This window comes from Lagenorhynchus albirostris, chromosome 14, assembly GCF_949774975.1.
Source record: "Lagenorhynchus albirostris chromosome 14, mLagAlb1.1, whole genome shotgun sequence".
Taxonomy (NCBI): domain Eukaryota; kingdom Metazoa; phylum Chordata; class Mammalia; order Artiodactyla; family Delphinidae; genus Lagenorhynchus; species Lagenorhynchus albirostris.
The window spans coordinates 70,082,223-70,153,070 of NC_083108.1; the positions used below are offsets into that span (position 1 = coordinate 70,082,223).

A 70,848-nucleotide genomic window follows, 5' to 3' on the forward strand; every position below is an offset into this window, starting at 1 on the left:
CCTTCACCCCCATCCCACCGTCTGGCCCTGTCTCCTCTCCATCCTGTCTGGTCCCTATTCATTCTACTCGCTCTGCTGCAGCCTCCATCCCCTTTCAATCGCTCAGAGCCATTCTGCTCCCTCCCACATCGATGCCATTGCCCATGCTGTTTCCTCCACCTGAAACACACTCTCCAGCACCTACCCACTGAATCAGTGCCTACCCATCCTTCACATCTCAGGTGTCGCTTCCCCCAGGAAATTTCCTTGGCTTTGGACAGGGTCACATCCCTCTATAATATGTGGGTAGCATTTACTATGGTTGTTTTCCATTTGGGGTATATATTTTTTTTAATTGGCTGTCACCACTGGCCAATGAATGTGCGCAGGAGGACAGAGATGGTGTATGTACTGATCATGCCCCGCATTCCCAGTGCCTGCAGGGCCTCGCAAAGGGGACGTATTAAATAGATGCTTGTGGAGTGGATGAATGGGTGGATTTATAAACAGATAGTTATGGAAATGGATGGGTGTGTGAAAGGATGGCTAGATGAATGTGTAAATGGCAGCATCTGTCCTTCGGTGGCCCGATGCATGGACTTAGGAGTAAGGAGTCCTGGGTTTCAGTCCCTTCTCTGCCATGGCTTGCCATTTTGTCTTGGGTAAGTCACTACCTGTCTCATATCCTTGGTTTCTAGGAAAATTACATGAGTTGGAGGGAATATTTTTCGAGATGTGGATTTCTTGAAGTTCAAAATTTGGGGAATGGGAGGTCGGGAATTTCAGGGCTTCTCCTGCTGTCTCACAACATAGCTGTGTGACTTTGGACAGGACATGTCACCTCTCTGAGCCTCAGGTGGTATTCCACGAGTTGCGTGGGGAAGGCAAGGGTCAGAACCCCCCAGCATGGAGCCCCACGCTTGCTTCAGTTTCTTTATTTAAGAGAAATGTTGTCCTCAGAGAGGGGAAGCAAGCAAGCCCCCTACCTCAAGGTCTGACGAGCAGCTTCCTGGTTCCCCTGGTCTTGGATACCAGCCCCAGTAGCAATTTTCCAAAGCCAGAGCATCACAGCATGTCAGGGAGGAACGGGAGACGGAGGCCAGAGGCAGGAGTTGGGGAATAAATGACCACTCCATCCAAGCCAGCACCACCTAATTTTGCAGATTTCTCGAAGGGCAGCTCTTACGACCTCAGTTCCCTCATCTGTAAAATGGGAAAGACCTGGGTGGTTTGAGTTTGAATGGCCCTGTGGCTCTCATGATTGGATGCTCTCTTCTCCCACCCATCCTGGCCCCTAAGCTCTCCAAGCTTAAGGGCTTAAGGCAAACTCCTCCCTCAGCCAGCGCCTGGGTCGGTCCCCCCTTCTGAGCCCCTCCGTCTTGTCTTGCTCCTACTTCTTCTCTCCCTTCCCCTCCCCCTCCCCCTCCCTCTCCATCCTCCCAAGGGCTGAAGAAGCTGGGAATTCAGGCAGCAGACCCAGTTCCGTTTACTACTGTGTGACCCTGAACAAGTGAGGTCCACAATCTGACCCTCCCTTTCTGCACCCCCCAAGGCGGGTCTGATGGTTCTCTTCTCACAGGACCGTTTTTGAGGGTTTGATGAGATTTTGTGCCTGACACATGGTAGACGCTTGATAAATGCCAGATCTCTTTTCTTCATTGTCCTTCTGTTTCCTTTGTGCTTCCCTCCTCCCTCCCTCTCCCCCACCCTCAAACAGCATCTTCTCTGCTTGTCCCTCTGCCCACAGCCCCGTGCCCCCTCCACCCACCCACCAAACCCAGGAAGCAGCACGGAGGCTCCACTGGCAGGTCCTGGCCCTGGAGGGAGGGCTCTCGGGCACAAAGCGTGTTGGCTGCCCGTGGAGTAATTCAGATGCACGTGCTTTGTGAACTGCAGGGCCTTTGTATGTGTGACCTGTGGGGTCATCAGAAGCTGTAGGGACAAGGTTGAAAAGGGTGTTATGGTTGCACTTAAGCATTTGATGGGGAACTACAATCAGAACAGGAAGACTTGGTGGGGCAGCCAGAAAGAGCGAAGCCTGGCTCCGAGGAGGAAAACAGCTGGCTTTCATTTTGTTCCTGTTCATCAGCTTTTCCAATGACAAAATGATTTCCTGGCTTCCCCAGCCTGGCCTGACCTGCACGCAGCCCGGAAGGAACGAGACACTGAGCCCCAGGGAACAGCACGGTCCTCCCCGAGTGGCTGGTGACTGTCTCTGGGGCCTGGAACACGTCCCACTCCATCTTGCGCCCTGGATGCTTCCCCTGTGAAGTTGGGAAAGGGGGTGACGGGGCGCTGGGCAATATTTAAAGCTCCCTTAGCTCAAGCTAAGTTCAGATTGCTCAAAACCATCGGAGGCCCCAGCGGGGTCAGTTCAGAGCTGCCTCACCAACACACTGACCCAACAAGGGAAGGAACAGTTTGTCTCTTAATGAGGTGTGATTCCAAACAGCCCATGGCCTCGGGAACTCGCGGCCCGTGCTGTGTTGACGTTACATCTGTTCACTGTATCTTGTTGAAGTGGCTTCGCAACAAAGAAACTTGGAAGAGAGCAGAATATGGACACTTGGAGGCCAAAGGGCCCTCCCGTCAGGCCTCTCTCCCCACTGCCCTCCCCCGGAGAGCTGGGGGGGACACAGGAGGTGGGAGCCAGGGTGGGTGGCTGTGAACGGATGCCCAGGGAGCTGGGAGCCAAGTACATTTTCTTTGCCACGTTGGATCGTTTTTGAAAACTATTTGCAAAGCTGCCTTTAAAGCCCTTAAGATGTTTACATTCATCTGCGGAGGGATGCACATATATTTATGGTCAAAACCCCAAGCCTCTGCCGACTTATTTGAGCCAGACAGACCTAGGTTCAAACCTAGCCAGACTCTAACAGAGACCTGCTGGGTGCCCTTGGGCAAGTTACTTAAACTCTGAGCCCCAGACGCCTCATCCGTAAAAGGGAAAGGATGATTGTACTTAACTCAGGGCTGCTGTGAGGGATAAATGAGATACACACGTAAAGTGCTTAACATAGAAGTGCTAAATAAATGTAGGTTACCAGGATAGTCTAGAATATTCTCAGTAGATACATTCTCCATAAAAGAACAGAGTTTCTGGGACCAGACGGAGCTGGGTTCAGACGGGTAACTGGGCCCCTGGCTAGCTGTGTGACGTTGGGTGTGTAACTTCCCTTCTCTGAGCCTCAGCTGTGTCGTTTGTAAATGGGACAATGACACTGCAGCACAGGGAGGTGTGGGCCCCAGAGAAGACAATGTGACTGCACATAGGAGGGGCCCTAGGCCTGTGGGCCCCCCTCGGCCCTGCGTCTCAGGAGCACGGTCCAGTGAGCCAGGCTCCAGATTCTGCTTCAAGCTCGGGGACTGAGCCCTCGGACTCAGCTTCAGCCCGTGAGGTGCTCCGAGGTTGCTTCCTGCAGCTGATTTTGGACTAGCCTCCAGCCAGGCTTTGAGGAAGTTGGGAAGGAGTAGATGTCCCCCACCATCCTCCCATCTGCCTCCTGCCCTGGAGTGTTTTCTTCTGAGCATCTCCAGCAAGAACCAGTGGATCAGGGAAGAGGGAGGAATCCCTGTGATGGGGTGGAGGCTGCTGGTGAAGCTGCCCACCTCGAACCAGCCCAGGGTAACAATTGCAAAGTGAGAACGGGGCTTGGGGCAAGGGGCTGGCATCACCCCCACCCCCAAAATAGCTACGGCCCAAAGCACCATCGCCCTGGAAAGTTCGAGGGTGAGTTGATACATGTCACGCACCCTTTGAAAGGTCTTTTCTTTCTTCATTCCTTCCCCCAAACCCCTGAGTCCTCATCACAGCCCTGCTTCTCTTGTCCTCACAAAGAGCCCCATGGCTCCTCAGGACCTGTTGCCTGTCTTTTCAGCCGATCTGAAAGTCAAATGCATGGTCCCGGGAGTTCCTGTGCTCACATGTCACCTTCTCTTCCCAGGGAACCTGGAGAAGGTGTGTGCATTTCCACACACCCTAACCCAGAGGAATGGCTTGAGTGGCAGGATTTCTGACCAGCTATTGACAGAGGGATATGAGCGAGGCGTGACCTACATCACACTGGGTTTGCTCTGACCTCCTCTGCTCACACCAGGAATGGACCTTGAAAAGCGTTTCTGTCATTCCTGGGAAGCACTCAGGTAGGTAACTGATCCCTCTGTCTTATGCCCATCCCAGTTCAGAGCAGTGCTTTTGAGAATTCTCCCTTTTTGCTTTGCATCAGTCAAGGCTGGTCTCCCAGGATGCACGGGACGCTCTTCCAAGGCTGAGCACCGTAGCATGCTCTGTCCGCCGTGCCCCTGGAAGAAAGGAGTTCTGAGCCCTGGATTCCCAGTTCAAAACACAGTTCAGCCCCATGCAAAATACAGCGGGCATCTGTGGGCGCCCAAGATGTTCTTGCCGTGGTCTCGAGAAGGCGTAGCTTTGAGCCTCCAAGGTTGGGAGTATCCACGGGGGGCGGGGGTGTTCCAGGCGAGGCTCAGAGCATGCTGGTCTCCCTCTCGTTCATGGATGACATCTTGGTGAAACTTCTGTGGCTGGGATAGGAGGAGTGGCCTGTGTCCTCACTCAGAGCATGGACCAGACGGGAGAAGAGGGCCACCTTGAACTTCTTGAAGTCCTGACCCACGAAGACGTAGAGAATGGGATTCATGCAGCTGTTGGCAATGGCGATGGCAGTGGCCAGGGGCACACCCAGGCTGAAGACGGAGCCAGGCATGGCGCTGTGATGGAGCTCCAGAAGGTACAGCGTGTGGTAGGGGCACCAGCAGAGGAAGAAGGTGATAATGATGGTCACGATGACCTTGAAGGGCTTCTTAGTCTTGGCCAGGCGGTTGCGCCGCAGCTTGCAGACGATGGTGACGTAGCAGGCGGTGATGATGAGCATCGGGGTCAGGAAGCCACAGAGGAAGCGGGTGATGGTCACCGCCACGTGCCGGCCAAAGCCCACAGCGTCCACCTGGGGATGAGTGGGCCACGAGGAAGAGCTGGTGGCAGACAGGCTGAAGTTGTTAAAGCAGGATATTTTCCCGTGCACGTGGGCTGTGTCCCGGAAGATGAGGGATGGGGAACTCAAGAAGAAAGCCAGGACCCAGATGACCATGCAGGCCATGTAAGCCAGCCGGACGCTGCGGTGGTTCTGGGACCAGACGGGGAGGAGCACGGAGATGCAGCGGTCGGAGCTGATGACAGTGAGCAGGAAGACGCTGGTGTACATGTTGTGGATGAGCAGGAAGTTGCTGATCTTGCACATGGCTGTGCCGAACACCCAGTGGTAGTCCATGGCGGCGTAGGTGATGTGGATGGGGAGGAAGACGTTGAACAGGAAATCCGCGACGGCCAGATTGAGGAACCAGACGGTGTTCACCGTCTTCTTCATCTTGCAGGTGGCGATGATGATCACCAAGCCGTTGCCCAGGATCCCGAGGAAACAGATGATGCTGTAGACCACCACCAGGAAGATCCTGACCACCCTGCCTTCCAGGGGAGATAACTCCTCCAAAACCACGATGGGGTCGAAGTCATCAGAGTACACGTACTCATAGGTGAGGGAGGTGATGTTATCCTCATCCTCCATTCTCTGCAAGCGGAGGCAGGGGTCATTAGGGGTCATTAGGCAGGGGTCATTAGGGGTCATTAGGCAGGGGGTCATTAGGGGTCATTAGGCAGGGGTCATTAGGGGAACTTGATGAGAACTGGCTTTAAGAGGTTGACCTTAAAGCCAGTGCGACTGACCGTGTCCTCCCTGGCTGTGAGCAGGGCCAGTCGGGTGGCTTTGCTATTTTATTTACTGGACTAACACCTCTCAGGCACCTCCTGTATATCGGGTACTATTCTAAAGGGTTGAGGTATGTAAACTCTTTTCATCCTCATAATAACTCAATGAAGGTTGTTACAAACCCCATTTTACAGATGAGGAAACTGAGGCACAGAGAGCTTGAGTCATGTGCCCAGAGTCATACAGCTGGGAAGAGGCAGAGCCAGGAGTCAGGCCCCAGCTTCAGAGTCTGTGGTCCCTCTGGACCACCATGTTTTTGCTGCCTCTCTGGGACCCTCCCCTTTCCCTTACAGTCTAGTGGGAGACAACTATTCATCAAAAGCTCCTCAAATCATGGAAAAATCGCAACAATGCTAAGCGCAATAAAGGAGAGGTGCGTAGTGCTGTGAACTTGGTTCCGACCATAGTTCCAAAACCCAGGGACAGCTGCACTGACAGTGCACCCACCTCATCCTCGTCCCACACTGATGCCCTTTGGAGAGATGAGTTCAGATCCCGTGTCCCTTACCGTTCACTGTTACGATGCCCAAAGCTCTCCAATGTGGGTCCTTAGCCAATCAGTTCCCAAACACAGCTGGAAACACCTGCAGGGAAGAATGAGGAACAGCAGTTGGCTCTGGATCTAAGAACCAGAGGTTTGGGTGGACCCAGAGCCAGAGGTTGAATGTATCGCTGTTACTCCCACTTTCCAGAGGAGGAAGCAGAGGCTCAGAGAAGCTAAGTGATGTGCCCGAGGTTACCCAGCTGGGAAGTGGTGGAGCCCCCTGAACCCAGGTCAACAGCTGAACCCTTCATCCCAACCCCCATCTCCACCGACCCCCCCCATCCCAGCACATCCAGAGACGAGAGCCCGATTCAGGGATGGGTGCAGGGGAGAGAGTATGGATGGCTCGATACAAATCCACTGCCAGGGCAGGACCCAGAAAACACCATTTCAGGCAGTGTTGGGGACACAGGAGACAAGAAGAGGAACTGCCCAGAGCACCTACTCTGTGCCAAGAACGATAATTTCCTCATCACATTAAATCCTCCCAGAGGTTCTTCCAGGCAGGTGATACTACTCTTGGTTTGGAGTTGTGGAAACTGAGGCTCAGAGAGAAGCATCCTTCTCACCGGGCATCTTCTGGGCCCTCTGGTACCAAGAATTGGGCCCTGGTGTCACAACGGTCCCATGAGACAGACACAGATACATTCCCTGAGCATCTCCTACATGCCAGACAGCTGAACTGGTACTTCATACAATCCCCATAACAACCTTGTTGGGTATTTTCCCAATTTATGGAAGAAGGAACAAAGATTGGAGAGTTCGCAAGCTTGGGAGGTCTTGGAGGAGGCGGTCTCATGCATCGTTCACACCCAGCCTCGGCCACCTGCCAGCTCTGTGGCTTTGGACACACGACTTCTCCTCTCTGAGCCTCGGTTTCCTCATCAGTAAGATGGGAATACTCACTACTTCACAGAAAGGATGTAAGAATTACAGGCGATCAGGAACGTGGAGCATTTGGCCCAGGGCTGGCACGTGCAATGAATATTAGCGATTACATTGCAACCCAAGGGCAAACAGCTGAATTCTGAGCTGGAATCCGAACCCAGGGCGCTGACAGCCCAGAGCCCATGCGCTTTCCACCACCCATGTTCTCCCCATCTGACAAATGGGCTCTCAACAAGATGTTTCAGCCTGGCGGCACTGGCAGTCGACACCTCATTATAAGTAAGTCCAACCCTTCTCCGTATAAATTCATCATTGCCGCTTGATGGGCTCGAGGTGGTATTTTATTGCATAAAAGTCATCTTTCGCTTTTTATTAAATAAAAGCCACTTGGAAATTTCCATTGAGGACTCTGGGCTCAAAGGAGTGGGCATCATCCCACTCTGCAGCCTGGGAGAAGAATCCAGAAGTGTCCAACCAGGGGTCCCCAAGGACTTCCTGTGGGACGCGGAGAGAAGACGGGGAGGCAGCAGCTGCCCCCTCTCCCGACTCCCACAACTGGGGGAAACGTGACAGGTGTTCACGTTAATAATGTATGTGCTGAGCATGTGATTCAGATGGTCTCACTTTGACCCAGGAGGGGCCACAGGGAGGCTGAAGGAGATGAAGACCCTTGCCCAAGACATCTGGGGAGGGGGTGGGAGAGCCCGGATTTGAACCAGGTCTGCAGAATGTGGGATCTTGCCCGCCACTCCACGCTGCGAAATCGTGATCTCATGGCAGCCACCGAGTGTGTCCTTGAGGGAGGAAGGAATGAGCATGTCCGCGTTCCCTGTTCCGGGCTGTGCAGGATCCAGGGACGAGGCCGTGGCTTCCCAGGTTGCTTTTCCACAGGGGCTCACGGTCAGTCACAAGGGACAAGACAGAGGTGGTGCTGTGTCCTGAGCAAGGCCAGGCTGCCCCCAGGGAGCCACACAGAGGAGCATCCCCTAACCTGGGCATCGGAGGCTTCCTGTGGCAGGTGGGCTATGGGCTGAGGTTTGTTTTTGTTTTTGTTTTTTTTTGCAGTACGCGGGCCTCTCACTGTTGTGGCCTCTCCCGTTGCGGCGTACAGGCTTCAGACGCGCAGGCTCAGCGGCCATGGCTCACGGGCCCAGCCACTCCGCAGCACGTGAGATCTTCCCGGACCAGGGCACGAACCCGTGTCCCCCGCATCGGCAGGCGGACTCTCAACCACTGCGCCACCAGGGAAGCCCGTATGGGGCTGAGTTTTAAAGGGCAGTTGTGAGTTAAGACGGGAAGGAGGGAGGAGGGAGGGCATGCCAGGCCGTCTCCCCTGCCCCCGCATCCCCCCCTCATTAGCGGGGGGGGGGCGGCGGTGTCTGAGCCCCCAGGGGAGGGCGAAGAGTAGCAAGGTCTCAGGACCCAGCAATTGGCACTGAAGCAGCTGCAGAAATGCGTCATCACGTCTGGCTCTCCCGCTGGGCTGGAAGCAGCTCGGGGTCGGAGATCACAGGTCTTTTCATCTTTGAGCAGGGTGGAGGCCAGGCTGGGCCTGCACAGCGTGGTGCTGACATCCCCCGGCATGTCCGTCCGACTACTCCTCACCCCTCATCCCCCCAGGAATGTCAGTGTCCCCCATAGGTGTGTGCCCTTCCCCTCCACTCCCCCCTGCCTGAGCCCCTGGGATCTCCCTGCACGGGGGCACCAGTCACAGGTTTGCCCTCAGCCTCGGCCTCTGCTCTATCCCGACGTACATCCCTCCTGTCCTGTACTGCCCCCAGCCTGGGCAGTAGAGCAGAGCAGTCAAGGACACAGACCCTGGGGCCCAGCCTAGCTACCAGCGTCCAAATCCTCCTCCTTCGTGAACTCCCTGTGACCTTGAGCCACTCAGGTATCTTCTCTGTGCCTCAGTTGTCTTATCTATAAAATGGGTATAATCGTAATAGTTCAAATGGTTGAGAGGATTAAATGTCACATGCAAAGTACTGAGAACAGGGTCTCTTATGGGGTAAGCACTATGTTTTTACTGTCATTATTACTGTTATTATTATCATCATTTTTCACCCTCAGTCTTCTACTCTTAACTCCCTTCTAAAATGGCCTTTGCCATTCTAAAATGGCAGGAGGGGCCAGGAAGGCTAGAGGACCTGTGCATCTTGCCCGCTTGTCTCCCCAGCTCTGGGTTCAAGGGCAGGTCAAGGGCGATACAGGCAAGAATTTGCTTCTCTAAACTCCAGTCTCCTCACCTCTCCAGAGGGGTAAGAACCCTTCCCTCATTGCTGTTGGAAGGGTCATAAGAAATGACAGTGACTCCTTTGCCAATTGTAAAGAGCTGTAAAATTCTCATTGTTCAGATTCTTTAAACCCTCTATAACCAGGAAGCTTAGGAAAAAAGGGTATAAGTATACATACATAATCTGTGTATACTAACATTGTATACATAATAAGTGTATGGCTAACATTTATTTGAGCACTCCCTATATGCTACTGTGCTCTGCCATAGCCTTACAAGGATACATTAGCTTGCAGTTAAGAAAACTGAGGTTCAGAGAGGTGAAGCAACTTGCCCGAAGCCACACAGCTGGGAAATCTGACTCCAGAGCCTGACTTCCAAGGATCCCAAGTGAAAAGTCTCTTGGGTTCCCCCTGCTTCCCTGAGAGATTAGGAGTCCCAATCCCACCTCTCTGAGCTCTCTAAGCCTTAGCTTTGAACCCTGAGAGCCCAGACCTTCATCACATTCTTGATCCTCCCATGGAGCTGCCTTCCCCGGTTTCCCTTTGCCTTGCCTTCAAGGTCCCTACAAGCAGCTACCACAGGGAAATCACATCTGTGATGCTGTATTAGTCCTGGACAGTGCTGCTACCCACTGCCTCTCTCAAGGTGCCCTTTATGAAGTTCCCTGCCCAGTGAGAAATGCCCTGGAGAATTCAAGGTAAGGAAAAACATTATTTCCTCTGAGGAACTAGGCTGCTTCCTCAATCTTAATAAATAAAGTTCTACAAAGGATCACGTTTCCCTTTTTGATGTGGCCATAAGGAAGCTCAGAGTCACATCTGCAGGTCAGAGGCAGCAAGCCCATTCGTCCTGCTGGTCTGCAATTCCTGCGTTGGTTTGGGTTGGCTCTGATGTCTACATCTAGCTATACTTTATGTTGGTTTTAGTTCCTTGTGATAGATAAATCGGGGCACACTCTAGCCCAAACATTGTACCAAGCTTTTTAGTGGCATTCGCTCATACGTCCCCAACAAACCCCAGCAGTAGTACTGCTGTTACTCCCAAGGTAAAGGTAAGGAAGTGAGGCTAAGGCACAGTCAGCTAACAGCCAGTTCACACCCAGGTTGCTGGGACTCTGTGCCCTGCTCTTAACCATCTTGCTTTCCAGAAAGTGGAGCACATCTTTCCATGTCTGTTCACACCCTTGCTGATGCCCCAGGGTCCCCAGCTCCACCCTCCCGGGAAACCTCCTCTTTGCTCCCCTTTCTTAGCCCCTCAAGGAACCTATGTTCCCCAGTTTTCAGGACAATCTGGCTGAGGTCTGGGGCACAGATGGGAATCGTTTGCCAAAGCTGACACTGTCCATCACAGCCCAGGTGGGCAAGCGAGCCTGTAGCCAGACTGTCCTTCTTTCTGCCCTCGGCTCCCCAGGGAGCCCAGGGGACAGATGAGCTGTCCTGGCGCAGCTCCCAGATTCTTCATGTGATCCCAAACTCACACCCATTTGGAACCAGGACCTAGAGCTGATCTGCTCTGAGGCTCCTGAGACAGACTCCCCAAGCCCGTCTTGGCAGTCCTTTCTTTGGGACAGTTCCCATAGGTCCCCAGAAGGGGATGCCAGGGAAGAGGTGGTAGGGGAGGCAGGAGACCCACTATGACACCGGAGCAAGTTTCTTCCCCATCTCTGAGCCTCGGTTGTGCCATCTGCAAAATGGGAATGATAACCCCTGCCCTGCTTACTTCTCAGGGCCGCTGGGAGCACGCATTAAGGCCCTTCAGCTTGTCCCAGGCTTGGTGAGGATGATGGAGAAAGACCCAATGTGAGTCAAGGCCCTGGGAGGTCTGAGAGCTCCACTTTGTGGAGAGACAAAGCTTCCCGAAGTGAAGTAACACATTTGCTACCTGGCATCTGCCAACAATCAAAATCACTCATTTCTTCAGAGTGTAAGAGTTTCTATTCCCTTTTAAATTTCCTCTACAAGTTCAAACTCATCTCTGAAAACCAGGCTCCTCTCCAGCTGGTTTTCCCTTGCCATCCCTCCCCCCACCCCCTGCAGTGGGTTAAATGTCTTCCCTCAAAAAAAAAAAAAAAAAAAAAGATACGTTCACCAGAACCTGCAAATGTGACCTTATTTGGAAAAAAGGGTCTTTGCAGATGTAATTAACATAAGGATCTCAAGATGAGATCATCTTGGATTAAGGTGGACTCTAAATCCAATGACAAGTGTCCCTATAAGAGGAAATGACAGAAGGAGGTTTGACACAGAAACAGAGAAGGCCATGTGAAGAGGGAGGTGGGGCCTGGAGGGATGCAGCCACGAGCCAAGGAACACCCAGAGCCCCAGAAGCTGGAAGGCACAAGGAAGGGGCCTCCCCTAGAGCCTTCAGAGGGAGCACAGCCTGCGATGGCTTGTTTTCAGACTTCTGGCCTTCAGAACCACGAGAGAATATACATTGCTATCGTTTTAAGCCCCCCGGTGTGCAGTAATTTGTTACAGCAGCCCTAGGACACTAGTACACCCTCCGTTTACATGATTATTACTGGCTTCACACATCTGACTAGATTGCAAGCTACCTGAGGGGGAGGACTGGGTCTTATTCAGGCTCCGTATCTCAGGTCAGAGCAGGATGCGGGCACCAAGTGGGTCCTCGGGATATTGCTGTGTCCTCACATGGTCTTCCCTGTGTGCGTGTGCGTGTCCTAATCACCTCTTCATATAAGGACATCAGGCAGATTGGGTTAGGGCCCACCCTAATGACCTCACTTTTCCCTAATCACCACTTAAAAACCCTGTTCCAAATACAGTCACATTCCCAAAGTACTGGGATTTAGGACGTCAGCATATGAATTTGGGGGAGGGGACACAATTCAGCCCATAACACCTACATAGTTGTCATTATTGTTAGAACTTAACACTGCTATTTGCTGTTCCTCCAGATCGCTCCCTCTGTACTGGGATTGCCACCTGGAATGTACAGGGAACGCCTTCCTGCAAATCGGAAAACACAGCAACCCCAGCAGAAAAATGGGCTAATGATATAAACAGGTAATTTACAGGAGGGAAACCTCCAAACCGAGGTATTAGACGAACTGATCATCAAAGACATGCGAATGAGAACTGTGGAAAGGTTCTAGAAAGCTGGGATGGAGACCCCCTGGGGCTGGCACAGGCTTCATGCCTTGCTGCGGGTACCCGTGAACCCCTGCGTGCCCCCCAGCTCACGTGCGGTGTTTGGAGGGGCATGCCTTAGCATTGGTTCTCCAGAAGCAAACCTCACATAAGCCTTCCTGCAAAGGTGATTATTAAGGAAGTGTTCCAGGAAAACCCAGTAAGGGAGTGGAGAAGTAGGATTAGGAAAGGGAGGAGGTCCGACAAGGGGGCAACGCCAGGCAAAATCCCTGGGGAAGGTGGCTTGGTTCATGCCGGGGTCAGGGAACAATGGAGGTTGAATTCCAGGAGGCTATTTATATCCTTCCATCCTGTCCTAGGAGGGGCGCAGTCCCAGGCCCTCCCACTGCCCGAGGGCAGTCCTCCGACAAAGAGCCACAGGTGCGGGCTGTCAGTAGCGAGAGCCCACGGGGAGGCTGTGTGCCCCAAAACGGTCAAAGAGCCAGGCGTCTCGGGCAGCGCAGGGGCGTCTGCTGACGGCTGGAAGCTGGAAGCTGCTTACGTCCGGTGTGGGAGAGGCAAAAAGCTACGCAGCTGTTAGAAGCAACAGATTAGCAAGTGTACACACAGCGAAAGAGCACAGCTATTTAAAACCACCTACCCAAATAGCACGTAAGTACACTGAAAACAAGCCTCCAAAAGCAGTAACACACGTTCTGCAAGAACAGGGCCAAATAACGAGATACACGCTGAACAGATTAGAATAGCTCCTTGGGAGCCGGGGTGGGAGGGAGAGGGAGAAGGAAAAGGGGAAAAAGGAAATGAATGCAGAGAAGAATGAAAATAAGACAAGGGCGGGGGCTTCAGAGGCCTCTGAGGCAGATGGGGATGGGTGGAGGGGTGTCATTATGTCAGCCTTCCCTCCCCTCCTGAGGTCCAGAAAAACCCAAAGCAAACAAACACACACCCCAAATTTCTGCCCCCGGGGTTCAGGCTTGGGCAGTGAGCAGCCCATGCCTGGGTCACTGAATCCCTCATAAAGCCACATTGGGCAGGGGAAGGACCAAACAAGCAGCCTTGTCCCTGCCCGGGGCCTTGAGAGCCCCGCCCTGCCAGCCTTCTCCATCAGGCTGGGAATGAACTTGGATGAGCCCACAAAGGGAACAGCATCAACCCAGTCAGAGGTGGCTGTGCGGTGACCAAGGCCCGATTCCTCCTGCCGGAGACCAGAGACCAGGCAGAAGACCCTGCACAGATGGTCCTGCCCTGCCCACCTGGCCAGGGCAGACAGACCCTTGCTGGGGAAGGGGTGGGAGAGCTCAAGGCCACATCTGGTTCCTCCCACCACAGAGAGCAGAAACCTCAGACAGATGTTCTTTGCTTAGTTTTTATTAAGCAAACGTGTATAGAGCCCTCACCAAATTCCAGGCACAGTTCTAAGCACTATTACAGAAGAGAAAATTGTGCAAGAGAGGTTAAGTGCCCAGGGCCACACAGATAGCTCAGGTAAGCAAGATAGGCCAAATTCGGCATTCCAGACAGGAGGAAGCTCAGAGCCCGATGAACTGCCAAACCCACTCTCCTTCCTTGTCCACTGCCTCGCCTCCTCGGGACATTCCAGAATCCTCTAGTCATTGCCCCAGTGGAACCTCCCAAGAGTCCCCACGAGGTGAGGGTGTGCATTTTCCAGGTGGGGCAAGGTGAGGCTCCCCTGGGTTTCCCCCAAGCCCCCGTGCCTCTAGGTAATGGCCCTAAGGGGAGCCTGTCACATCCCAGGTGCTGCAGGAAAAGCCCTTTGGAGGGGGCGCATTCATCCATCCATCTTTCAAGGATGCGTGGAGCCTGCTGCCCCCTGGCCCTGGAGAGGAGGCCAGGGTGCCATGGGCACAGCTCTTCCCACCTGGACCTCCCCCTAACCCTGCAAGGTCACTGTCATCAGTCCTGATTTACCGAGGGGATGTCTGAGGCCAGGCAGCAGTGGGGGAAGGGTCATCTGCCTGCAGTCACACACCTGGTTAGTGGCAGTGCAGGGATTTGAACACAGGTCCTTAGGAATCCAGGGCCCCACCTCCTCCAGCTGCCACCTGCTAGCCTGTGTCCCCTGGGCTCAGGGGGCAGCAGGGCTGAGAGCCATCTGGGTGGCAGATGTGGCCTTCAGCTTCCTCTCCGTGTCGTTGCCACGCCCCTCTGCCAGGCTCTGCGAAGGACTTGCTCCCTTTCTGTCCGAGTCTGGTCTCTCCCTGCTTGCTTCTCCGTCGCCAGCCTCTGTCTTGGTCTCTCTCCCTTTGTCTCATCTTGTATTCTCTGTCTGTCCCTGTCTCTGTGTCTCGCCCTGCCTCTCACTTCTCTGTGCAGTCTCCCTGTCTTCTCTTTGTCTCCCTGTTCCCTCCCTCTCTCCCCACCCTCCCGCCTGAGAGGCCAAGCCACCCTTCACCTTCCGGCATCACTCACCTATGTGCCTAGCGGGCTACACCGCAGGCTGCCACCCTGTCTCCCAGCCCGCTGCCTTCCGGCCGCTGCGTCTCCAGCCTATGGCTAACCGTCTCCTGGCTGCAGGCCCCAGGCCGAGTGCAGGGGCTTTATCAGGGCCCGTGGGCGTGGGAGCCCATCGGGGAAACTGGAAACTCTTCCCCCCATGTTTGCCCTGGCTCCTGTCCGCGTCTCCTACCTCCCCCATGGCCCACCCTGACAGTCCGGGCCTGGCGGCCCCGGATGCCTCTCCTCCAGCTTTCAGAGCCTCCAACAGGCTCTCAGGAGCTGGGAGGCCCCTCAGAGGGCATTCTGTTTTGTAGCCGGGGAAACGGAGGTCCAGGAGAGGGACTGACCCTCCCTAAGCCTCAGAGAAGAGGGCCTTAGCCTGTCTTGCCCGTGATGTATCCCAGAGCCTAGAAGCCAGCCTGGTGCTTGACACACCTTATGCCTCACCACTCCGCCCTCAGGCCCTCAGCTTGTGACACAGATTTGCGAATGAAGCCTCACTCAGAGAGGTGAAGTGACTCACCCCAGCTCACACAGCCTTTAAGCATCAGCCCAGGGTTTGAACCAAGGACCCTCTGACCCCCAAACCTTGGCTCTTTCTACTTGCCCAAGATCACAGCCTCAGCCAGCAGGTGAAACATAATGGGGCCTTCCAGGCACCACTCTCCCGGTCACAAATGTCCCTCCTCGGCAGTGTCCCCACCTCCCCCAGGCCCTGCCAGCCAGCTTTGGTCCTGATACCTTGGCCTCTGCCACAGTCCTCTGTCTGGTCCCATCCACCAGTCCCTCATCCTTCAGGGCAGAGAGGGGGGGCCTCGAGCCCCACAGCCGGCTCCAAGAGATATTCAGGGGTTACCATCCCTGGATCCCTAGCCCCGAGAGACTCAGGAATCTCGAAACCACACAGCAGCAGCTGTTCCAGCCACAGCCCTGGCTGCCAGCGCTGGGACAGAATTAGCTCTGTGTTGGGAGAAAATTTCCTCCCTGGTCCCACGCCCACACCCGGGAGCTCTGGCTGAGTCACCGTAGTGGGGATCGAAGGTGCTGGCTGCCTAACAACCTGCCCCATTTTCTTGGGGTTGGGATGGGGCTGCGTTTGGGCTTAGGACTCTGCAGCGGTGGGAAAAAGCAAGGAGCTTATGCCCTTCGACGTGGGCAACCTGCTTGCCCAGAGGCCCCAGTAAACCTCCAGTGCCTGATGGGAGCACTGAAGCAGGAAGACTGCCCCCCCCCCGCCACCGCCAAATGTCCACTCCGCTGCCTGGATTCCCCCCCCATTAGAATGACCCATGCCTTCTCCCCAATGTGCTGTCCTCAGATTCACTGCTCCCTGCTCTGTGCCCTGCAGGCTGAGCTGTAGGAATAATATTATTAACTCCCTGCCCTCTGACCTCCAGTTGACTCCATCCATGAAGGCCCAGCAGGGGCTGCAGGACAGGAAGAAAGCAGGTTGGGTGTTTATTGTCCCAGTGCCCTCCCTGCAGGGTCTCCAGGAGTCGGTCACAGCTACACAACCTGGGTCCCAGTAAGCAGTCCCTCCCTGACCCCTCGACCTAAGGGCAGGAAGGGACCTGGGGTCCAAGATACAAGGATGCATCATTTAGGCTGTCCACACTTTCTAAGTCCTCCCTTGCCTAAGAACTCATCAAGGCCTCATTTGAGTGGGTCATCTGTTTCCCGCTGAGACCCTGACCCAGAATCCAGACTCTCCGTGTCTCCCCCTCCGACACCCACACGTCTGTTTCCTAAACAGCTCACAAATCTGTCCATCATTTCTGCCCGCCTGGGTGAGTGCTAGAGATCCCTAACCAGCATGTCACTTGCACTATAATTTCATTTTCCACCTAGTAGCTGGAGAGACCATGTCAAAATGCAAACCGCATCACAGCTCTCCCCGCTTAAAAGCCCCTGGCAGCTCCCCTTTGTTCTTAGAACAATGCTAACTCCTTACCGGTGTCCCGGAGGCCCAAGCAGTCTGGCCCCTGCCTACCCTAGGACTGAGCGGAGGCTGGACCCCAGCCCCAGAGAGAATCCTGACTCGGAAGCAGATTCCTGGCCCAGGCAGAGGGCGGACTCTTCCTTGCAAACCCAGCCCCACTATTTTACTGCAGACCCAGCAGCTATTCCAGCCACAAAAGACCCCCAAGATTGTTTGGATGTATGTGTCTCTTTGGACATATGTCCAAGATTGTTTGGACGTATGTTGTTTGGACGTATGTCTCTCTTTGTTTGGACATATGTCTCTCTTTCCAGGCCAAAAGGCTACTCTGGCCCCCACCGTGGGTCCAATGCACAAACACTATGAATTCTCCCGGCCACTCAGCTTACATCCAAAGCGGTCAGGGAAATAGCCTGGGTCTCTCCCCCGTAAACAGTGCCCCAGCCCCTGGAGGTGGCCTGTAAACAGATTTTCTCCCATGCTCATAACCCACTGGGCTGGGAGGCCCGGCATCCCGTTCGCTTACTCCCCTGAAGTCGGCCTTGAGTCTACTCACGTCAATAGTCCCCAAGCTGTGTACACAGAATATCTGGGAGGCAGCAGGCACAGGGGTGTTACGTGAGCCGCTCAGGATGTGGTCGGAGGAGGCTGCCAGTGGTGGTCGCCGTCTCCCCCGTGCTGGCAATGCCCTCAGTGTTCTGCTCATGGCGTGGGCTTGGAGCCCAGACTCTGAGTGGCTCCTGGGTGCCCTGCGAGTTGTCATAGTTCCAGCCCCTGTCCCCCTAAATCCAGGCCAGCACAGCCCACCTTCAGCCCTGAGGGCCAGGCTGCATCTGATACCGCCCCAGAGCATGGCTTCTCCTCTGGGTACCTTGAGATGCGTGGAAGGGAGCAGCCAAAGGAACTGTCCCCATCTTTAGTGCCCCAACCTGCTGTGGGAGAGAAGGGCGAGGAAGCTGAAGACCGGCCTCATCTGCTTCTGCAGCCCTTCTTTGCAGCCCCTCCCTCTCTCTCTGTTACTCTGAGAACCTTACCAGGCCCCTGAAAGTCACTCCTGGACATTCTGGTAAAGAGCTTTTGACCCTAGAATGCCAGGGTTAAATATTATAATAATCACCAAAATATCCATATTTTATTGAGCACCTACTATATATGCCAGGACATTGAGAAGCACCTTATGTGTATCATCTCACACAAACCCAGGGGGATTATTATGGCCATTTTAGAGTTGAGGAAGCCAAGGCCAGAGAGGTTAAGGGTCTTACCCCAAAGTCACGTGGCTAGTGAGAGGCAGAGGTAGGATTTGAACCCAGATTAAGAATACAGTGCTCTTTCTTTTATACCTTACAGGATCTACTTGGCAAATGTCTTTAGATTAATCCCTGACCATTTGGGGCCTTGGTTTCCCCAACTATAAAACAAGGAGGTTGGAGTTGATGGCATCAAAGGCTCTCTTCCAGCTTTAAAATATGCCATAATTGAATGGGCCAAGTGTCTGTCTATTCCTAGCCTTGTGCCCATAAAAAGACAGCATGGCTCAGCTCCACGCTGTGTGACCCCAGACAAGTTGCTTTACCTCTCTGAGCTATAGTAGGGTTGCCTATAAAATGGCAATAATAAAACCTTCCTTTCAGAAAATCCAGGGATCTGGACGAAGCGAGCTCTTGGGACCCCTTGCAGGATTAAGATCTCTGGGATGGAAGCCTCCCCACCACCAAGACCCCAAGTCTGGGGGGTCCTTACTGACTGTGACAGTGTTGTCTCAGACTCGCCCCCCTCCCCCTTCCCAGCTGCACAGTGGCTAAAAGCCCATACTTGAAAGTCAGCCAGACCAGGTTTCAAGGCCCTTCCTCATTCAGTGACTGTGGACATATTACCTCTCTTCTCCAAGCCTCAGTGTGCTCATTGGTAAAATGGGGCTGATATTATTACCTCCCTCCTAGGGTTACCGTGAGCATATCACAAAATGACGAGGTGAACGTGGTATCTGGTGCGCAGCAGGTGCTCAGCAAACGTTTGTATAGAAAAATCAGATGGTGACGTGCCTGTGAGATCCGGTAGCATCCCTGTCTCATGGAGGGAGGGGAGAAAGCCAGGCCAAATATCCAGTTTGCAGATTCTGAACCAAAGCAAAGGGCTGTGTTACCAGGAAACTCACAGAGCTCAAAGATGAGCCTGGATGGTGTCTGGAAGTAGAGGAGGGCTGGGAGCCAGCCAGCGGTTGCTCTCAGCCTCCTCCTTCCAGACCAGATGCCTCCCGGGGCCGGATGAGGAAACGGTGGCTACTGCCATTCCCTCCCCGTCTCGGCCCCTTCTCCTTTCCTGGCATCCCCACATCCTCTGCCAGAGCTTCTGCAAAGCATTTTTCAACTTGACTATAGTCCCTCGGTTAAAACAAGCATTGTCCCACTTCCGGCTGCACAGGGCATTAAAGCATAACAAGGAGGTGCCCAGGCTATGTGGCCTCGGGCCCATTCTCCACATCTCCAACCTTCCGTTTCTAACCTGGCACATACAGATGGCCCAACATACTGTGAAGATGAAGGAAAATGATTATATGAAGCACCTAGCAAAACAGCCAGCCGCTCATAGGGCCTCAGACGATGCCAATTCCCCCTTATGCCCATTTAACAGATAAGAAAACTGAGATTCAAACAAGTTTCATGATCTTTCCCAAAGTTACCCAGAAACTGAGCAATGGGTATAACCAGGAGCTCTAGGCTGGACTTTGGGCTTCTCCTCTCCTGGTTTTCCCTGGAATCATTTTCCATATGACTTAGAACTAGATTTCAGTTCCACCTCCAGCACTTGGAGGCTGTGTGACCTTGTATAGGTTGCTTCACCTCTCTGAGCCTCAGGCGCCTCATCCATAGCATCTTTCTCTAGGAGTTGTGAGGATGCAATAAGACAAGGCTGGTAAAGTGCTTGGCCTTGTGCCTGCCATGATCACAGTTACCAATACTATTAATACCAGTAATTAGTAATATTACAGGAAAGGGGGGGGATTTATCTCACAGCGGTAAAACTGGAAAATATGTTTCCACCCTCTTGGTGGGGTCCTTTATTTTAGGATCCAAGGAGAACTTGGCAGGACACAGCCTTTTCTAGAATTCCCAGAATGTCAGGGAACATTGGGTAAATTGGAGACACCAGGAGGCTGCAGCATCAGGTCACAGACCCCTTTCCAGCCTTCTCCCATGTCCCATCTGCTCGTCGCCTGAGCAGCCCTGAGGCCCCAGCACAGCTAGACGAGAGCAGCCCCGCCCAGGCCCCTCACTGTCTGCCCAACAGCCCTGTTCACTCCAGGCCACTTTGCTTCGGAGACTTCCTGCCTCTGGCCTGGAACGTTCTCCTCCATGGCCCTGTCACGGGAGGAAGTGTGCGCAGCGTGGGCCTGGGGTTCCAGGAGTGCGGTTTGGCACCTTTGCCTGGGAGAGGTCAGAAAACAGAAGCCCTCTTGGAGGGTGAGGGAGGGGAAGGGAGGGCGAGGTGCGGTCCCTTCCAGACAGGCTGACTCAAACCCTCCAGGAGGCTGAGAAACTTCCAAGAAGATGGCCTTGACATTGGGCTAATGGAAAGCTCAGAAGGCCAAGGATTCTTCCCTCCAATTCTCTGATCCTCCTCTCTCCCTTCCTCCATCCTTCCAAGAAATATTTATTAAACACCTATTGTGTGCCAAGCCCAGATCCAGATCCAGGGGCTACAGCAGGGAACAAAATGGACACATTGCTTCCCTGGAGGGGCTGGCATTCTCGAGGGTGAGGATTGGGTAACAAACAGATAAACACATTTGTAATAAAGAGGACAAACACCTCTAGAGCCAAACTGCCTGGGTTTGAACCCCCGCCCTGCCATTCACCAGCTGCGTTACTGTGGGCAAGTCACCACACCTCTCTGTGCCTCAGTTTCCTCATCTGAAAAATGGGGGTGATAGCTCTTTCCTCATAGGGTTGTTACGAGGATTAAATGAGTTTACGTTGGTAATGTTTAGAAGCATGCCTGGTTCATTGGAAGCAGTATGTAAGTGCTGGAAAAATGAAACGAAAATAACAGATGATGATATATGCTATGAACTAAAATATAAAGAGGAGTGGGGCATAGAGATGGGGGCGGGGTGCTATTTTAGGCAGAGTGTTCCGAGAAGCCCTCTCTGATACGGAGACCTTTGAGCAGACTTGAATACAGGGAGAGGGAGACACATCACTATCTGATGGAAGAGCACTTCAGGCAGCGGGAAGGGTAAGTGCAAAGGCCCTGAGGCAGGAGCAGGTTTAGCAGGTTCAAGAAACAGCGTGAATCCATTCATTCAAACATCCATTCAATAAGCAGCTAGTGAATACCTTCTAAGTGTCACACTCCTTGTTGGAGACTGTGGGAGTCTGTGCCCCCAAGTAGGGGAGGTGGGTGCAGGACCATGGCATAGTCAGTGCTCTGAGATGTCACCTAAAATCCAGACTTCCAGCAAACCAGCCCTATTGGGCCTGCATCACAGACAGGATGGGGTTCTTGGCAGCCTCCCTATGTTCAACCCCTTGACTCTGGGGCAATGAGTCTGCTGTGATTCACCATGGAGCCTGCCCTGGCTCTCTACTGTTGTCGAAACAGGAGCAAGATAAGAGAAAGATGAACAGTCATTCTCACTTTCAGCTTTAATGGGAGAGTGTGGATTTCTTTGTGGAAGTGGAGAATGTTCCGATGTTAGTCAGTCGTGTCTCCTGCCTGACCTTGTTGCTGGCTGAGTTTGTGGCCCTGGCTCTGTACAAAGCAAAGGGAAGGTAGCCAGGGAAATCAGGGGAGGCTTCTGGGAGGAAGTGACATTTGAGCTGAGGCTTGAGGGGTACGACGCCTTTGCTTAATGGAGCAGTGGAGGGAGAAGGCATCTCCGCAGAGGAAACTGTGTGCAAAGGTACAGAGGCTGGGTAACGTGCGGTTAGATTGTGTGTGGGTGTCTTGTGCATGTGTGTCTGTGTGTGTGTGGCGGGAATTTTGGGGGGATGGCAGGAGACGTGGCTGAGAAAAGAAGAGGGGATCAGATTATGAGACCTCCTGCAAGGTACCAAATTTATCCTGTGGGCAATAGGGAGCCATGGCTGGTTTTTAAGCAGAGGGGTGTCCATTTTTCTAAACAACCCCAGCTCTAGCCCAGGTGGCTCATACGGAGACTGCATTGGAAGAGGGGAGAGTGGAGGCAAGAGGCTAGCAAAAGACCTGATGAACTGAGTGAGAATCCCCCACCAGCTCCAGGTCCACTCAGAAGTGGCAGTTTTTGGAGGCTTCAGAAATCAAGGGCCCCATCACAGAGCCGGGGAGTCTGGCAATCTCCCCATTTTCTTGAGGGAATTCTTCCTCAGCCGGCATGGGCACATTTGCCTCAAGAGCCGTTTCCATGGCAACTGCCAATGCTCCAAGAAAAATCTTGGATGAGCAGAGGAGTAGGGACAGGATACACCAAAATGAGTCTTCATGGAAGAAGCCAGGTCACACTGGCCAGTCCCAGGGGCTGAGACCCAACCCCAGCCCGAGAATCCCTGATGCCACAGACGAAATCTAGTCACCATGGCAACACTGATTCCCCATCCTTGGGTGTCACTGGGGATGGGGAGAGACAGGAGGGAGGAAATGCCAAGGGGCAGCCAGACCAGTAGCTTACAAGGTATGCTAATCCTAGGATGGGTGTGAGAGGCAGGTAAGTGAAGAACACGGGTGCAGATGAAAGAGCAGCCTCTGGGGTCTGATTTTTGGATTCAGAAAGGCATCCCCTACCCAAAAATTGATGCCTGGTAAACCCTGTTGCTAGGCCTTGAATTCCACCATTAGAGTTCTACTTTTAACTCCCCCACAATTAACTGCAGTAAAAGTAATAATGGCCTGGGGGCCAACACTCCCACCACCACCACCATTCACTGGCTCAGGCTGGTTGGGGGCAAGGCTGGAGCAGCTGTGGGTGTGGAGAGAAGCGAGGGAGAGAATAGTTTATGCTAAATGATGGGGGTGGCGGGACATCTCAAGGATGCAACCTGATGCCCCCTCCAGCAAACCTGAGGAGTGCATTGAGGGCTGAGCTTAGAGAACCAACTGACAGAACCTCCCATCGTGTCCCTGGTTTGCTGTGTGACTTTAGGCAAGCACTTTCCCTCTCTGATCAGGCCTCAGTTTCCATATCTCTAAAATGGACAGGTTGGACTGAGAGAGGAAGACTTTGGAGTGGAGGAAAGAGAGAGTAGGAAAGCAAAGAAAGTTGGGGTGCAGTGTGGAGGAATCATGGGGGTTGCAGAGCTTTGAAAGACAAAAGGCAGAAATGTTGCTATTATGTAATCATTAGCTATTCCTTGAAATAGGATTTGGGGGAAGGTTAGACATCCAGCTCATAAAGCTCAGGCTCTCACTGAGGCCAGATGGTGGAGGGGCTGAGTGCCCAGCTGGGGAGCTAGGCTGCCTGGGGTTAATCTCAGCAGTGGAGGATCACTTACCTGCCCTCTGCCTCAGTCTTCCTATTTGCAAAGTGGGGAAAATTGTAATACCTCTTGCACTGAACTATTCTGGGATTAAATAACTTGACATACGTAGAGCGCACAGCATAGATCCTGTTTCTTGTTATCTCACTATTGATGAAACAAGGCTAAAAGCATCTACGTGGGGGCATGTGCGCGTGCGCGCCTGCCTGACCCTGACGTTACTAAGTTTCAGGGAAGGGATGTTAAGGGGAAAAGGCAGCCCAGATCAGGAGGCTGGGTGGAGATAAGCTGCAAAAAAGAGGAAGGGAGGGCCCCTGGCTGTGAGCACTGAGCTCTGTTCCCCTTCGCCAGCCCGAGGGAGGTCAGCGACATGCACGCACCCACCCAGGACAGGGCGGCAGGGTTCGTGGGAAACTGCCGGCTGGGTTCAGGGAGGAGCCACAGGGGGAACCTTGGACCCCAAGTCCTTCCAAGACGACCCACTCACTTGTGCCCCCAGGAGCCCAGTGCCCCTTGAATGCGTGGCGGTCAAGGCCTCTGGGCATTTGCTCTTACAGGTTGCTGTGCTGGGGGTCAGAGGAACCTTTTCCTGTCCTGCTCCCCCCAGCCTCGCTACGCACTGGACAAAAAGACAGGCAGAACGGAGAGCAAATGGTAAGAAGACAGAGAATGATCTGCTGGCATGTGCCAGACGTCTGGCTGGATGCTTTGCCTTCCTTATCTCCCCGTAGCCTGACCAGCTCCCCACCCAAGACGGGGATGGTTATTATCCCCACTTAACAGGTGTTGAAACTGAGGCTCTGAAAGGAACCTGGTCAGGATCACCAGACAGCCCTGGTGGAGCCAGGACTTGAACTTGGATCTGTGGTCTCCAGAGCCCGTGCTCCAGGGCACCCCAGCTGCAACCCACACAGCTGTTGAAAATGTTCTCCTGTCCTTATCACAGCGCTTCTAAGCGTCCTGGGTGGGCTGCTGGCCTCTTTCACTGCTAGGCCGTGACAAGCCTTCAGGCCGCATTCCTTCCTCTCCCTCCTTCTTCCCCGGGTTCCCAGGTGCAGCCCTGGTAGGGGAGGAATCTAAACCACTGAGAGGCTGGGGGTGGGAGGTGGTGATAACAGTGGCCCTTACTTGTCAGGCGCCAACTGTGTACCCAGGGCCTCTACTCAGAACAAACCTTTAAGGTGGGTATTTTCATTCCCATTTTGCAGATGTGGAAACGGAGGCACAGAAAAGCAAAGCCACTAGCCCAAGATCCCACACCTAGGAAGAGGCAGAGGTAAGATTTGAACCTGGGCTGTTCTGACACGGGGGCCCACACCTTCAATCACCGTGACTGCCCTTGACGTTCTGCGACTTGCTGGCTGGGGACTCCACTGTGTGCAAGGCCCTCTGTTCTTGCACCCGCTGACTCGCCCATGCACGGGGCAGGCAGGGGAGCCGTGTCTCACATACCCACAACCCCACCTCAAAGAGCCTTCAGTGACCCGACTTACCCACCTCTGGCCAGTGCAGTCGCCACACGCCAGGCTCCAGAGCAGGCCGGGGGCTGCAGAGGCACGTCCAGCCAGGAGGACCCCTGGGAGATCCTGCAGGCCTGAGCCGCCCCAGCCGCGCCCCGCCCAGGCTGCCAACACCAGGCACAGGGCCCCCGGGGCACTCAGGCAGGCTCTGGCCCCCTGGAATTGCCTGGCTCCAGCCCAGGCAGCTGACGGAAGGGCTGGCATTGGTGGAGTATGTAGGAGATCCCACCCTGTTCCCAGGCTTGGGGGGAGGAGGGACAGGCTGCCCTCCCCCTTGACCCTATAACTGTGCTGTCACCTTTTCCCAAGGAGAAACTCAGCCTTGCCCGAGAAAGGGTCTCACTGGGAAAACTGCCCCCCACCCTCAGTGGAAAAAACAGACAGTTGAAGCCCAGAAGAAATGTCAGAATCCTTAAAAGCCCCTGCTGGAGAGGCTATAGGCTCGAGGGGTCTGCCACCCCCATGCTACAGAAAAAGGAAACTGGCTCAGGGCAGCGGAGGGCTTAAGCCTCACACAGCTGCAGCAAAGCCAGGTGCCGAGGCCAGCCTGACCCCTGAGATCTCAGGCCATGACTCAGTCTCTTCATCTGCAAAGCGGTCCAGTGTAACGCTTACATGAGATCACAAATGCAGGGTATATAGGTTGACCAGTCATCCCAGTTTGGGGGTGTCCTGAGAAATAGGACTTTTGGTGCTAAAACCAGAACGTTCCAGGCAAATCAGGACAGGCAGGTGGCCCTGCCTATATGAAAATCCCAGCCCCAACAAACACACCCCGTGGCTGTGATGTTTAAAGGAAGCTACTTCTGGAGTCAGATAACATCGACTTTGTTATTCTAGCTCTGTCATCATTTAAAAAAAAAAAACTTTTATTTTTTCATTCAGTTAAATTTGACAGATCTCTGCCAGGCACTGTGCTAGGCGTGGGGATGCTGTAGAGAGCAGAGGGGGCAAAAACCGGTGCCTGGTAGAGCTTAGAAAGACACAAGACATCATCACACAGGCAGCAGGAAGGGGAGCCCTCCTGGTAAGTTGCTTGGTTTCTGAGGCTTGGTTTCACCTCAAAATGGGGGACCATCCACTTAGAACCTCTTCTTGGGCATCCCCTAGGCCCTCGAGCCATCACTCAGAAATAAAATCATCAGAAAAAAAACTCTCCCTGGGTTCTGCCATTTTCCAGAGAAGGTTGCCCTTCTCTCTCTTCCCCCATCCCCACAGCAGAACTTCTAGAAAAACCCATCAAGTCATTAGAAAGCTCTTCCTTTTTTTTACTAAACTGAACTCCAGCAACCTGCCACATTCCCCTCAGCCTGGGTCAGCCCCCTGGAGTCACACAGGATAAGCCAGCCACCTCCTTCCCCTGGCAGCGGCCACTTCCTCACTTTAACCTTGGCCAGCACTTCCTCTGCATCATTCTTAACCCCTTACCTGCTGGTCCCTACAGCTGGGACTGCTCTTTCCTCGGGCAGGGGGAGGGGTGTTCACAGGCTGCTTTTGCTTGCAGGTTTGTCAAATTTTTTGTTTGCTTAGGTACTGGCTTGGTGGTCCCAAGGGTGGGGTAAAGCTCCGAAGAGGCTCAGGTATCCGAGGGAACGTAAATTAAAAGTGAGAGTGAAAGGAGGAAAGGAAACGGGTGGAGACAGAAAACGGAGCCAGGGCTGAGGGGAAAAATGCAGACAATAAGTAATGTCCTAAATACTTAGCCTGGGTGGGCCACACAGTGGACTCACAGACTGCTAGTCTGGAAAAGAAAAACCAGTTACAGGAGTCACGTGCCCCCTGGCTCAAAACAAACCTACTTCGGGGAAGGCGAAACCTTCGGGGACCAGGAACAGAAGGACCTTGTCCAGAGTTCCGTGTAGAGAGGACACAGCATGACGTGCAGGCCAGCATCCTCAGAGATGTGCTGACGGTAGATGCAGGCTTGAGGTTCCAGATGTTTCAGGAGAGGCTTCCAAACACTGGCTGCCTGAATACAATACCCTCTCCTGTAAGCTGGCAGCTCTGCCCCAAAAGGCCATTCAGTAGGAGCTGCTTTCCCCAGACGTGCCAGGGAAGGAGTGACTATTTGCTTTGGTCTAGACATCCAGGGTTATGCATTGCTGGCTTAATGGGAAGAAATTTCTAGAATGTCTGGGAAAGGGCCTGAAGTGTGTGGCCCTCAAGGCATTCTCGCTGATGCCGTTTCTCTGAACTGATGTCTTGATACTATAGGCAGCGGAGAGCAGGACATTATTCTCTGTGACAAATGCTAGAACCCAGCCACGCTCTCCACCAGCCGGAGACGGGCCTGGGGTGTCGTGACGCTCACTGCCCTGGGCTTGCTTGTCTGTTACCCTGTTCTATGGTAAAAGGATGCTGACAAGGACACTCACGACTCCTACAAGCACGGGTTTTCAGTCATTACCTTCTCCAGAGGATCTCTGTGTCCACTGAATATTAGCCCATGAGGACAGATTTCTTTCCTACAGACACTTCATCGAGGGGTCAAGCATTCTCTTGGAATGAGATGGCAAATCCACGGTGAGACATCGGCTGGACCGGCCGTGGCCACAGGGGGCCACTGGGAGCACATGTCAGCCACCAGGATGACATGGATGCTGAAGAAAGAGTGGGTCCTACATAAACCTCAAACAGGACCCTCTCAAGCCAGGTTCAAGGAGACCAGAAGGAACTTTCTCCTTGTGACACTGAGGAAGCTGGAGTCAGGTAGAGTAGACTTAAAATCCCAAATATGTTCCTGTGGTGGCCAAAGAGGTAACGGCGATGAAAGCCACGGACATTAGCGTTTATAATATCTCTTCACAGTGACACTTGCTTTAGCCTAATGGGCATCCATTCACAATTCTAAGTTGGCTTTTTTAATTTAAATTTTTGACTAGGCTACACAACTCCATCGAATTGGTGATGTTCAAAACTATCTAAAATTATAAAAAGGTTAGAATGCAAATCCTATCCTGCCACCATACACCCAGTCCCCACTGCACCCAAATCCTTTTGTTTCTTATGTCTCCTTCCAGAGTGTCTTTAAACAAATACAAATATATATTCCAAGTTCTTCCCTGTTTTACATGAAAGTTGGTCTATTACACACACTATTTTGCAACTTGTCTTTCTTACCCAACAATATACCTTGGAGATGATTTCATATCAGTGTGTAAAAAGCACCCATCCTTTTTGATGGCTGCATAGTATTCCATTATTGGATTTGCCTTCATTTACTTATCCAGTCTCCTGGGCGCAGGCATTTGGCTTGTTTCCAGTCTCTTACTGTTAGAGTTCATCGTCATGTATGTGTTACAGTATTACATGAAATCAGTGTGTGTGTGTGTGTGTGTGTGTGTGTGTGTGATTCCCCACTTACTCTTAATAGTGTCTGGGGCTCTCAAACCCTTTCTTTTATGATGAGAAAACAAGTCTTAAGCCCTTCCTTTTCACTGGCTGTGCTGTGATTTAATCCATCAAAAAAAAAAAAAAAAAGCTTCAGAGCCAGGTAGACTGGGATCAGAAATGAATGCTGCAGTGTATGAAACTATCTGCAGAGTATGGGAGACAGATTTAGGCCCGAGGCGCCCTCAACAACCCCAAAGGGTAGATCTGGAGCTTGTAGGTTCCCAGAGAAGAAGGCACTCAGGCTGGAGGAGGCACAGAACAGGGTAGTGACGGACCAGTCAGCAGATTTCTGGGGTCGACCCCGAGCTCAGAGCCTGGAGCCTGAGCCCATGGGAAGCCATTTTCTGGAGCTGGCTTGGCCGCCTTGGGCAGCCCACAGCAGATGCCGGCTTGAAGCTGTTTTCTGCTTTCATCCTGTTTGAAGATAAGGCCGTGATCGCATTCCCGGGGTGTGGAGAAACCTCTCCCCTCCATGCATGGGCCCTGGCCATCCCCGCCCCTCAGGAAAGGATCCAAAATAATTTTCCACCCATTTCTCATGAAGAACAAACCTTGGCGGGCAACAGAGCGCCCACCCCACGCCCAGGCACTCCTCATTTCTCCCTTACAGGACTCACATCTTCCCAACTTGGGACGGGCCCCAAGTGGCTGACAGAAGAGCCTTTGTCTCCCTCATCCCTCTTCCTCACCCTCCTGCCAAGAATCCTGGCAACGTCTCACTAGTGTAGGTTTCCAAGGGCCCCCGCAGTTTGTAGCCACAAGTGAGGACCCTTGAAACCACCATGATGCTGAGCTGTGGGAACCATCACCGTGAGCCCTCAGGATCCTTCCCATCCCTCACTTTGCTCTAGCCTCCCAAGAGCCCTGACACTACCCTCCCTTCACAACTGAGGAAACTAAAGCTCAGAGGGGGTCAAGCAACTTGCCCAAGGTCACACAGTTAAAAAATGGAGGAACCAGGACTTGAACCCAAAGCCATGCTCAGCGTGATAGCGAAGAGGGCAGGCTCTGGAGCTGGGCCATCCAAGTTCAAATCCCAGTTCTGCCACTGACGACTTGTGAGACTTCTTTGTCGCTTAAATTCTCTGTGCCTCACTTTCCCGATCTGCAAGATTGAACAGTGATAGTACATACCTCACAGAGTTGGTATTAGAATTAAATAAGAGAAGGAATACAGAGCGTCCAGAACAATGCCTGGTCCACGATAAGTTCTCAGTAAAGAATCTATCACTGTTTCTATTATTAGTGTCGTCAGGTATGATTACGATTCGTACGATTGCCTGGCATTGCCCCAGACCTGAATGTGGTACAGCCATAAGGGAGTGTGAGGATACAAAACCTCCTCTCAGAGCTTCTTTCACACTGAGGTGTAAATACCTGCTCACAGATTACATATTTCTCATTCATACATTCAGGAAACCTCACGGAGCCCATATTATCTGCCAGGTAGCAGGCAAGCAGCTCGGAATACAAAGATGTAATTCCAAGTCCTAAGAAACCCAAAGCCAGGTTCCTCCTCCCTCTGCTCCTCTTTCCATGGCCAGAATCATAGATACTTACTCCACTCTGGCCTTCCTCTCCCCAGCTCCCACCTTCTAAGGAAATGAACGAGCAACTTGAAATGAGTCCACCCCTCAGGTGAGGGTCACAGCCACACTAGCTCCGCCCACCATCCTGCTCCCCTCTCCCCAAGCCCGGACACCCTCCCTGCTGCAAGCACTCATTCATTCATCCATTCTATAACAGGAATAGAAGCTGTGCCCTGGAAGCTCTAGCACAGTCACATTCAAAGAAACAGTCCAGCAGCCATAAGCACTTATAAATAATTCAAATTGTACTGCCATCTCTCAAAGAACCACAAAGAATATTGTAGTAGGTGTTGGTGGCCCAGATCCCCTTTACCAGAGGGGAGCACCCATCCCACAGCTGTAGCGAATGCTCATAGCACAGCTCACTGCTGCCCCCTTCTCCTGAGAACTGCCCTCAGCCCAGCAGGAGCTGCTTCTCCCCGACTGCCATGGGGTACAATTCAGGCTCCAGAGTCCACCCACCCCCGGGATCAGGCTGAGGCTAGTCTCCACCTGAGACCATATTCTTGCTGACATCCTCCCTGTGCCCGACCCTTGAATGCAAATTTAAGGGTGTGCCCCCCAAAACCCACTAATCAGGATAAATAAGACTTTCATGCAGCATTGAAAAATCAAAGCTAATGCACAAAAGGCACGATGAGCAAAATATCAAAATGTTCAATAAAGATGAGATCCAACCCTGAAATGGCATGACCCTGCCTCCCTTCCCTCACCAAATCCCAGCCCTGCCTGAGACACACCCTCACCACCTCCCATTCACCAAATCCTCACCTCAGGCTCTGCTTCTGGGGAGCCCCTGCCTAAGACACAGCCACAGCTGTGGCTCAGAAGCCACAACAAGCCTCTTGGGACTGTCTTTTACTCATTCCTCTCCTGTGTATCCACCACCTCGACAGAGGCCCTACGACCCCCTCTCAACTCCTCCCCACTCAACCCCTTCCCACCAAAATCTCGCCCTCTGTCCCAGCCAGAGCAGGCTCCCTGCGCCCCTTCCCAGCCCCCTCCTGTGTCCTTCTGACCCACGATCAGCATCTCCCCCTTTCATTCTCTCTCCCCCAGTCCTCTCCCTCCCCGCCCACTGCCTGGACTCTGAGTCGTGATGGAGGCCTCACATGGCAACCATTGCATCCTGTTGCCCCTGTGGGGAAACCATGGTGTGCCAGGTACGTCCTCCTCTCTTGAAGTCCAGCCCTGGCGCTGGCAGCCAGAGCCTTCACCTCCACGCCCAATTTCTCAGTTCTTTCTGGGTGCCCCACCTCAGCTGCACCCGTGCCCTCCCTCACCTCAAAGGAGCCCAAGAGACCCTCTGAGCTCAAGCGAACTCCTGAACCAGTTATATTTCCCAAACGCTTCTGAGACTGTCCTAGACTTACCACTTTTCTAGGTTTGCCAAGTAAGGGCACGGCAGAATTAAAACTGTCTTTGACCATCTTCACCATTTCAGAAAACAAACAGTATGTTAATACTGACAAAAATCAATGAGACATGGACTCATCCTTCTCAGCTGAAAATACTTCACTTTATGAATAAAACAATCACTCGATTGTCTGTGTTCTCTCTTTTCGTTTCTCTGCAGGCTGTTAAAAACTTGGCCACAGAAAGGTTCCAGTGGGCCGGGGTTCTCAACCCCCCTTTTGACATCAGGGGAAACTGAGACCCACAGAGCAGCTCTGTCTTCCCATCCAAACCCACATCCTTGAATCTTCCCTGGAGGGAAACCACGCTGAGGTAGGAGGCCTGAGTTCCAGGCCCAACTCTGCTCCTAATTTTCAAAGAATCTGCACAAATCTCTTCCCCTCTCTGAGCCTCGAACCTGTAGATATTTCAGATGACCCTGAAGATGCCCTCTGGTCCAGCATTGAGGACATGGGGCTCAGACCCTGCCTGAGCTCAGGAGCCAGCACGGCTGAAGAAATGGTCTGGACACCCAGGCTTCTTTCTCTGACATCACGTTTGGGCCTCAGTTTCCTCTTCTGGGAATGCAAGTGTTGTGGTTAATGCTATCTGGGTTCAAACTCTGGCTCTGCCTTTACCAGCTGTGTGACCTTGGGCAAGTCACGTAACCTCTCTGTGCCTCTGTTTCCTCACCTACACAGCGGAGAAGCAAGGGAAGAGGACTCAATTGTCTGTGAGTGTCCCCCGTCAGACCTGACGATCCATGCATTCTCTACCCCAAGTTTCTCCAAATGAACCACAGAGATAGGAATCAGGTGAGGGGCCTCTCCCTGGAGCTGAGCCAAAGATTTCCAAGGGACACAATTTTGGTCTTTAAATGGACGGGAATATTACGGTGTTGAACACAAAAGTCCCATGCTTTCTTTTTTACAAAGCGTATGCCCTCAAAGGAATTATGTGTGTTTTAAAAATAAGGCACACGACCTCAAAATAACTTTAGTGAGGGTTGGTTTTGCGTAAGGGAAAGAGGGGACTTCAAGTGATGCCCCAGATGCTGTCCCCCAAAATATCAGGGGTTGGCCCTCTGCTGTTGCGGCTCGTGTGTTCATTCCCTCACTAAGGGTTAATGAGGGCCCATGATTCAGGGTGCAGGTAAGTGCTTGGTTTTGACCAAAGATGCTCCGTCCACTCCAGCTCTGGAAGATGTCGGTTGGCTCAGAGCACTGGCTGATGAAAAAAGGAGGGGGAAGGGGAGAGGAGTGGAGGGAGAGCCTGAAGGGGTGGAGGGGTCCCGGGAGCAGGAGGTGCATTGAGAAGGCAGGGGCCAGGCAGCCGGCCTTCTACTCAGCTCCCCACGGTGGCCCTGCTCCGCACCCCATGAGCTTCAGAGCCCCCTAAGGAACTTGAGTGTCTGGGGTGCCCCCAGCATTTCCATATGACATCCTAGGGGAGAAACCAGCCGGACACCACTGCCGCCCCCGCCCCGGGGGAGCCAGATGACGCCCAAAGAGGCCTTTCAGGCGCTTCCAGAACTGATGGCTGCCCCAGGGCCAGGGCCGCCTTTGATGTCAGCCCTGCATCCTTACAACCACCAGAGATGGAGCTGACGCAGCCCCAGTTTTCAAGAACACGGCTCTCAGCGAGGCACAGCAACTTGCCAAAGCGCCACAGCGAGAAAGCAGAAAGGGGCAGAGCTTCTCACTAAATCTGCCCCATCGCCGGGGACACGGACACCTAGAGACAGAGTCGTGAATGCCACACGCTTACCGAGCTCTGGGACCCCAGCTAAGTGCGTCCCCCACATGAACGCCCAATTCCAAGTTCCCCAACCCCAGGTTCTTTCCTTTAAACAAATGGCACGGCAAATACCAAAATAACAAAGGTAAAAAATAAAATAGGGCTTCCCTGGTGGCGCAGTGGTTGAGAGTCCGCCTGCCGTTGCAGGGGACATGGGTTCGTGCCCCGGTCCGGGAAGATCCCACATGCCGCGGAGCGGCTGGGTCCGTGAGCCATGGCCACTGAGCCTGCGCGTCTGGAGCCTGTGCTCCGCAGCGGGAGAGGCCACAACAGTGAGAGGCCCGCGTACCGCAAAAAAAAAATAAATAAATAAAATAAAATGTGCCCTCTCCTAGATCCATGTCCCCCCCACCAAAGACCCTGTGAGGCAGTGTCGTTCCCATTTCACAGATGAGGAAACCAAGGCTGCAGAACTAGGAAGGCGAGGAATTTGAAGCCAAGCAGTCGGATTCCAGAAGCTCTGACCATCGTGCCATCCTGCCTCTCCAAACACACCTTGACGAGCCATGCTTCTCCCCCGGTCTCCCGGCACCGGCTCCAATGCCCACACAGGGAAGGAAGGATGCCCGAGTGAGGGAACAGTTTTACCAGTTCAGCAGAAGGTGAGAGGGACCCCAGCCTCTTCATCCAGGTCACAGGACGCAGCCTTAACCACCCTCTCACCGCGGCCTGTGGGCTCTGGCAGAAGGCCACAGGCAGGCAGGCAGGCAGTGTAGACGTGGGTGTGCCAAGATTGCAACACTCACCCTCACGGCCTCCCAGGCCTGTTCGGTTTCTCTGAGCTCCGCTGATATGCAGCTTTGTCCCATTAAAAAAAAAAAAAAAAAAAGTCAACGCAATTCTACAAGAAAAGGGAGGAACAGAGACGTCCCAGTGGAGGTATGAGGAAGTGGTAACACAGACGTCTATGGAACTGACTCAGTCACTGCCTGTCCTCAGGTTCCGGAAGCAGGGGAGGCTGCCACTTACTGACCTCCAGGAGGTTCCCGGGCCAAAGGCTCCCCTCCCCCGTGTCCAAAAGCCTGAGGGTCCACCACTGTGGACACGCTGTGCTGGCTTAGGCACCAGGCTCACAAACCCCTCTCCTGCGAGCTGTCACCGGCTGCAAACGCCTCAGCGTGAAGGAGTTGATCCCTTTGGTTTTCAGTGGAACATCTGGAGGAGAAGAGTCTTCTGAGGGATGGGGCATGAGACTCACGTGTTGATTGAGCTATCAAAGATGAATGAGATAACCCTGACTGGTGTAGGGAGAGTCTGTGGCATCAGTGGAAAGGCCTGGAAATCACAGAGGAGGAGGGTAGGTGAGCTCTGGAGAAGGGACCAGGAGAATAGGAACAGCCCTTGTGGTGTCCAGGTAAACAAAGGGCAAGGCTCAGGAGCCTGACTCCTTTCGCTGTGAGCTGTGTGGCCTTAGGGAGCCAGTTAACCTCTCTGATCCTCAATCTCTGAGCCTCATCCTTCACAGGAAAAAAATGACTGCCAACAGTCTGGGGGTTGGAGCAGAAGGGGGTGATTAAAGAATTCAATCTCATTTCAGGAAGTATTTACCAAGGACCTGCCACGTACCCCATTTTCAGGGCCCAGAAGTCTTTGCAGGGACCCACTAAGTGCGGGACCCAGTGCTAAGCCCTTTACATGGATTATCTCCTTTAATTCTCACCACACAACTCAGGGCAGAACCTGCCAACACTCTCCTTTACAAGTGGGGAAACCGAGGCTGAGAGCGAGGAACCGACCCGAGATCACCCAGCTGGTCATCAAGCGACTCAGGATTCGAACCCAGGTCTGCCTTACTCCAAACTGAATCATTACTTTGAGGGCCCCATCAAAGCACAGAAAGCCAGGGCCACTGGAGGTGGGACGTGTTCCCAAGGCAGAGAGGGAGGCTGTGAATTAGGGAATGGAGGAGGGGTGAGCACGCGTTTTCTCCAGGCCTCAGTTTCCTCGGCTGTAAAATGGGACAGTTTGCCCCATCTCCCACATTTCTAGCCTCTCACAGCTCAGGACCCCCGCTGCTCTGCCCACCACCTGAGCCAGTCCCTCATGCTCAGGCCACAGTTGGTCTTCAGCCCCAACTCTGTGCCACTCTGCATCTCACGTAAGCCAGCCAACACCCTCCACCCCGTGAGGAAAACCCTTTAATCACCCCCAATTTACAGTGGAGCAAACTGAGGCTCAGAGAAGTTAAGTGTCCTCTCCGAGGTCTCACAGCCAGCGAGGGCAGAGGTGGGTTTCAAAACAGGTCCGTGAGCTGGCAGAGTCCCGCTTCTACCCCGGGTGGCCGTTTCTTTCTTACTCAAGGGATGTCGTTTTTCTTCCTGACCCAGATCCCTGACCATTGAAGAAGGCCCCCTGTGAGTCGCATCTGTCATAAAAGAGACTGAAAATTGCCCGAACTTCCCGAAGACCTGCTCTTGACGTCAGTCAGCTCTACCCCCCGGCGATGGCAGGGGCCAGCAGACCCTTCAATGCCCAGCCCGGTTCATCTGGCTCCAACGGGCAGCGGCCAAGTCCTTCTCCCCGCAGGAAACATATCCCGGGCTGGCCACAGGTGCCACCCTAAGTCAACTCTCTTTAACCCTGAAGGAAACACCTCGTTTCTCCCAAGTTCCGTGCCTACAGCTGTCAGCAGGTCCTGGCTGTGCTAGGAGAAGAGACCCAACATTCAGCGGAGAAAGCCACCAATGCAAAGAAATATTCTCTCCTCCGCTCTGGTTTCTGGACCAGACAACCCAGGAGATGAAGCCACTAACCAACATGCCCTTCTGCCAAGTTGGAATTTCAAACTCAATTCACTTGAGATTGTCTGGAATCTTCACTCGTCCAAATGTTCAAGTTTAAGCACCAAGTTTGGAGAGGGCAAGGTCTGGGGACAACAAGATGCTGTTCCGGTGAGATGGGGCGTACTGGACCACGCAGCAAGTTGCATGGGACCTTCAAGGCCCTGCAGAACATCCAGGCTCCCTCCGGCCGTTCCCTGCTTCCATTCGCCACATCAGATGTTCCTCGCTCGTCAAGCTGCTCACGTTGCTCTCCCGGCCAGAAATATCTTTTATTTCTGGCCAAGTTTTCCTCCAGGCGCTCGAGGCCAGTCATCCTTGGAACCAGCCCAGGTGCATGCTCCCTTCTCCAGACACTATTTCCTGACTGCCCCGATCAAAGCTACCCCCTCTTTGCTCCCGTGGTAGTTCGGGCGCTGAATGCACCAGGCAGGCACTGATGGGAGTGTCTTCAACAATCGAAAAGGCCTTGGTCAGAAAGGCCCAGGTGAAACTCATTTGAGACTTCTGACCTCCAGAAAGGTATGATCATAAATGTGTATGGTTTTAAGCCACAAAGTTTGCAGTGGTTGTTATAGCAGCAACAGGCTCATACACTGACTATCTGAGCAATTCGTTCATCCCACACCCCGGAATTCATAGATTCTGGAAACTGTTCAAACAAATTCTGATAACAAGGGATGGGCATATTTTTAATGTCCCCTGGCCCTAATCACCACCCCCAGATCACTGACTGAACACTGAAGAACTCAACAACTCTGAAACAAGAGGAAACTGAGGCTCAGAGACCAGAACCCAGGTCTGCCTGGCTACACCCCACCAGGCCTCCTGTGTCTCTGACCCCTGAGCTCCAGGAGGAAATACTGAGCACGCTAGCCACTGTTTCTTGCACCAGATGCCCCACCCCCCACCCACCCAACCCACCTCCTTGCACAAGAGCTGCTCTCAGTGGGATCCCAGGGCCAAGATCAGAGGACCCAAGTCACATACCCCAAGAAAGCAGAACCGATTCTGACATTCTGCCTGGATAGCAGCTGACCCTTCTGCTGAGTCAGCTGCTGATACTTCCAAGGTTGCCAGAGTGTGTCTATGGTGGGTGGGACACCCCCCCACTGCCCACGGAGCCCAGGACTCCCCCATGGGGCAAGGCATGAAGCCAGGAGACTGACTGAAATGACCTTTCCTGTCTTGGGAACCCGAGGTCACAGGGCACAAGATGCCCACATCACCCCTGTGTACAAACGTGAATATCAGTGCCCACTTCCCCGGGAATTAAGATAGAAGCGCCTTCACTGAGCTGGCCATGTGCTGTGCTCGTGTATATTTTTACGTATATTAACTCGTTTAACCCCCAACAACCCTGTGAAGTGGTAGACCCTGAGAGTATCCCCCCCTTAGAGATGAGGACTCAGAGGGGGAGGGAGGTTAGAGGGCAGAGACGGGGTCTGAACCCTAGAGCAGGTGGCTGTGGAGTTCATGCCATGTCATGCTGTCAGCCGATGGCAGCCTGACATTAATGTTTCTTTCTTTGACAGCACCGTGTAGAATTAACATGGCCTCTGGCTTCCACCCAGCAGGGCAAGAAATTCTACTCTTCCTCTATCATGCTTGTGCCCAACGCTGCAAAAATATAGAGGTTCCAAAAGAGAAGTATTGTAAATTAACTGGTGTCCTAATTTTGCCTGAAAACAGCACGTCCTGGGAGCCAGAAACCAACCCTGCATCCCAGGCCCGAAGCTAGGGCCTCGCCCTCAGCCAGGGGCACATAAGGAGTCCTGACCTGGGAACCAGAGCCCCGGGTCTTAATCCTACCAAGTGACCTTGGGAATGTCGCTCAACCAATCAGGGCCTCACTTCCCTCAGATCTAATACGGGGGCCAATGTAACTACCCTCACAGCCCCTCCACAGTCCCACGAGGGCAGGAATCCTGTCTTTTTCATCACCCTGCCTTGTGGAGTGCCAGACACAGAGCAGGGGGTAATAAATGTTTGTTGAGTGACTGAATAAAAGTCTATGTGACAAGTTTGCCTCCCCTCCCCCAAAGGCCTTAAAAACAGGGACTGGGCTGACCCATCTTAGGTTCTCGCACAGGTACAGCTTTCGCTCCTCGGTGGGTTTATTCACGCAGGAAATCGTCCACAAGCACCTACTATGCGCCTGGCCCAGTTAAGGCCTCGGTGGCATCCAGGACCCACACACAGCCTCAGCTGTGTCCTCACACGCCACCCCCTTCTTTTTTTTCTGGCCAGTGACTATAATACTTAGTCACAGTGGGCTTCCTCGGCCCAAGACAACGACCCGGCTGCCTTCTAAACTGCAAGCTTGGCCCATTCTGGGCACTTGGACAATGATTCCTTCACTTCCACTTCCTTATACCCAGCCCTGGGGAAATACAGCCCAAGGAAAACCCCTACCCTAACCCCACACATGCACTGGCAGACACACACGCAGCCTTGCACACATGCACTCCAATGTGCAGCAGGACCCTAGGGCAGAAGTTGGATTTTCTGAGTTCAAATCCCAGTTCTTTTGCTTATGAGCTGTGTGACTTTGGGCAAGTCCCTTTACCTCTCTGAGACTCATTTTCTTCCTTTATAAAATGGGAATGCTAATCATGAAGCCTTTCCATGTAGTGTTATAGGGAGATTCAATGAGATAGTGGATACAAAAACCTTTGGTTCATCAATGTGATTTGCTCAACAACATTGTTATTTTTGTTTCCTTTCTCCAGGAGGGAAAGAGAATGGCAGTTGCCTAGGTTTCAAGGAAATCCATGTTTAGGGGGCCTGGAATGTGGGAATTTACTCAGTCTATTTGATGGGGATTATTTTGAGGATAGGAAAGTATTTGTGGGTCCAACATCACCATGTTAACTTTAAGATTAACTAATGAAAATTTAGAATCAGAGACTGGAAGAGACCCAAGAGGTCACCGTATTTGTGGCAGAGACAGCTAGCTGTCCACAAAAATTCGTTCTCCCTTCCACAGTACACAGCCATAGATGGGAAAGAGCCACCCTTGCCAAGAGCTACATTTCACAGCCTCCTTTGCAACTAGATTGGTCACATGACTAGTTCTCGTGTGTGGCAGAAAACAGTTAAGAAGCAAACATGCCCCCTCCATGCTTTCTTTCCTTGGCGATGATGTCCAAGGGAGAGTCGGAATGTGAGATGGCTCACTGAATCACTGTGTGGAAGAGGACAACCCTCCACTCACAAATACCTGCCTTATAACAAACGTCTCTTTTGTTTGAGCCATTATACGTGCTTGGGTCTATTTGTTACTGCACCTACTGCCCTAATACAACATTCAACCTCCTTATTTACAAATGAGACGATTAGGGCCAGAGAATGAGAGTACCTTGCCTGAGGTCACACAGCAAATTCAGCAATGGTTAAGAACTTTGGTGTCTTAACAATTTGGAGTAGATTTTGCAGTTTTCAACCTGCCCCCGAGAGCCATGAGGATTCCGAGAGGCCCTTCGGCAGTGAGGGTGAGGTTCAGGGAGCTGCCGTCTGGAGTCCTCCACTTCTGTTTCTACTAGAAAAACATCACTTTTATCTGTCTTCAAATTGCACTTCTCCATATATTTTCATCAGAAGAAAGGGCTCTGTGGCTTAAACCAACATCAAAGCCCGAATGCTGGATGATGTGGTCTGACTTTCTGTGGTAGAAGACCAAGTTTTGCTGCTTCTCCACCGGTGTCTCCTGGCCTCAGCTGCTGACACAGGGCATGCAGACTCGCAGAAGAGCATAGATATTTGCTTAGAAAGGAAAAAGAGAAGCCTCAGTGTGCAACAAAGAACCCAGAAACTTGGACAAAGGACAAAAAGAAAAGACACTTAGCTCAGTTGTTCTCAGATTTTAGGGTGTGTCGAAATCACTGGGGGTGCTGATTCAAAATGCAGACTCCTATACCCCATCCTCAGAGATTCTGACTCAAAAAACTGATGCTCGTGGTCCCAGGATTGCCCTTTGAGAAATCCTGAGTCTAATTCGACTCAGTGTAATTCGACAGCAAGAACTACAGGGAAGATTGGTCTTGAAAAGGAGGTCAGGGATGACAAAAAGGAAGCTGGGGGCTGGGCCCTTGCATAGAGAGAGAAGGTAGGCCCACGGCTCAGCCACTTGCTCGCTGGCCTCTCTGAACCACATAGGTCTGAATGATCAGACTGACATCAAGTAACAGTTACTTGAGTATAATGATGTGCTGTTTGCTCATAACTTTGCCAAACGCTGGTCCACATGGCTCACCCATTTAAAATGTGCTAATTTGAAAGCAGAGAGGGGAGTGGAATATTTTCAACAGATACCACTGGCAAAGGGTTCATATCCTTCATATACAAAGAACTCTTAAATATCAATAAGAAAGGAGACAAACATGCCAGCAAGGAACAAATGGGAATAGACTTGAGCAGGATAGTCATAAAATGAACAATAAGATTATAAAGGTTATTCAGCATGAACGAAGGAGTGCAAAGTCAAGCAGCCAGATGTTATTCTCACCTTTCCCATCAGGGAAGTTTTAGGAGATGGGTAGCAACCAGTGTGGGTGAGGCTGTGAGAACATCACACCCCAATACTGTGCCGGGGGAGTGCAAGCCGGCACAACCTTCCAGGGCGATAGCCTCAAAAGACTTAAAAACACGCGAACATGTGAGCCAGCGAATTCACCTTAGGAAGCGTATCCATGGGCCCAAACACGCAGAGATGATGTACTAGGAGCAGCCTTTGCAGTGCTGTTTATAATAATGAAAAAAAAAAAAAAGAGGAAGAAGAAGCAACCACATGGAGGAATGATTAATAAATCCCAACTCACCCTCTCTGTGCAGCCATTAAAATGTATATTGGAGGAACATAGAAAATACAGATGCAGTTCATGATCCGTGGTTAAGGACAAGGTAAGGTGCGAAACGAGATGTTGGAAAAGCGTGGGTGTGTCCACATCTAGATACTCCTGTGTGTCTGGTTCATTGTAAGCACTCAACAAACATCATAGGTCAAGTAGTGAGAGGGTGAGTGAGAGTTCTACAGAGGGGCACCCGAAGGTTCACCTCTGGGTTAGGAACCCCTTCTTTCCTCTCCATAGCTGAGAGGTAGGACAGTCCAGCAGCTAAGAAGGTGGGCTATGCAGACTCTCATGTCACTTGGATCTCAGCGCCCAGCCCCGCACCCCCGCAACCTGACTCTCAGTTTCTTCACCTGTAAGATGTGGACAATGAAAGCATCTCCCGTGTAGGGCTGTTGTGAGCATTAACCGAAGGGAAACACTGAGCTCGCTGCTCTTAGAACTATGGTGACCTCGCTGGTTTTTTACAAATAGCATGCATTACTTTGGAAATCTGAAAATCATATTAAAGCTATTTCCATTTTGACAAAAATTACATTTTACCAAGAACCAAAGAACTTCTCTCTCTATTACCATTTCCCCTTTCCTGGCGCCTCTAGGTGATGTCAGAGCGGAGCGTGATACCTTGTGGCCGGTCTCCTCTGCCCAGGTGTTCCCAAGCGTTCGGTGACTTCAGACCACTCGAGGTTGTGCAGGAGACCCGTGTTCCCCGACTTCTTTCTTGAAATCACACTGTCCTTTGGCTGTGGCCGTTTGCCCAGAAAGCAGTGCATCCATTCATTCAAGGGCCCCTCAAATAGCCCAGAGTTCAGCCCCTCTAGAACATTCTCATCCCCCGGAGGCTCCTGCGCTCTTTGCTCACCAGGGCTGCTGTCCTGAATGGGACAGGCCTCTGCCGGAGAAACAGCTGGAGGGAGTAGAGAGGGAGGGGCAGGAAACCGGGCTGACCGGAGGGCGGGGGCGGCCAGCTGCGTGGAGCGGGGCTGTCAGGGGAGCCTGCCTGTCGTGGGTGGTGGCTGATGGCGAGGCCTGCTGGGGACGACCCGCCCCTCTGGGAGCTGGGAGCTGTGCTCACCATCTGAGCACAAACCAGGAGCACATGTGGGCCCCGGGCAGCTGTGGGAAGCACGTCTGCTCCCAGCAAGGGCCTCCGGAGCTCCAGACAGACTACGTACAAGCAAGACTAGCTGCCGGATATCCCACCACCTTGGGTCACCTCCTCACCCCAGGCGTTTGTACATCATTCCACCTGGATGCCCTTCCTGCTTCCTGCCCCTATTCGTGGCCTGATGACCTCCTGCTTCCTTTTATTTTGGGGGGGGGGGTTAAATTAAAATAGCAATGTGGTTTTTTTTTTTAAGTATCAAATGAACAAAGATTAAAATGTTCTGTAATATTTGATTTTAGTAAATGTTACAGGGAAGCAAAATTCTTATCCATCATTGGAATACACATACATTCATGTACCACTTCTAGAAAACTAACAAACTACGTCAAACCTTTAACGATGTTCAGACCTTGTGTTGTTTAAATATAAATTCTGCTTTCATCCTAAACCCAGCTCCCCAGAGATAAATATCATTAACATGTTGGTTTGAGCACATGCACATATATATTTTATATATAAATGTAAAATGGCTCAGTCATGCTCTGTGTACCATATTGTAACCTGCTTTTGCAGTCAATGATTACATATATAAAATATATGTGTATATGTATATATACCTTACCATATTTTAAAAGTTGCTAATTATTTCATTTACTCAATGTACCATAGTTTATTTAATCAATTCAATACTCTGAGGGTGGATGATTAGGTTACTTTCAACTTTTCGACTATAGTGAGCACGCCATTGCACACTTGTCCAATTACTTTATTATACAAATTTCCTATGAACATGTTTATTACTCAAAGAGTCGCCCACTCTCTCTTCATGTCTCAGCTTGGGGCCACCTCCCAGGTAAGACTTCCCTGCCCCTTGGGGGATGGCTCTGGGCTCCCCCCATCACAGCACTGATGCAATGTTGTCCCAGCTTGTTAGGGTGTCTCTTTCCCTTGCACTAGGAACTCCTTGAGGAAGGGTCTGTGTTTTGTCCCCTGCTCTATCCCCAGCGCTAAGCACGGTGCCTGGCGACATCACCATCATCAGTGAATTATCTAAATAGCTGACAGCCAGGCAGTGTGCTAGAAACTTGGTACTTAATCCTTATGAAGGAAGGAAGCAGGCACTGTTTCTGCCCCCATTTTGCGATGAGAAAATTGGGACACAGAAAGGTTAAGTCGCTTGCCCAAGGCCACACAGCTAGTAGGTGGCACAGCTGGGATTCCAACCAGGCCACCTGGCTCCAGAGCCCCGCCTTTAGCCTCCAAACTAAAGAACGAACAGAAGGGCCCACTGTGTGCATTGCCCTGTGCCAGGTGCTTTCCGTGGAGTAAGTAGTGAACCAACAACGCTGCAGGAGGTGACACTTGCCCACCTTACGGATGAGGATTCTGGGGCCATGGACGGAAAGTCGTTTTGCCAAGGGCGCCCAGACCATGCCAACAGAGGCATGACTGAACCCAGGTCTGTCTGATTCCAAAGCTGGGGCTGCTGAAAATAACCTGTGAAAAAAGGAAAAGAGAAGGGGAGGGGGAGGGGAGGGGATGAGAAAAGGTAACAGAGAAAAAGGGAAGGAGGGGGCATAGGAAAGAAGGAAAGGAAAAAAGGAAGGAAGGGAGGGAGAGAGGGAAAAAAGAAAGAAGGAAGGGGGAGGAAGGAAAGGAGGGAGGGAGGGGGAAGAAGGGACAGCTGCTCTTCTTGGGCCTCCAGAACTTTGGCAAGTGGGGAAACATGTCCTTCACCATATGACCAGCCCGAGAACCTCATCTTCTCTCCCCACCATCCTCAACCCTTCATTCAGTGAGATTTACACTTAGAAACTATCTGGTTTAATGCTTTCATTTCAGAGATAATAACTGGAAGCACAGAGAGGTTAAGTCACTTGCCCAAAGTCACACAGCTTCCTAGGGTCAGAAGTCAGACCCAGCCTGACTCCAAACTCCTCTCCTCCCCACTCTGCCAGGCTTGCCCACGCAAATCCTTCCTGTACAGATGGGAACATTGGATCCAGAGAACGCAAGGGACTCACCCAAGGTCACTCAACAGTTAGCAGTAGAGCAGCAGCCCCAAGTCTCCTGGTCCAAAGGAGAGGACATTTCCACCATGCAAGGGGGATCCTATACATCACCATCTAAAGGTTTGTTACTAATACAGACCAGTGGTACTCAAAGCATGGATTCTGGACCAGCAGCAGCAGCCTTGCCTGGCAACTTGTTAGAAATGCAGGCTCTTAACAAGCCACCAAGGGATTCTGACGCTGGCTCAAGTTTAAAAACCACTGATACAGAAAACGTCTGTATTCTTTGTGGGGCCTCTCACTGTTGTGGCCTCTCCCGTTGCGGAGCACAGGCTCCGGACGCGCAGGCTCAGCGGCCATGGCTCACGGGCCCAGCCGCTCCGCGGCATGTGGGATCCTCCCGGACCGGGGCACGAACCCGTGTCCCCTGCATCGGCAGGCGGACTCTCAACCACCGCGCCACCAGGGAAGCCCTGTCTGTATTCTTAATGGAAAAGCCACTAAGAATACATTCTGGATCCCAGGACAGGTCACCTTGTCAATCCACAGAATCGTAGTTAAGAACAGAGACCTTGGGATCAGACAGACCCGATTTGATTGAATCCGTGTCTCCACCCCTGGGAGCTGTGTGGGCAAGTCCTTTCACCTCGCTGAGCCTCAGTTTCCTCATCTGTTCTGGATGAGGGAGCAGGGGACGGGGGTCAGAGAAGGAAGGGGGAGGAAGTAGAGGATGGAGGGGGGAAGGAGAGGGAGGAAGCAGCCTTCCAGGAAGATGGAGCACACTGGGGGTGGGGGAGGGGAGATCCTGAAAGGGGAGCTGGGAGAATCCGGCCTCTGGATGGATTTATGGATATTGCCTTTTCCTCCTTCCTTGGGTGCCGCTACTGCAGGCCCCCCGGAGGCCTCACGCCTCCCGAGCCAACCCAAGGCTATAATAATGAGGCTCAGGTGTTATCAGCTGGGAGCCACACCAGGCTGAGGGAGGACGCTGGGCTCCCAGCCAGCGAGGCCTCGGAGGCTGGAGGCCGGAGACCCAGAGGTGGAGGTCGGAGCTCACAGCCCCACCCGGCCCGGCGAGGAACAGGCGGAGTCGCGCTGCTCCGACCAATCAGAAGCCACAGTCTTGGGCCACCATTCTGAACATGGCGGCAAAGTTTGGCGTTTTCTTCCTTGGAGTGAAAAGCCTTTCGGTGAGTTTTTGACTTTTTGGTGTTTTTTTTTAAAAAGGACTCTGAAATCTAAGGCCTGATATAGGAATACTGGGGCCTGAGAGAGACGTGGTGCTCTTCAGGGCCTGCAAAGACGCCTCTGTTTATTCCCATAGAAACTGTGTCGTTCCAAGGTGGCAGATCAGGCTTCATTTTTTTTTTTTATTGAAGTCTAGTTGATTTACAATATTGTGTTAATTTATGCTGTACAGCCAAGTGATTCAGTTATACATACATATATATTCTTTTTCATATTCTTTTCCATTACGGTTTATCACAGGATATTGAATATAGTTCCCTGTGCTATACAGTGGGACCTTGTTGTTTATCCATTCTATATATAATAGTTTGTATCTGCTAATCCCAAACTCCCAATACTTCCCTCCCCCAACCCCCTCCCCACTGGCAACCACAAGTCTGTTCTCTATGTCTGTGAGTCTGTTTCTGTTTCATAGATAAGTTCATTTGTGTCATATTTTAGATTCGACATATAAGTGATATATGGTATTTGTCTTTCTCTTTCTGACTTACTTCACTTACTATAATCTCTAGGTCCATCCATGTTGCTGCAAATGGCATTATTTCATTCTTTTCTGTGGCTGAGTACTATTCCCTTGTATATATACACACCACATCTTCTTTATCCAGTCATCTGTCAAGGGACATTTAGGTTGTTTCTATGCCTTGGCTATTGTGAATAGCGCTGCTATGAACATAGGGGTGCATGCAGATCAGGCTTCATCTTTTTTTTTTTTTTTTTTTTTTTTGCGGTACGCGGGCCTCTCACTGTTGTGGCCCCTCCCGTTGCGGAGCACAGGCTCAGCAGCCATGGCTCACGGGCCCAGCCGCTCCGCGGCATGTGGGATCTTCCCGAACCGGGGCACGAACCCGTGTGCCCTGCATCGGCAGGCGGACTCTCAGCCACTGCACCACCAGGGAAGCCCGATCAGGCTTCATCTTGATGCCCAACTCCAGTTGGTTGGTTCTGGAGTCCTGGAGCTCTCTGTTTAAGGGAATCTGAGGCCACATCCAGGCCTGGCTGGGAAGAGCACAGTGATTGATTAGCAATGCCTGCCCTGGACGGGAGTGGGGTGGGGCCGTATTGGCTTTCTCATCCCACTCTGTCCTCCAACAAAAGTCCATCCCATTGGACTAGAAGGCACAGGGGCTGCTTCCAGCTCTGCCCCATTTGTTCCAGCAATTGGCAGATCCTAGTGTATATCTAATCTGTATCTCAATTCCCACACTCCTTTGTATTTATTTCTGATTGATCTTTACTGTTCATGGATCCCTAATATCCTAGTTAAAGCTAAATGATTCCTCTATCTTCCTGATCATCAGCAGCTAAAGCAGATTCACCAGAGAGGCTCTCAAACCAAAGGGAGGCTTCAAAGATGCTTTCTGTGACATGCAGGATTCTCTATAAAACCAAACTGTGCCTGTTTTGGACTTTCTTTAAGGCATGAACAAGCCACACCGAATGAGAACTCCATTTCAGCCTTGGGCTGTGTGGCCTTGGGCAAGTCATTTATCCTCTCTGGTTCCTTCAGTGCTCGTGAGATTAAATTACGGATGTGATTAAATTGTGAATCTGGAGATGGGAAGATTATTCTGGATTATCTGGGTGGGCCCAGTATAATCCAAGGGGCCTCCGAAGAGGAAGGCAGGAGATAAAAGGGAGGAGAAGGCCGTAGGGTGATGAAGGAAGCAGAGATCTGAGATCACGAGCCAAGGAATGCAGGCAGCCTGTGTGCTGGAAGAGACAAGGAATGGATTCTACCCTAGAGCCTCCAGGAGGAGCCAGCCCTGCCAACATCCGGATTCTAACCCCTTAATACTCATTTTGAACTTCTGACCTCCAGAACTGTGGGAGAATGTGTACTGTTTTAAACCCCTAAATTTGTGGTAATTTGTAAAGCGGCAATAGGAAATGAATACAAGGGCTGTTCCAGAGAAGACCAGAACACTGCCCTTGGTGGCAGGCAGATCTGGGCTTGAGTCCCTGCTCCACTTGCTAGCTGTGTGGCCTTGTGCAATTCCTAACCTCTCTGAATCTCAGCTTTCTACTCTGCACATGAGAGTAATAAAGAACCAACCTCAGACTGCAGGGAAAATGAAATCAGTTGATACACACCACATGCTTAGAACAGAGTCTGGCGCACAGCACTCAATAAATGTTGGATTTTCCCCCTTCTGTTGGGCCTTAAGAGGCCTACATTCCCAAATACAGGCCCTCTAATCTCCCCTGGGATGCTGCTAGAGCCACCTTCCTGATGCTCCATTTCATTCAGTGTCTCTCCACTGCTCAACAACATTCCATGGCTCCCCAGTACAATGTCTGTAATCTGGTTGATCAAAATCCCCCATAACTGGGCTCCTGCCAGCCTCATCTCCCAGGAAGGAGAAAACAAAGGGATGGCAAAGCTGAAAAGAGTTTGAGGAGACAAACCTTCAGATGTCAATTGAAACGTCACTTTCTCCAGACCCCCTGAGACAGGTCAGCACCCCTGTTGTCCATTCTTGTAGCATCCTGACCTCCACAGCAGTACCAACCTCAGTCGTAATGTGATGATCATTTGTGCTGGGAATATACCACCCATCTCCCCCTCTACAGGTAAACTCCATGGGGGCAGAGACTGGTGCTAGGCATGTAGTCCCTTCTCGATAAGGATTTGTTAAATGAATGAAGAGATGGATGACCAGTCAACAACCTCCCAGGCCAGCTGGGCTGAGGACCCAGAGTTTTTCCTGACAGGCAAGTCCGGGTTCTTAACCACTGAGAGGGCTGCAGAGTTACCGAGACAGGAGAGTTGAGCCCTGGGCCAAGTATCACTGGACACTTGTCAAACCCTCAGCCAAAAATTGTATTGCAAACTTGATTTGGGTTCAAGTAACAGCAAGAGTTAATTCTTCTTGGGTGAAGGCGGGTCCCTCGAGCTGTCGGAGATTGTCTGAGGTGAGATGTTGAATTGGAGGGGGGTTGAAAAGGAGGAAGAGATGGGAGGATGCTAGCAGCCCAGGTTTCTGTCCACGCAGCAAGCATCCAGGCCCTGGGCTTTCATCCAAGCTGGGAAGGGTTAACAGCGCTAAGTGGAGCCTGGGTAGGATAAGGAATGAGGAAGCCTCAACTCTGAGACCAGGGGAGGGGACTGTCCTGGTGAGGGGTCGATAAGGCCCACCGCTCCCCCGTGAGCCATGGAGACCCCACCCGCCCAGCTCCTCCTGCTGGAAGAGACAGTTTGCCTCTGGCAGTGGAGGGGGGTGGGGGGGGACTACCCCGGATGCGTGGGGGGCTGGGAGAGCCGGCAAGGTTGTTCCGGCCCATTTCTCCAGGATGGGGATGGGAGAAGCTTGGAGCCCCCTTGCCTGCAGTTCCCCAGCTCTCAGGTGGTGCCTGACAGCATGTCGCTTGATTCTGGGAAAGCTTCCATTTTCCAGGGGGTAGAACAGAGGCCCAGAGAGGGTTAGCAGCTGCTCAGAGCCACACAGCAAGTCCTGAGCAGGCAAGCTTCCCAGTTCCCAGAGAACCCTCTCACCTCTGCTACACATGGTGTGCGCACACACACACATACACACACACAGGTTTTCTATTACCTTGCCCCTGCCCATCTCCCCAGCCACATGGCCCACCTCTTCCCCTGCTTCAACTCTGACCCCATCGTGCAGTTTCAAATCCTGGCACCTTTGCCTGAGCTGCCCCTTCTGCCAGTAATGCTCTCTCTCACCGCCTTGTGCCCAGCCACCTGGTAACCTGGTCATCTTTCAAAACCTAGCTCAATTGTCCCTTCCTTCAGTCAGCCTTCCAGGATTGTCCCTTCTCTTCCCACCTACCTGGGAAAGTTGATTACTCCTTCTGCCAGGTGGGTCTGTACTTGGCCAACACATCCATCCTTTCTCAAATCACACTGCTTTTTCATTCTGCCATGTGCACACCTGTCTCAGCCTCTGGACTTCTGTTGCTCCAGTTCCTGACACTAGACCTGACCCTTACTGGAAATGTTTGATGGATTGAGGTAGCCCCCATGCCTGCCCATCCCTCCCCAAGGCCAGCTGTTATGTGAGCTACTAGAAACGGGTCAGATACACCAAAGCCACGGCATATTAGGGCAGTTCAGGAACACAGCCTTTTATTTATTTATTTTTAATTGAAGTATAGTTGATGCACAATGTTGTAGGAACACAGCCTTTTGAGGTCAGAAAGATCTGGGTTTGAATCCCATCTCTGCTACTTCCTTGCTGTGTGACCTTGGGTAAGGCACTTGCCCTCTCTGGGCTTCCCGTGTCCTTTCTGTAAAATGGAGAACATAATCTCCACCTCATAGGGCTGGTTGGGAGAATTCTCCGAGGTGATACATGTCGCATATATGGCATGGGGCTCAGAGCAAGTGCTTAATACATAGTGTTGCCATAACTCTGTGAGTTATTTCTGGAAGCCCATTTCCCCCCATCCTCCCTCCTTGCTCTGGCCTTGCATCATTCACCAAAGACCCTGTTCTTTTTTTTTTTTTTTTTAAAAGGAACATTTATTTATTTTTTCTGCTGCGTTGGGTCTTCGTTGCTGCCCGGGCTTTCTCTAGTTGTGGCGAGCAGGGGCTACTCTTCATTGCAGTGTGTGGGCTTCTCATTGTGGTGGCTTCTCGTTGCGGAGAACGGGCTCTACGTGTGTGGGCTTCAGTAGTTGTGGCACGTGGGCTCAGTAGTTGTGGCTCACGGGCTCTAGAGCGCAGGCTCAGTGGCCATGGCTCACAGGCTTAGTTGCTTCGCGGCATGTGGGATCTTCCCAGACCAGGGCTCGAACCCGTGTCCCCTGCATTGGCAGGCGGATTCTTAACCACTGCGCCACCAGGGAAGTCCCTCTTGCTGTGTTCTTAACAGGGAAGAAGTAAAGCCACACTGGGTCTGCCACTGCCTGGCTGTGTGATCTTGAGGAAGTGACTTCACCTCTCTGAGCCTCAGGTTCCTCCTCTGTTACATAGGGATGGTAACAGTGCCTGCCTGGCAGGGTATCCTGAGATTCAAAGGAGTTAGTGCTTGTAAAGGACCTAGATTAGCACCTGGCACCTACTGAGCACTAGCTGGTAAAGACTCAAGCTCACCATCGTCTTCCGCCACTTCCACGTGTTTCTCCTCCCATTGCCCACCTCCTCCTCCTGCCTCACCCACAATCTACAGCCAATGACTTGGCCTCTTTTCCCTTCACTGTTAGGAAAACCCAAGGCCTCCGAGATGGCTGGACAAGATCCTTCATGTCCTTAGACCTGCCTCCGTCCTCAAGCACTTCCACGGCCACTGATATCTGGCTTTTTCTTTAGAGAACCCTCTTCTTCCAGAAGAATCTGGATCCCCAAAATATAAGGCACATGAAAATGGACGTGCTTGGCTAGAGGGGTCAGGGGACAGGGAGCCACACCCCTCAGTTCCCTGGTTGTCCCCAGGCTCCATCTGAGCACAGCCCCAAACTTCCATTTCATCCATTGACCCTGCCCCCTCCCACCTTGGGTGGGGGGACTTCTTCGTTTTTCATCTTTTTTTTTTTTTTGCGGTACGCGGGCCTCTCACTGTTGTGGCCTCTCCCATTTTGGAGCAATGGCTCCGGATGCGCAGGCTCAGCGGCCATGGCTCACGGGCGCAGCCGCTCCGCGGCATGTGGGATCTTCCCGGACCGGGGCACGAACCCGTGTCCTCTGCATCGACAGGCGGACTCTCAACCACTGCACCACCAGGGAAGCCCCATTTTTCATCTTGATATAATGTTTCATTTTTCAAATTGAAGTATAGTTGATTTAGAATGTGTTAGTTTCAGGTATATAGCAAAGTGATTCAGTTATACATATATATATATATTCTTTTTCAGATTCTTTTCCATTATAGGTTATTACAAGATATTGAATATAGTTCCCTGTGCTATACAGTAGGTCCTTGTTATTTATCTATTTTATATGTAGTTGTTTGTTCCTGTTAATCCCAAACTCCTAATTTATCCCTACCTGCCCTTTCCCCTTTGGTAACCATACATTTGTTTTCTATGTCTATGAATCTATTTCTGTTTTATAAATAAGTTCATTTGTATCATTTTTTTAGATGCCATGTATAAGTGATATGGTATGATATTTATCTTTCTCTGTTGACTTACTTCACTTAGTATGATAATCTCTAGGTCCATCCATGTTGCTGCAAATGGCATTATTTCATTCTTTTTTATGGCTGAGTAATATTCCATTGTGTATACCACATCTTCTTTATGCATTCATCTATCAATGGACATTTAGGTTGCTTCCATGTCTTGGCTACTGTAAATAGTGCTGCAGTGAACAATTGGGGCACATGTGTCTTTTCAGACTAGGGTTTGTGTCTTTTCCAGATATGTGCCATCATTCTGATATCCTTTTAAACTTGCAGAAAAGTAGCAACAGTAGTGCAAGGAACTCCGTTATACCTCCACCCAGATTCTCCAATTATTTATATTTTTCCCCATTTGCTTTACCTTTCTCTCCCTCCCTCTCCCTCCCTCTCTTTCTCTCTGTGCACATCTTTTCGTGAACCACTCCCATTTTGCTTATGGGAAAACTGAGACCCAAGGAGTTGCTTCTGGCCCCTACCTCCATGGTCCCACATTAGAGGCCCAGAACCTTGAGATCTACAAACCTGTCAAGGGCCTACAGAGATATTTGAAACCAGAACTCACTAGCACATCGACCCCAGAACACCAAAAGGCAACTGCAAACTCAAAATTAATACACGTCTGATTAAATGTCTATAACATGTTAGTGAGTCACCTGCTATCCAACGGCACTTGTGTTTAGAAATAGAAAAGCACAGATCACAAGGACACGAAAAATAATTTATTCTTCATAAACCCCGTATATGTGAATTACTTTAACACCTTTTCAGATACTTTTAGCAAAATGCATATGTGTAATGGGATCCGTAGCGACATTTTGAGGTTTGCTATGGTATGGGGTGCGGTCCCCGTAACGTCAGAGGTCCCGGAACCTTCAGAGGCCTTAAAACAAGCTCTCTTGGTCCATAGTCCCTGAGTCTCACTCAAATTGGGCATAAGATGAAGATTTTTCCATGTATTTTTACAAAGAGGCTGTGTGTACCTTTTTATGTGGGTCATAAAAAAAATTTTTGTTAATTTAAAAACATGGAGCAACACGAGAAATTCGTCATAGCAACGGGGCTGCCTCTCCTATTTTTAAAAAGTGAGCTGTTCCCTCCTCCTCTTAGTACAGAAAGTTTATTTTCCTCCTGGGGCCTCTGACTCAGAGGCAAGCCCAGAACTCAGTCTGCTGCCTCTGAGGGAGGGCTGGGGGTCCTGCTGACCCTCAGGAGCCCCAGCCTCAGGTTCCCTTCAACTGGCATGTCCTCCAGGCGCCCAGATGCCCCTGACATTCCTGGCCAGCACCCGGGCTTCCCTCCCTGTGTTCATCCACAAACTTCCACCTAGGAATGCGTCTTCAGAACAGCCCACCTTGTAGGAGCACAGCTGGATGACTTGAGCTGGTTCGGTAAATATCAAAATACTTCCTGGCCAGTTGGGAAACCCCAGCTACACAGGACCCTCTCCTAGGACCACCCTCTGATCCAAGAACTAAAGGGGTAACAGCAGGCAAGCGGCAGGCCCAGAATCTTGACTCAGGGCTGCCTTCTAATTGGTCAGAGCCCACGTCCTCTCAGATGAGAGAGCAGATAACCCCGTAGCCTAAGGACTTCGAGACAGCACCTGAAGGAGGTTGAGGGCACAGTGTGAGTTTGAATCCTGCCCTACCACTGATGAGCTGTGTGACCTAAGGCAAGTGGCTTAACCTCTCTGTGCCTCAGTTCCCTCTCACGGGTAATGATAGTGACAGTGAGTTGCGGTGGGGATGACTCATGTTAACCCAAATAAGGTACTTAGCATAGCACCTGGCACAGAGCAGACTCTGAATAAATGTTTACTATTATTATCATCAACATCATCATCATCTCCTACCTCCTATCCTTCATATCCTTTTGTGACCATCTCTTAGGAACAAAGCAATAAAATCAGAATCTAGCTCCATCAATTACCAGCCGAGTGACCTTGGGCAACTTGCAACACTAATTTCTCATCTGTAAAATAGGGATAATAATAGCCCATAATATATTATATTATTATAATATAATAAGACATACTCATATGTTGGCTTACGATGAGTGTTCCTAAACACTGGCTGTTGTTATTATCAGGGGTCAGAAAACTATTACCCATAAGCCAACTATGTAAATAAACATTTTTTGTTTATTTACAAAAACACTGCCTGTTTGTGTAAATAAGCATTTAATGGAACACAGCTACACCCATTCACTTACGGATCATCTCTGGCTGCTTTGATGCTATAACCACAGGGCTGAGCAGTTGCAGCGAGAGACCGAATGGCTCACGAAGCTGCAGTATTTACTGTCTTGCCCTTTGAGAGAAAGTTTGCCTGATTTGTATCATTCATATCTTCTTTCACAGCAATAATTACAGTACATATGCATTGTGTCTCCCTCAGTGGACGATACATGTTAAGATTTGCTTTCCAGGGATCACATAGCAACCCACGGTTGGGTTCCAGTGGTCCAAAAACCCCATCAAGTTATTCGCAGTAGTCACGTATGGAGAGAGGGTCCCCTAGCTTTCATTGGCTACTCAAAGCCTGTGACCCATGAGGACACAATCACAGGATCGTGAGCACTGGAGGAGCTGGCCCGGGTCTAAATCAACACCCTCCTTTATTTTCCCGGGTTTGCCTGTTCTCGGTCCTGCTCCAGGGCACCAAGACATCGAGGCTTCGTTACTAAGGTTTCTCTCTGGGCTGCTTTATTGCCTGTTCTGAAGCAACTGGCTGCCCCCTGGTTCAGAACCCTTCGTGTTCCTTTTGTGTGATGTTGGGGTGAAAGAAAGGGCGGCCCAGGAGCTCATTTGGAATTTGACAGAGAAAGCCTGTGAATTATTCCCCCGAGAAAGATGTCTTCCTATGTCTGACCGGATTCGCTCCTTTGGAGGCATACGGGAGAACCTGCCATTCCTCATTGGTTTCACGGGATTTTGGTGACGTGGTGTGGAAAACCGCACACAAAGTAATTTGTGGACCTCCCAGATCTGGAGGATCTTGGTGGCCACGCTCCTTGGCTTTGTTTCATGCCCACAGATGTAACGCATTGGATTTGGTTTCCACTATTTGAGGCGTGTTGGTTCCCAAAACCCTAGCTGGGCTCTGATGTCCATCTAAAACACCAGGCTGGACTCAGCAACCCACAGCCCCTGCCTTGACTGGAGGTCATCATACCTGGTGCACCCTGACACCACCGCCACCTGCATGTCCCCTCTTCAGCTCTGTCACCCTTGTTTCTTCCTGACACGCTGTCGGTGAGAGCCAGAGGACAAACAGCCTGCTGGCAAATGTCCCCAGGGTAGCCCAGGTCAAGTAAGGACAGAAGTTCCTCCCACAGATTGCGGGCTGCATGAGGGCTGGGACCGTGTCTGTCCAACTTTCTGCTAAAGCTGGAGCATCTCAAACGACCCCAGCAGAGAACATAGGAACCGATGTTCAGATGGCAAAGTCTACAAATCCTGCAGTATGAGGAAGGAAATCCTTGATCCGGAGTCAAGCTTCAGGGTGTTACATAATTATAATAACACAAATATGACACGGCATCTTTTTTTTCTCACTTACTGGCATATAACAATGACTCTGAACTTGGGATCCATGGCCCCCCTAGGAAATCCACTGGTGGTCTCTCAGGTGGACATAAACACATAAAATCACGTGTGTGGGGGCACAGATTTTTCTGGGGGGGTGTGCTTGTCCAGCATTTTCATCAGATTTTCAAAAGAGTTCCAAATATGTAAATAAACATATTTTGAACCTGAAATGGTTGTCAATATGAGATCGTAAATCTGATGCGTAGCTCCGTCCCTACTGTCTCGTACTGTAGCCAGTGCATGACAGGTGCTCGAGACGTGTTTGCTGAATGAATCATTCACTGAATGACCGTTTCAAACCACGGGTTGCCAAACTGTCTGATAATCTGATTTTTCCAATTTTCCAATCTGGAATTTGGGAATCACTGGAATGGATTCTTTTTCTGTCCCAGGAAGGGAGAGGTACATTAATGATGCAAAGAAGAATGAGCATCGAGTGACATTGAAGGGTGCCCACTGCCGGCCAGCAAAGTGTTCTCAGAGCTGCCATTTCCTGCTCCAAGCACTGAAGCAGTTCCCCAAGGAACTTTGCAAAGAAGATGCTTTCTCATCCCAGACGGTTGTCTGCATGCAAAAGTAATGAAACTTCATCTCTTAGAAGACAGTCCAGGATCTAATTAGCCATCTCTTCTACCTAGACTTGCCTCTGATCAACCCCAAAATTTTTCCCCCACGCCAGCTAGAAAATACACATCTTAAAATTCAGTGAATTCGGTAAAGAAGTCTTCCTTTGTAAATAATAGTACCAGAGGCTGCATTGACTAGGCACTCGTATGCATTATAGGGATGGGTGGTGGGCAGAGGAAGGTACACGGGACCATTACTTTTTTGGAAAGCAATCTTGTAAGAGGCGTCAAAGCATTCACAATCTTAGGCAGAGTAGTTGCCCTTCCAGGACTTTGTCCTAAGAAGAGCATCAGAATTGTGACAAAGATTTCTTCACAGAGACATACAGCTTAACATGATTAAGAACAGCAAAGAAACTGAAAACAACGCAAGTCTTCAGCAGCAGGTGTTAAACAAATTGTAGCATATTAATATGAAACATTAAATCAAGTAAAGTCATGTCTTGAAAATACTCTTGACACTTCATAAAAATTTAAAAAGTTTTGTTCTTCAAAGGATATCATCAAGAAAGTGAAGACAACCCACAGAATGGAAGAAAATACTTGCAAGTCATACCTGATAAGGGACTTGTATCTAGAATATTAAAACAGATTTTATAACTCAATATAAAAAGACAAATAACCCAATAACCCAAATTAAAGATGGGCAAGTGATTTAAATAGACACGTCTCCAAAGAAGATATACAAATGGCTAAGAAGCACATGAAAAGATGCTCAGTATCGTTAGTCATTAGGGAAACGCAAATCAAAACCACAGTGAGATACCATTTCACACCCACTAGGATGACTGTAATAACAAGTGTTGCAGAGGATGTGGAGAAAAAGGAACCTTCACACACTGCTGATGGGAACACAAAATGATGCAACTACTTTGGGAAAATAGTCTAGCAGTTCCTAAAAAGGAGAAACAGAGTTAACCATAGAACCCAGCAATTCCACTCCTAGCAATACACCCAAGAGAAATGAAAATGTATGTCCACACAAAAACTTAGACACAGATGTTCATAGCAGCACTATTCATAATAGCCGAAAAGTAGAACAAACAAAATATGTTCTCTCCATACAATGGACTATTGTTTAACCGTAAAAAGGAAATGAAGTACTGATAACTGCTACAATGAGGATGAACGTTGAAGGTATTAGGCTGAGTGAAAGAAGCCAGACACAAAGAGCCTCATAGTGTAGGATTCCATCGATATGAAATATCAAGAAAAGGCAAATCTAGAGACAGAAAGTGGATGAGTGGTTGTCAGGGGTTGGAGGAGAACCGAGAATGACAGCAAATGCATACAATGTTTCTTTTTGAGGTAATGAACATGTTCTAGAATTGCCTCTGGTGATAGTTGCACCAAAATAGTATGTTTTGTGAACATATTAAAAACCAGTGAAATAAGCACTTTGGGCGAACTGTATGTGAATTATATCTCAACAAAGCTATTTTATTTGTATTATTACACAATGAATATCACTTATTAAGTGTATGACATATAAATGTATATTGATAATATAAATATATATAAGTATAGGTTAAGTATATATATGTAATGTGTAAATATATATTAAGTAAATGATGCTTGGTGAATATTATATAAAAACACTGTCTTGGAATAGCAGACTGATAACTTCTCAGACCAACCCATCAAATGGTAAAGAAGAATGAATGCACAGCTCTGAGGGTCTGGGGTAGAGCTTAAGCCACTGGAACATTTTTCTCGGAAGCTTCGTATTTTAGTTACAAAATTCCAGCACATTTTGCCTTCCACTTCAAAATATGGCCATGTTAATTTTAATATAAAAAATTATTTTCTCCAAATCCATGATAAAAGCAGATATAAAGCTCTGTGTACAGGATGGGAGTACACGAGGGGGTGGGGGGAACGGAAATGCATAGGTCTGGAGAGAAAAAAGACTAGAAGGAAGTATGCCAACGTATTAGCAGTGGTTATCTCCAGGTTGTGGAATTGCAATCTTTTAAAGCTTCCTGACACCTTTTTTCCTTTTCCATATTCACAATGGATGTTGCATAATATTAAAGAATAGGCATTTTTTTTTATTCCAACAGATGACACCCGGGAGGGAAGACATCAGGCAATGTTTTTCTGGGGATGCTTGGCCTGGCCCTCCCTCTGGTGGGAGCACACTCACACCCCTGGGATCAGAGCTGGGCCGAGTGGAATAACATGTGCCCTCGTGGAGGCTCCCAGCATCCCTTGCTTTCTGCAGATGCTGGCGGAGAATGTGGACTTCTTTCCAGAGGAGAGATGAGACCAGAAGCTTTGCAGAGTTCTGGGAATAAAGACAAGCAAGATCATCGTTATGTGACAACAGCTGGAGGAGGTAAATAAGGACTGGACCAGATGTCAGGGACAGAGCTCTGAACTGGGTGGACACCAGGAGACAGATGTGAGTTCGAGCTCTTGCTTTGCTTCCAACAGGCTGGATGACCTTAGTCAAGCAAGTCACCATCTCTCTCCAGGCCTCAGTTTCCCCCTCTTTAAAATGAGGCCACTGGGTCCTACTTCTGATGGTTTGTGATTCTATGGTCTCACATCTGCCATCTTTCTTTCTACCATCCATGGAACAAACAACTGGAAGCTCTTCTTACTGACAGCCCAGTACAGCCCCTGCCCCAGGAATCTCAAGGGCCATTCTGCCCCCAAAGGCAGTCTCTAAATTGAGTGACACTTTTAAATCCACCTAGTTGAAGAAGACTTTCCAAAGAAGGCAGTGTGAGCAAATGGCATCCCCACCCTCTGCACCCCTGAACCTGGTTAAGCGTGAGGATATTTCTTGAGCATCAGCCAGCACTGGTTCTGTGCCAGTGAGTAAGACACGCGCTGTGCTGTTTGCTCAGAGCATATAGGGTCAACCCTAACTACCAGTTACAGACCCTGTCTCCTGCTCCAGAGGGAGATTCATGTACAATACTTTTTTTATAAGCTTGCACATCAACACTTGGAGGAATAATACCATTATTCACATTGTACAGGTAGGAAAATTGAGGCCAGAGAAGTGAAGTGCTCTGCCCAAGGTCACAGGTCAAACAAATGGTAAAACCAAGTACCATCACAGGTACTTCCAAGGTACCTGTGATTTATCAGTGGTTTTTCTTTTTTTTCTTTTAATTGAAGTATAGTTGATTTACAGTGTGTTAATTTCTGCTGTACAGCAAGTGATTCAGTTATACATATATATATTCTTTTTCATATTCTTTTCCATTACGGTTTGTCATAGGATATTGAATGTAGTTCCCTGTGCTATACAGTAGGACTTTGTTGTTTATCCATCCTATATATAATAGTTTGCATCTGCTAATCCCAAACTCTCAATCCATCCCTCCTCCAACGCCTCTCCAAATTTAGCAACCACAAGTCTGTTTCCTATATCTGTCGGTGGTTCTTAACTTGACTGTTTAGGCAGAGCAAAAGACCCTAAGACCCGCCTGATCTCGACCTTGGTAATGTCGTAAGAAAGACCTGGAGAAAAACAAAATCAGTTACAATAAACTTGACACTGAAGCATCGGACTTGCTGTTGACTTCATAAGAGCAAGCTACGAGCTCATACAAATGAATTTACGGGATAAAAAAGGACCCGATAATATGAAAAAGGCACAAAATACATATGGAATCACAACATGAGGAAGTTATTCTTTCCAATTCTCTTTCAACCCTTCTAATGACACCTAGGAAAAAGTCTCCATTTGGTGCTAACAGGTCTTCAACATCTTCTCCAACACCTGCCAATTTCCGTCTATAACAAAGAAAGAGCAGGCTTCAGGCTCAGAGCCCACAGGCAACAGTATCCAGAGCTAACATTTAATGATACTGTTTTATTGTTTATGGGGGGCGGCGATATTTTATGGTTACCTCCTATTCGAGGAAAGTGATAACTGGTTTTCTATTTGCTGTGGTCATATAAATTTTCCTTTTGAGCTACATTTACTGATTTTTTAATGAATAACTTTACTCACATTTTTTAATGAGTAGATTTAAAGAAAAATATTAAATTCATGACACCAGAGAGGTGGTATACAAGCAGGGCAAAAATAAAAAAGGTGACATTGGAACAATTGAGGCTTAAGAAACACTGCCCCATGAAATTAAAAATAACCCAGCCATGTAATTTTATTGTCCTGAAAGTACATTGCAAGTTACCTAAATAGCACAAATTCACAGTAGCCCATCACGATTAAAGCAGATTTTTGAGGGCTTACGTATGCAGTTTCTGTAGCAACAGAGATATAACTGAATTATATTCAAACCACTAGACCTATGTGCCTGAAAGTCTAATTATTGGAAAATTATAGACCTAAGAAACACAGCTATGCCTCACCGCACACCACAGGTTTGACCGAATACCTCATGGTAATTGGATAAACCCCATCTACATAGAAGCCATGTGGAAAGGAAGAACCCTCCCCCCCAACTGTGGTGCCCTCAACCACCTGTGTATGTGGAATTACATTTATTCATTCACTCACTCATTCAGTCATTCAACCATTCTTTGCAGTGTTTACCTAGCCCCTGTGATATGCACTGGAAATACAAGGAAGGACTGCAGCGAGCCTCCAGTCCAGAAGGGGGCGCCAGACATGAAGCCCAACTTCACATACCTGAGCGCCTGACTGCCAAGTGGGCTCTGAAAAGAGTATCATTGTTTGAAAACAAGTAACAGAGGAACTTGCCTACCCTGTGGGTAGTCAGGGAAGGCTTCCTGGAGGTAGTGACCATCAAGTTGCAACCTAAAGAAGGAATAGGCGTTAACTACGGGAGGTGGGAGAAGAGAGGGATAAAAGGGCAGGTGTGTCCATGTACGTGGATGACCTTTCAGGTCCCACGTGCCCCTCCCAAAGTGAGCATCTCACCCTGGTGCCATCACCCAAGCGTGATCCTTGGATTCAAAGATACGTATTTCATGTCTTGAGCCTAAATGCAAGCCAGCAAGTGTATCCGTTCTTCAGTGGGGAAACGGCTATCCAATCCCAACACTGAGGAAAAACTGAGAGATGGTGAGTGGGTCTCCAACACCAGCCTCCCTGTGGGATTTGAAAGAGTGATTCTGACCACTCAGAACTTTTATCGTAGGCAACAACATGGTGAATCTCAGCCAGGGCTTCACTTGGAACTCTGGGAAGTTTTCAAGTCTGCAAGCCCAGGCCACGCTCAGGCACAAGCAAGCCATGCCCAGGCTATTAAGTTAGACTCCCTGGGGGTGGGGTCTGGTGACCAGTAAAGTGTAAAGCTCCCCAGAGGAGTCCAACTTGTGGCCCAGGCTCAGAACCACATAGGGAACCTAGCCTTATGGAGGATTCAAATCTAGAAAAACTTACTAAGCACCTACCACACACCAGCCGCTGGGCAGGGGGCAGGGTGGAGGGTGGTGGATGGTGAGAATCAAATCCCCTGTCATTTAAGAATCACTACGGGGACTTCCCTGGTGGCACAGTGGTTAAGAATCCGCTTGCCAATGCAGGGGACACGGTTTCAAGCCCTGGTCTGGGAAGATCCCACATGCTGCAGAGCAACTAAGCCCATACACCACAACTACTGAGCCTGTGTGCCACAACTACTGAAGCCCACGCACCTAGAGCCCATGCTTCGCAACAAGGGAAGCCACCGCAATGAGAAGTCCATTCACCGCAATGAAGAGTAGCCCCTGCTCGCTGCAACTAGAGAAAGCCCACGTGCAGCAACGAAGACCCAGTGCAGCCAATAAATAAATTTTTTTTTTTTTTTTTTTTTTTTTTTTTGCTGTACGCGGGCCTCTCACTGTTATGGCCTCTCCCCGTTGCGGAGCGCAGGCTCAGCGGCCATGGCTCACGGGACCAGCCGCTCCGCGGCATGTGGGATCTTCCCAGACCAGGGCACAAACCGGTGTCCGCTGCATCGGCAGGCGGGCTCTGAACCACTGCGCCACCAGGGAAGCCCAATAAATAAATTTTTAAAAAAAGAATCACTACGGAAGCACGGAGCCTAGGTAAAGATGAAAAGTGCTCTGGTCACACGAATTGCCTGGCGGATCTCGTTAAACTGCAGATTCTGATTCAGCACGTCTGGGTTGGGGCCCAAGAGTCTGCATTTCTAAAGAGCTCTCGTTTCACTGCAGGAGTGTGGCGAGGCTCTGAGGGAACCTCTCAGATCTCAGCTTCTCCCCACCGTTTCTCCACCACTCTGATGGCCCTGAGCATTGCCTGGAGGCGATCACAAACTGTAGGGAAACAACAAAATGCACCCTCGCCACCTGCCAGGTGTGGACACGTGTCCCTCAGACTCCAAAGGTCCGGTGACCACCTCCAGCTGTCACCCACACACGTCCCCAGAGCGTGGGGGCAGATCTCAGGAAGAAAGAGAAGGGGAGGGGGTGGAGACGGGGTCGATGGCTGTCGTAAAGGGTAAACCATCTGCACGGCAGCAGCCCCCCACTGCCTGTGGAGTCCCCCATCTGGGGCCAGAACAGAGGCAGAGAAATTCAGGAGGCTTCAGAGAGCAAAACAGCCTCAGAGGGACTTCCCTGGTGGCGCAATAGTTAAGAATCCGCCTGCCAATGCAGGGGACACGGGTTCGAGCCCTGGTCCGGGAAGATCTCACATGACGCAGAGCAACTAAGCCCGTGCGCCATAACTACTGAGCCTGCGCTCTAGAGCCTGTGAACCTCAACTACTGAGCCCGCGTGCCACAACTACTGAGCCCGTGAGCCACAACTACTGAAGCCCGCGTGCCTAGAGCCCGTGCTCCGCAACAAGAGAAGCCACCGCAATGAGAAGCCCGCACACCGCAATGAAGAGTAGCCCCCGCTCGCCGCGACTAGAGAAAGCCCACGCGCAGCAACGAAGACCCAACGCAGCCATAAATAAATAAATTTATTTTTTAAAAAAACCAGCCTTGGAGGCTCTCCTGCTGCGAGCCCTCGTTTCTAATTAACCACCCGTCCTTGGCAAATCAATTGTGCCTGTTTCACAAGCAGTACTCCAAGGGCGAGAGGTGGGGTGGGAGCTGGAGCAGAGGTCATTGGTAGTGAATTCGTGGGGAGGGGACAGTGGGGTCAGCCCTGACCCATTCAGCAGGGCCAGGAAGGAATGGATCAGGGGACAGGAATGCTTGCAGAGGCCAGGCTGGTCATAGGACTCAGTGGGCTGGAGGGGTGGGGGCGTGGGGGGTTAGTAGAGACCGCCCTGGGGACTAGGGCCAAGTGGACACTGTACCACCCAGTAGGGTGGCAGCTACTCAGTTCCACTGCCAAGCAGAAATGTGGACCCATTTCTGCATTTCTGGAAGATGTGCCAGGGCTTCCGTTTTGGTTTTGAAAATATGTTTTCTTTAAAGGTGAGATCTCCTGGCTTATAGAAGTTGGCTCAACTTGTTTTGAAACATCCTGCCACCCATCCAGATATGTCTTGGAGCCACATACGGAGTGCAGACTGCCAGTGTGTAACCTCTGAGAGAGTGGACTGTAGGAATGACGTGGGAAATTAAATGGCCTGTGGGTGTGGACGTCCTCATGGGGCTCAGAGCAGGAGAACGTGGGTGGACGACTTCCAAAACACAAGGGAAGTGCCCGGAAGGCCTCCGGAAATCACTGGGAGAGACAATGAGGGGAGAGTGAGGTCCTGCAAGTAGGGACCGAATGCCCTTGTACTTTGAGAGTTATGGTCCCTGCAACCCCGTTTGCATTGCTCCATGTACGTCTTAGCAACAGTACTTACTGAGCACATACTGTGTGCTGACACCATGCCAAGTGCTTTATGTGTATTTACTCATTTAATCCTCACAACCTCCCTGTGTGGTGGGTATGACTATTAGCCCCACTTTACAGATAAGGAAACTGAGGTTCCGTTAAGTGACTTACCCAAGTCACACAGCTAGCAAGTTGTAGAGCCGGGATTCAGACCCGGGCAGTCTGGTTCTAGAATCCATTCTCTTAACTATAGGCAGCCCTGCCTATCCTAAGTCCCAAAGAGCCTTGGGCAGAGCTCAGCACACAGTAAGTGCTCAGAAAATGTCTGTTTCATTGAACAGAGCCTCTGGGAATTAGACGTACTAGAATCCAATGCTATTATTTCGACCGATTTTGTGTTCCTATTTCAAGAACTGGTTTGTGGTTTCTGCTGGGACAGGGTCCTTGCCCAGGTGATGGTATGAAATCACCCAGGCACGGTCTGTAAAGACAAGGAATACCCGTCCTCCCCTCCAACTGTCCACCCCTGACTCTGCAGCCTCTTGCTTCTAGTCTGTCTCCAGCCTGGCCACCCTACTCCAGCTCTCAGGCTCTGCCTCCCTCCTGGGCTACGACTTCAACTTCCAGATCGATTTCAGACGTATCCCTAGAAGTCCGTCTTAGCACTGGAGCCTTCCGAGTCACTTTTCTGGCCGTGGCATTTATCTAAAAGAGGAGGAGGGGGTCATCTGCACAAGGCTAAGCATTGTGGGGGCTGTTGAAGCCTTTTAAAAGTTCCCTTTGGGACATTTAAAACCCTCAGATGGAAATTTTCACTGTCTGGAAGGCAAAGTGTCCACCCGTGGGAATTCCAGTTCCCCACCTGCTGCTCATCACCGTACGGGAAACGCACAAAATAGGACAGGCTGCACAGCAATGCAGCTGCTGTTGAAGAAATTGGCCACTGAGCCCAAATGCAGGCTTTCCTTTTTAATTGAAGTGTAGTTGATTTACAATGTTGTGTTAATTACTGCTGTACAGCAAAGTGATTCAGTTTTACATATGTGTGTGTGTGTATATATATATATATTCTTTTCCGTTATGATTTACCATAGGATATGGAATATAGTTTCCTGTGCTATGTGGTAGGACCTTGGTGTTTACCCATCCTATATATAAAAGCTTAACATTTGCTAATCCCAACCTCCCACTCCAGCCCTCCCCCAACTCCCACCCCCTTGGTAACCACCAGTCTGTTCTCTATGTCTGTGATTCTGTTTCACAGATAGGTTCATTTGTGTCATATCTTTTATTTATTTATTTATTTATTTATTTTGCAGTACGTGGGCAGGCCTCTCACTATTGTGGCCTCTCCCATTGCGGAGCACAGGCTCCGGACGCGCAGCCTCAGCGGCCATGGCTCACGGGCCCAGCCGCTCTGCGGCATGTGGGATCCTCCCGGACCGGGGCACAAACCCGTGTCCCCTGCATCGGCAGGCGGACTGTCAACCACTGCGCCACCAGGGAAGCCCCGTATCTTTTATTTTATTTCATTTTTTTGACTGCACTGTGCAGCTTGCGGGATCTTAGTTCCCCAGCGAGGGATCGAAGCCAGGCCCCTGGCAGTGAAAGCACCAAGGCCTAATCACTGGACCACCAGGAAATTCCCTGTGTCGTATTTTAGATTCCACATATAAGTGATATCATTTGGTATTTGTCTTTCTCTTTCTGACTTACTTCACTTAGTATGATGATCTCTAGTTGCATCCTTGTTGCTGCAAATGTCATTCTTTTTTATGGCTGAGTGGTATTCCATTGTATATATGTACCACATCTTCTTTATCCATTCACCTATTGATGGACACTTACGTTGTTTCCATGCCTTGGCTATTGTGAACAGTGCTGCTATGTACATAGGGGTGCATGTATCTTTGTGAATTAGAGTTTTGTCTGGATATATGCCAAGGAATGAGATTGCTGGATCATATGGTAATTCTGTTTTTAGTTTTCTGGGCTGAAGTTTTTCCACAGTGGCTGCACCAAGTAACATTCCCACCAACAGTGTAGGAGGGTTCCCTTTTCGCCACACCCTCTCCAGCAGCAAATGCAGGCTTTTAAATCACATAGTTCTAGTTCCAGATCTGCTGATAAACGTTCATTCACTTATTCACTCACTCATTCATTCATTCAACAAATATTTATGGCACGTGCTGTATTCTAAGCACTGAGGTGGTTGCTAAGGAAGCTGTGCAAAACCGACGGGTCTTGGTGAAATTTACAGTCAGGAGGTCAGATGTCTTTTCTAAACATCAGCTTCTTCTGTAAGGTCGGGGTGCTGATGAAGATGTAAGTTCCCCTCAAAAGTCCTTTTCCTCCACGGTGCAGCTAATCCCTACCTCTAGGAGAAGGGTATCCTCGTGCCACAAAAGGAGCACTGGAAAAAGAGTCGGGATGCAGCCTTCTGACTCAATGCTCCTGCTTAGGTCACTTCCCCACCCTGGCCCTCAGTTACTTCATCAGTAAAATGAGAGGGCTGGACTGTGTGATTTTTAAGAGCTTGTCTTTCTTTAACCATCTGTGATTCTCCGATTCAAATATTCGTGATTCTAGCATGAGACTAGCCTGTGACTCCAGGAATGGACCTTCTCCTGTTCTGGGAGCAAATCTCCTCCTTATGGGATGCCTTTCATCATGACGGCGGCAGAAAGGGACTCATGAAGTGAGCATGAAGGGCCGTGGGGCGCCTCCTAGGAGCTGCTCTCCCAGGATCCCCTGAATCACTAAATTTATCTTCCCCGTCATGCTCTTATTCTCTGAAAATTTAATGGCACAACCATAAGCTGCCTGAAGACCATAGCTGACCCATCACCAATAAATCAGAAACTCCCGGTGATGCTTTTGAATAAATGATCGCCCCTCTGTTCAGTGGGCAGGCGAGCGGGGGCTGTTTAACGTACCTTGGGAGAGAGCTCAACCCGCACTCTGCTGGGGTGGGAGGCTAACGTACCTTGGGAGGCTCAACCCGCACTCAGGGAGTGTGGTGAGCAGATCGAGAGGCCCCTGGAGTCATCCCTGGGTATTTGGACGGAACTAGACCCAAGCTCTCTCAGTCACGGCTGGCTCTACCTTGCCTGAAAGAAAAACATCCCGCAGAGAGAGGGAAAAAATGTCCCAGGGTGTATGGTCGGGCCACTCAAGGGGGCTGTTCTCTTGCTCTCTGTACCTCCCCTGCTGGACCAGCCCCTGCTTCACCTGCACCTGCTCACGTGACTGTACCTGCCCCCCCACCCCCCAGCAAGTGATTGTCCTAATCCTTAGCCCAGAGCGGCTCCATCTGCTAGTTTATTAAAGGGAAACACCTGGCCTCGTGATGGTCATTAACCTGAGGGCTGGGAGGGGCGTGTCCAAGCTGCTGGTTTCCCGGGTAACTGATGAGCCCACGTGATGGCGGTTCCCCGTATAAATGGCAGCCTCCCTCCCCCCACCCCGTGGTGAAAAGAGTGCCGCCATGTTTTGCTCGCAGTTTGCTGCGCACGGTGGGGTGTCGCTCCAAGACCTTGCTTCAGACGTGTAAGACCCCCGTCCAACAAACCACTGACGTCTCTGTCACTGTCTCCAGGCTCTTTCTTCGGTTTCGAGACTGGGCCAAGGCTCGCGGGCCCACGGGGTGCAGCCCAACATGGGATTGTGGAAAGAGACATCAACTTAGAAACCTCAATTACAATCCCAGCTCCTCTCAAAATCCCCTGCTTGGCCAGTTTGTTCATCTAGAAACTGGGGGTCCCAGGAAACAAAGACGTGTGCTACTCTTGACCTTGCACGTCTCAGTGGTAACCACGACGGGCGCCATTTTACACAGAGGAGGAAATAGAGGCTCAGAAGGATGAAGTCTCACAGCAAATCGGGATTCCGGCAAATGCCCGAGCCCCCGACGCCATGCACTGTCTCCCACCATGGGAGGCCTGGGAACTCTTTGGCTGTTTTTTCACTTTTGGGGGCTGAAGCCCCTGGGAAGTCCCAGCTGCACAGCCCACCCTGGGGCCTCTGGGGGCCGGTTGCCGTGGGCTGCTGTGATGCACATCATCTTCCTACACGCCCCCGGCTCTGCGTCCCTCCCACTGTGGCAACTCCGAGAACCAGGCAGATGGGCAGCCGTGGATCCAGATCCTTTGGAGTCGGTTCCTGGTGGGTGGTGCGTCCAAGGACATCCCACGCCCTGCCACGGGCTGTCTGGAAATTGCAGCGGACCCTGGATCATGGGAAGCAGCTCCGCTTGGAAACAGGTGAGGAAATGCAGTTAGCCGTTGTTTATACTCAGCCCTTCACTGATGCGGTCTCTGAATGCTTCTAAGTACATCGGGTTCCCAACGCCTCTGTCCCGGAACTCGGCAGTCCCACGTCCTAGGGAGACCCACGCGGCCGCCTCTGTGCTTTCGCTACATTCTTCCCACTGGAAACGCCAGGTCTGGAGCCCAGGGTCTCCTTTGCGCCTCCCCCTACAACCACAAGGAAACACTCGATACCCCCTTAGAGTTGAAAAGGTGATCCAACGCAATGGTTTTTAAGACATCTAAGACTTTCTTCAAATGAAGTCTTACTCAAAATCCCAACACAAAATGGATAAAAGGAGAAAAAAGAGATGACAATCCAGGTCCCCGCCTCCATGGCTGCCTCTTGCCTCCCAAGGGAGTCCCAGGGCCCTTCCACAGAACTCCGGGCCCCAAGGAACCCAGTTGGCAAAGTTCTGTTCAGGTTCAGGGATAATGCCTGGCCCAGGGTTACCCAGGAAGGTTAGTGCACAGGTGAGGCCCCTTCACCAGGAGGGCTGCTGAAAGCCCAGACAGGAGGCAGACAGCCCTTGCCCTGGGCCAGAGTCTTGTTGTATTTGCCTGAATCTAGTAACTTTTGGTTGACTTGTTGGTTAGTAGTTATTTGGTTGGTTGGTTGGTTGGTTTGTGGGATTGGATGATTTATTAGTTGCTCATTGAATGGTTGAGTAGTTGGTTGGCTAGTTGGCTCGTTCGCTGATCAGTTGGCTAGTTTGTTGATTACTTGATTGGTTAGTCAGTTGGTTGATGGTTGGTTCCATTATTTGGGTTGAGTGGTTAGTTAGCGAGTTAGATGGCCAGTTCATTGATAAGATGATTGATTAGTTGGTTGGTTGGTTCACTGGTTGAACAAATGAGGGTTTCACGTGGGAGTGCTTTGGAGAAGGCTCTGAGACGCGAAGTGGACATTTGAGGGCAGAGGCACCAAGCAGATGGCCTGCGACACGGAGGGGGGGTGATATGTACCCGGAGTGAAGGCTGGAGAAGTAGCAAAGAGACATCAACAGATGCCTGTTTGCCTTTTTGGCTTGGGAGGTGAGCAGATGAGCCAACGAATGCACATTCCATAAAAGCTGTAAAGCCCATTACGTGCGTCAGGGGTCCTCTCCCACCCCCACCCCCTCCCCGGCCTCCCAGCGCCTCCTGGTTTCCACCATCCCTTCCCCCGAACAACCTGCTCTTCAATCCTTTATTCACCCTGGGCTGTCAGTGACGGATCACAGCTCAGTGTGTTTGAATATATACCTTTGAGAGATGGAGCATGAAGGGGAGTATTTCAGCCATCCCGAAACATAGCAGATGGGACTGGGGTTTAAAGGAAAGATTCTTCTAGAACCCAGTAGTCACATCCTAGGTCAGAGTAAATGCTGCTCACAACAATAATGGTAGCACTCACGTAACCCTCAGAGTAAATTTCTGTACGAAGCATTGGTATCATCTCCATTTCAAAGATGGAATCTGAGCCTCAGAGCGGGCAGTGACGGAGTCCTGACTAGTGGAGAGTGGGGCGCCCAGACTCGACCCCTGTCTCCCAAACCTCATACTCTCTCACAACCCCAAGATCACTCCGTGAAACCACACTGTTCTCCAACCTCGCAGCCCCTTCTTCCTCCCCTTGGGCTCCTGGATACCAGTCCTGGTGCTGTGGGGAGCCCCGAGCATCACCCACCCCTAAGCCAGGGCCACGGCGGGCTGCACATGCCACGTGGCGACTACCACCTGCAAAAGCCCTGCCCAATGAGCTCTGAACTCGGTTCTGAAGCTGCCATCAATTAATAGGAAAACTCCCAGCTGCGGACACTTCATGCATTTATTTGCAAGATTAATGGTAGATACGAAATTGCTGCTTCACCTTGGAACTGTCGCAAATCTGGAGAACACCTGTGCGACAGCCTCATGCATATTCCTCAAGGCCACTCCTGCCTGTTGCCACACCCTTTGTTATCAGAAGGTCGTGCTTTTCTGTCCACGCTTTGCAAGGCTGAGGGGAACATGCCAGGGAATGGGCCCCATTGGTAATTAAGAGAATTTCAGGCTCCCTCCTCCCTTTTCCATTTGCCCTTCCCAGGGATGTGGGAAGAGAAGCTGCTTCAGGGGGCCCACAAATGGCTCCCCCTTCACGTATTCCTTCTTCAGAGGCCAGCTTGAAAAGTTTAATAAAATAATAATTAACTCACCCGTATTGTGGGCTCGCTGTGAGCCAAGCACTTCATCTTGGCAACAGCCCTGTGAGCTTGGAACAGTTACGGTGCCCATTTTGCAGATGAGAAAACCAAGGCACAAGATCACAGCAATTTAGTGGCGGAGGCTGGACTTGAACCAGAACCTCCTGACTCCAGAGCCAGAGCTCTTAGCACAGTCCCTGTAATATGGGCTCCACGAATCTGACTCATCCTTCTAAGGGGTGTTACAAGGTGGTCCCTGTTCAAGACTAAATGAGGGGAGTAGGTCCTGGGAGTCTCCAGGGCTGGACCCTTTGAAACATCGCCTGCCTTTGGGGCTTCCCCACTTCCCTTCAAATCTGCAGCCTGGCTGCCTGGTGGTCAAGGGCTCAAGGTCTAGGTCAGACAGGAGGTTCCACCCTCGGACCCTCCACTTTCCAGCACTGTGGCCTTAGACATTCTCTGAGCTTCATATTCTCCTCTACAAAGAGGGTTGCTTAATAAGGTGTTTTTTTGTTTTGCTAAGTAATAAGTGCTCATGATGAAACAAAAGCTCCAAATGTACAAAAGAGGAAAGTCTTTCTTCCACCCCTGTCTCCACCATCTCCACGTTCTCCCCACACCAGATGCAACCACTAATACGAGCTTCTTATGCATCCTCTGAAGCAGCTCCGTCCAAGAACTTCCCAGTGATGGAGATGCCCCACACCTGTGTTCTCCGAGCTATGGGCTACTGAGCGCTTGAAGTGGGGTTAATGGGATGAGGAACTAAGTTCTGAATCTTATTGGATTTAAATTCACTTAAATTAGCTGCATGTGGTGGCTGGTGGCTGCCGTATTGGACAGCACGAGTCTGGAGACCCTGATGATAACTAACATCTACCGAGCAGTGACCGTGTGGCAGGCCCTGTTCTAAGCACTTCCCATGTATTAACTCCTAATTCTCATAAGAACCCCATGAGCAGGTGCTAGATCCCCGGTGCTCCCTCTGGAGAAGCTGAGGGGCAGCAAGGTTACATTCTAACAAGTTCGGTCTACCAGGACGTCGGGGAGCTGTGCTCTGAGCCCAGGCTGTCTGACTCCAGAGCCTGGGATTTAGCTACCTAAGCAGGGGTCATAAGCAGCTTAAATGAGAATGTGTGTAATGAGCTTGGCCCCGTGCCTGGCACAGAACATGTGCTCGGTAACTTACCCCTGTAATCAGGTCCATCGCCTCCCTGCTCTGTTTAGACCCTACTCATTCCCACCCCTGGGCCCTTGCTTATGCTGTGCTCCCAAATCCTCCCCAGTTGTCAGGCGCCAGGATGGGCTAGAGGGGTCCAGA

General features: G+C 50.9%; 1 protein-coding gene and 1 long non-coding RNA gene across 12 annotated transcripts; one reads left to right on the forward strand and one right to left on the reverse strand.

Annotated features, from left to right (window-relative positions):
* Nucleotides 1-2,394: 2,394 nt before the first annotated feature.
* Nucleotides 2,395-41,588, reverse strand: CMKLR1 (chemerin chemokine-like receptor 1). 7 transcript variants are annotated; one of them, XM_060170408.1, is made up of 3 exons: nucleotides 41,337-41,588; nucleotides 6,268-6,343; nucleotides 2,395-5,561 (listed from the first exon to the last, which is right to left on the reverse strand). In XM_060170408.1, exon 3 carries the CDS (start codon nucleotides 5,556-5,558, stop codon nucleotides 4,461-4,463), a length of 1,098 nt encoding a protein of 365 aa, XP_060026391.1. In that variant the 5' UTR covers nucleotides 5,559-5,561; nucleotides 6,268-6,343; nucleotides 41,337-41,588; the 3' UTR covers nucleotides 2,395-4,460. The 7 variants fall into 7 exon arrangements, with proteins under 7 accessions (XP_060026391.1, XP_060026393.1, XP_060026396.1 ...); XM_060170410.1 differs by lacking the exon at nucleotides 41,337-41,588 and adding an exon at nucleotides 41,286-41,321; XM_060170413.1 differs by lacking the exon at nucleotides 41,337-41,588 and adding an exon at nucleotides 39,224-39,244.
* LOC132532142 (uncharacterized) lies at nucleotides 23,699-37,158 on the forward strand. Of its 5 annotated transcripts, none has more exons than XR_009544338.1 (8): nucleotides 23,699-24,042; nucleotides 24,597-24,664; nucleotides 27,380-27,617; nucleotides 31,467-32,100; nucleotides 32,733-33,074; nucleotides 33,473-33,684; nucleotides 34,620-34,865; nucleotides 35,410-37,158. It is a non-coding gene; the product is annotated as an uncharacterized LOC132532142 (long non-coding RNA). The 5 variants fall into 5 exon arrangements; XR_009544339.1 differs by having other exon boundaries at nucleotides 34,755-34,865; XR_009544342.1 differs by having other exon boundaries at nucleotides 32,881-33,074.
* Nucleotides 41,589-70,848: the final 29,260 nt, after the last annotated feature.

Coding starts and splice junctions, on each gene's coding strand:
- CMKLR1 (XM_060170408.1), bottom strand. CDS start 5,558: ATGGAGGATGAGGATAACATCACCTCCCTCACCTATGAGTACGTGTAC.